Source organism: Hyla sarda, chromosome 4 (genome assembly GCF_029499605.1).
Source record: "Hyla sarda isolate aHylSar1 chromosome 4, aHylSar1.hap1, whole genome shotgun sequence".
Taxonomy (NCBI): Eukaryota; Metazoa; Chordata; class Amphibia; order Anura; family Hylidae; genus Hyla; species Hyla sarda.
In genome coordinates, this window is record NC_079192.1 from 79,070,509 (window position 1) to 79,142,597 (window position 72,089).

The window sequence follows — 72,089 nt, forward strand, 5'->3', positions numbered from 1 at the left end:
GAACATGACTCAGGATGTTGACTTGACCTGCAAAGTCCCCAGCTCTTAATCGGATCGAACATCTATGAGGTGTGCTGCTGCAAAACAAGTCCAATCCATGAAAGGCCTACCTCACTACTTATAAGATATAAAGAATCTGTTGTGACCACCATAGTAGCTGAAGGTGGCCTGTCATTTCTGGCACAATCTTGCAGAGTCCATACCTTGGTGGGTCAAAGCGGCATGGGGGGCACAAACACAACATGTGGTTTTAATGCTAAGGTTGTTCCACTGTGTTGGTCCCTGGGCATGAAATAGGATTGCATTAGGATAACACAAGCTGTCTCTCCTATCAGTTCTCCCCCCCCCCCTACAAAACACACACACACACACACACACACGACAGCTATACTTCTGTGTTACTTCACATATACATATGTCTATCTAGATACTGGTCTATACCAGTGCAGCATTATCTATGAGAAATCTACATAAAACACTTGCCTTCAAAAATATTTTATTGTAACTAAGGATAGCGAACTTGCTTTCTTTTTACACATTATATATATTCTATTCACATGTACATACACATATATATATATATTTTTTTTTTATAACAAAAATAGGTATCTTCAGAATTCACATGCTCTCCACTGGAACCTACAAGAATAGGAGATTACACTGGTTAGCCAATACATAAAATGTTGTTGTTATCAATAGATTTGGTTCAGGCTGTGATCCAATGTTCAGGTTTAATTGCAATTATTAAATACAAAGCCAGGAGATGTTATGTCAGTCGTTATGCATGTCCATTGATTATCTGGTCTTGGCTTTCTAGTGAGTAATTTTCTAAAGGGTGTGTTCACACTTTCAGGTTTTTAATTGCAATGTATTTTTGCCATTTTTTGCACTGTAGAACGGCAGTTTACTGCTCAAAAACTGGGTAATTTTTTCTTCAACTATTGGAGTTCTACTGAATGTAATAGTAATTCAACCATTAGTGCACACACACATTTAGGCTAGGTTTCCACAAAGGTTTTTTTCTGGCATTTTTTGAAAAACTGCCACTGCAGTTTTTGAGCCAAAGTCAGAAGTATATTCAAAAGACAAAAAGGGAAAAGGAGCGCTTCTATGTGCAGGACTAATGGTAAAGTGCTAGATGCAGATAGGTGAGTAATACGCTCATCTTATATCATTGTGCAATATAAGAGGCACAAGGCTGGATAGAGACCGCACGATCAGTGCTAGCTGGCTTCCATAGGCTTTCCACGCCAAGGGTGGCATGCAGGAGATACCGGACCGGACACAATGGAAAGTTGGAAGTCTTCCCGCACTGCTAATCTCCAAGGAATGAGGTAGGAGGCCAATGATGAAATAGAAATAATATTTTATTCACACACAACGCGTTTCAAGGCCTTCAAACGCATTGTGCGTGAATAAAGTATTGTTTCTAATACATCATTGGCCTCCTACCTCGTTCCTTGGCAGTGTGGGAAGACTTCCAACTTTCCATTGTGTCCGGTCCGGTAAGGAATGGACAATATTAGGCTGTTTCCACTTTTTGGGGGGGGCAAAATGGCCCCCATGGCATTTTTTCATTGAAAGAACGCTGTGGCCAGATGCTAGCTGTAAATCAATGAAAAAAAGCTAAATTCTTTTTCCACTTAGCATTTTTCAGTTTGGCTTTTTTTTGTTATCCTTTTGGCGTTTTTTCACTCTTTTTTGGCGTTTTTCAGCTCCTTGGTGGTTTTGCAAAGTCGCAGCATGATGAGCCTATAGCGCTTTTTCCCCCCTGAAATTGTGGCGGTTTTCTCCCATAGAAGTCTATGGGAGTAAAAAGACACCAACAAAAATACCATGTGGGTTTTAACTTTGGCGTTTTTTATTCTTTTTTGGACTTAAGCGATCCAAAAAAGTGATGGAGATACCTTTTTTAATAACATTTCTTAGGGTACCATTAAAAAAAAAAGATCCAGTAGTGACGGAAAAAATTGTATTTAACGAAATGTATCTTTTTTTTATAATGACATTTTTACACAGGGATCAATTTATGTGGGCGGGCAGGGCACGAAAAATGTAGCCGACAATAATAAAAATGTAGTGTGTGTTTTTCACTTTTCTCAAATTTTTAAGGTAGTACTACTACTCCCAGCATGGAACACACTGTTCCATGATGGGAGTAGTAGTAGTATCTGTACTAATTGACAGATCGCCCCGGGTCTGTTGCGATCCTTCTGTATAATTTATAGATGCGGCCGGCCGCTCTTCTATGGTCCCCCTGCACTGACGTATATATACAACTATTCATATTTCTTGCAGAGAGCTTTGATTGGCCAGATGGTTCCAGTCAATCACAACTCTCTGTGCGAAATATGAATATGTGTATATATACACGTCAGTGCAGGGGACCATAGAAGAGCAGCCGACCACATCTATACATTATACAGGAGGATCTCAGCGGGTGTCAGGAGTGATCTATTAATGCAGGTACTACAGCTCCCAGCATGGAGCAGAGTGTGCTCCATGTTGGGAGCAGTAGTACCTGCAGTTAAGGACAGATCACAGCGGGTGTCACTCCTGACACTCGATGTGATCGTCCTATCTATTACAGAGATGCGGAGCGGCTCTATACCGCGCTCGCATCTCTGCACTATACTCCGTATTGTGATATGAATAGAACATCACTCATTCATATTTCCCGCTGAGAGTGGTGATTGGCTGCCACCATCCGGCCAATCCCCACTATGGGCGGAATATATGAATGAATTATGTGAATTTCTATTCACATCACTGGCCGGCCCGGAGTACAGTGAAGAGATGCGAGCGCTGTATAGAGCTATATTGCTATATCCTGATCAGGCGTTACACACGGGGCGATATGTCTATTAGTACAATAACTACTACTACCACCATCATGAAACAGTCTATTCCATGCTGGGAGTAGTAGTACTACCTAAAAAATAAAAAACTACGGCATCTTTTTTTTTTTTTGGTACCGAACAAATTTAAAAAAAAAAAGAAAAATAAAAGCCAAAGGGGCCAAAAATGCAATTTCCACTCAAATGCAAAAATGCCAGGAAAAACATCAGACACAATAAATTGCACTGTGGAAACTTAGCCTAAAGGAAGGATTTATACTTTTCCCTCTACTGGATCCACTTCTGACTTTGGTTAAAGAAACTGCAGTGGAAGTTTTCCAAAAAAAAAAATAAATGAATAAATTTGTGGAAACCTAGCCTAAAGGAGATCTCCAGCAAAAATGAACTTCTCCCCTATTCACAGGATAGGGGATAAGGAACTGATTGTGGGGGGCCAAACCGCATGTCTTTCTCATTCAAAATCAGCTTTTTTTTTTTTTTTTATCTTTCTTTTTTTTTTTTAAATGGGAAAAAAAAGGTAGTTTTGGCATTAATGTTGCCAATCAGGCAATTTTATGAGTCAAAATATCAGCTGTGAACATTGCATTAAGAGGGCCTTAAAGGGTTACTCCGCTCCCCAGCGTCCGGAACATTGAGTTCCTGAACGCTGTGTGCGGACTTCCATGTTCACACCCGCCCCCTCGTGATGTCACGTCACGTCCCGCCCCCTCAATGCAAGTGTATGGGAGGGGGCGTGACGGCCGTCACTCCCCCTTCCCATAGACTTTCATTGAGGGGACGGGCTGTGATGTCACGAGGGGGCGGGCATGAACACGGAAGCCCGCACACAGCGTTCAGGAACTCAATGTTCCGGATGCTAGGGAGCGGAGTAACCTTTTAAGCTGTGCTCACATGCTGAGATTTTACAGCAATTTTTTTCAAAATCGCAGAACAAACAAACACTATTTTACAGTAATTATGCAAATTAACAACAACAATATAGCCTAATTTGGGGAAAAATATGGTAAAAGGCAACATGTGAACACAGCTTTACAGTTTCAGCTTGGTAAAGTACTTACTAACATACCTTAGCCCTTAGTAAATGCTTTCATGCTTCACAAAAAGTGATCTAACAAATTGTAGCAATAAAATCGCAATATATCAGACCTTACTACATAAAATCTATATAAGCTACAAGACTACAATATGTGATAGAAGTACAATAAAAAAAATTATGCACAATGCTGCCACCTAGAGATTATTTTGCTTAACTACAGCTTAAATAAAAATGTACAGGGTGGGCCATTTATATGGATACACCTTAATAAAATGGGAATGGTTGGTGATATTAACTTCCTGTTTGGGGCACATTAGTATATGTGAGGGGGGAAACTTTTCAAGATGGGTGGTGGCCATTTTGAAGTCGGACATTTTGAATCCAACTTTTGTTTTTTCAATAGGAAGAGGGTCATGTGACACATCAAACTTATTGGGAATTTCACAAGAAAAACAATGATGTGCTTGGTTTTAACGTAACTTTATTCTTTCATGAGTTATTTGCAAGTTTCTGACCACTCATAAAATGTGTTCAATGTGCTGCCCATTGTGTTGGATTGTCAATGCAATCCTCTTCTCCCACTCTTCATACACTGATAGCAACACCGCAGGAGAAATGCTAGCACAGGCTTCCAGTATCCGTATACACTGCTATATACTACTATATACACCGCAGGAGAAATGCTAGCACAGGCTTCCAGTATCCGTATACACTGCTATAGGCTACTATATACACCGCAGGAGAAATGCTAGCACAGGCTTCCAGTATCCGTATACACTGCTATATACTACTATATACACCGCAGGAGAAATGCTAGCACAGGCTTCCAGTATCCGTATACACTGCTATAGGCTACTATATACACCGCAGGAGAAATGCTAGCACAGGCTTCCAGTATCCGTATACACTGCTATATGCTACTATATACACCGCAGGAGAAATGCTAGCACAGGCTTCCAGTATCCGTATACACTGCTATATACTACTATATACACACCGCAGGAAAAATACTAGCACAGGCTTCCAGTATCTGTAGTTTCAGGTGCTGCAGAATGGGCAAAACAAAAAATGGAACAGGACCCTCAGTTTACGCAGAAGATTTTGTTCAGTGATGAGGCAAACTTTTATGTGAATGGTGAAGTTAACAAACAAAACCATCGCTATTGGTCTGACACTAACCCACATTGGAGAGATCCCTCCAAGATTGTTGGAACACAAAAATTGATGGTATGGTGTGGTGTATGGGGTACAAAGATAGTGGGGCCATTCTTCATCAATGGAAACCTCAAGGCCACTGGATATGCAAAATTGCTACATGACGATGTGTTTCCCTCTGCACTGAAGCTGGCATGTTACCTGAGTTTTTCCAGCAAGATGGTGACCACCACATTATGGGTGTCAGGTCCGAGCATTCCTAGATGAACAGTTTCCTGGAAAGTGGATTGGTCATCGTGGGCCAGTTGAATGGCCCCCAAGGTCTCCCGATCTAACCTCCTTAGACTTTTATCTTTGGGGTCATCTGAAGGCAATTGTCTATGCTGTGAAGATACAAGATGTGCAGCACCTGAAACTACGGATACTGGAAGCCTGTGCTAGCATTTCTCCTGCGGTGTTGCTATCAGTGTGTGAAGAGTGGGAGAAGAGGGTTGCATTGATAATCCAACACAATGGGCAGCACATTGAACACATTTTATGAGTGGTCAGAAACTTGTAAATAACTCATGAAAGAATAAAGTTACGTTAAAACCAAGCACATCATTGTTTTTCTTGTGAAATTCCCATTAAGTTTGATGTGTCACATGACCCTCTTCCTATTGAAAAAACAAAAGTTGGATTCAAAATGGCCGACTTCAAAATGGCCGCCATGGTCACCACCCATCTTGAAAAGTTTCCCCCCTCACATATACTAATGTGTCACAAACAGGAAGTTAATATCACCAACCATTCCCATTTTTTTTTTCTTTTCAATATTTTTATTGAAATTTTCATATTTTATGATAGTGAACAACAAGCATAAGATACATGTAAAGAATAGCACATGACATGCATATAGTCTAACAAGGATATGTCCAGCTCCGGACGGACACGTGAAGTGCCATCAAGAGAGATCATGAGACCTATGATCACATAGTTATCCCATAGTTCCCATTTTATTAAGTTGTATTCATATAAATGACCCACCCTGTATTTTATTTTAACACATTTTATTGATGAAATAAAAAGAACAGATGTTTATAAATTTGTGACATTCATACATTCCTCAACATTGAAAATGCAACACAAAGAAGGACAAGCTGTAAGGATATGCAAAGTAAGGAAAAATCAGGTAAGCTGAATGAAGCACCTAGCGCCAATCTGACACATGGAAGCAGCTTTAATGGTATTAAAGGGGTACTCCACTGGCCAGCGTTCGGAAGTAAATGTTCCGATCCCTGTTTTTGCGCGGTGTGTCACGCCCCCTCCCATTGACTTGCATTGTGGGGGCGTGGCTGTGACATAACAAGGGGTGTGGCAGACCCCCGCAGCATGAAAACAGCGTTTGGAACATTTACTTTCGAATGCTGGCCAGTGGAGTACCCCTTTAAAGCCAGAGAGAGCAAATGTTTTCTGCAAATATGAACTGAATGCTTGAACTAAGACCTTGGGTGATCACTCCTCAATCTCCAAAATGGGTCCCAGCTCTCCCTGCTGCATGGAGCAGTGTCGGCATGCACTCCATGAATTGTCTATGGGAGTACCAGAGATAGCTTAGTACAATGCTCAGGTATCTCCAATGCTCCCATAGACAATGAGGGAGATTTATCAAAGGATTAAGGGTACGTTCCCACATGGCGTATTTGCTGCGTATTTGCTGCTGCGTATTTTATTTTCCCTGTTGAAGTCAATGGGTAGGAAAATACGCAGCACCAAATACGCAGCAAAATACGCCATGTGGGAATGCACCCTTAGACTGTTTTTTTCTGTTTAAAGTTGTTGCACAGAAAGTCGCAGTCTAACTATGTGCGACTTTTCTGGAGACTTTTGCTCTAGAGGATTTTTAGAACATGATGCATTCTAGTCTATTTTAGACAGAAAAATGCATTGGTGCTGAATTTATCAAAAGCGACTTTTCAGCGACAAGTCGCATCGACTGAAAGTACGCTGAAATGTCAGACCGTGCTGGAGCAGGTTTAAATAAATACAGTCTAAAGCATAGATCACGGAGTCCGTGCACAGAATTTATCAAGAGCCGTGCGCTTTTTGATAAATTAGGTGCACAATAGACCGGCTTAACACTCTGTAGTTTGGTCTATATTGATGCAGGACAGACAGCTTTGATGAATCTCCCCCAAAGTATAGAGCCTGTGTCATCACACTGCTCTATGCAGCAGGGAGATCTGGGTCCCATTCTGGATATTAGACACTTTTTCAGAAATGAAAGAAGCGATCTGATTGGTTGCTATGGACAACTTAGCAACTTTTCCTCTAGACAGGTTTTGATAAATCTATACCCCCCCCCCCGCCCCCCCATGACTTTTCCTTCTTGGTGTTGCAATTTTAATGTTAGACTGAATAAAGGTCATTCCTACTCCACCAATGTTATGTAGCCCTCACAGCAAATGTCCATTCTTTTAGACAGGAGGTAACACATTATAGTGTGTTCACACATTAAAGTTTTTACTTGTACTACAGCAAACAACACCTGAAGAAGCTTGACATGCAACCCCCCCCCCCAAAAAAAAATAAAAATGAAGAATGCTAAAAAGCAGTAAAAAATATATTTTATTGGTATATAGTATGCAGTATACAGTTAATAACAAACAGAATAATATAATATATATGCTAAAATGATTAAAATACAAGGGGGTACCGGGGTGAAAAAGTTCTGTATAAATACTAGAGAATACAACAAAAGGACCTGAGTTGCGGCAATAAAAAAAGTGCAAGTGCATAAAAGCTGCAGAAGAGAAATAGATAAGCAATGTGTAACAAGTGCTATAGTGCAACAATAAAGTACACACATGTGTACCAAAATTAAGATATATCAAAAGGTGGAAATGTGCCAACCTAAAAACCAGCCAAGCCAGACAGAAACAAAAGCGGGTAAATAGGTGTGTAGTGCTATATAATACTACTGTAACACCCCCTATAAATAGTAATGCCCAAAGGTAATTTTGTGACTCCTAACTTATAACGACCCAATTTGTTCTCATTTTTGGGTTTGTGTTAAGAAGCATAAAACAAGCAGTTTATTGGTATACATTAAAAACCAATCACATGTATGGTGGGGAAACAATACATCATCACCGGACACCCAGCACCAAAGATGCTAATCATGGGGCACAAACCATGCTGCAATAATATTAGAAATAAATATGAATGAGCACCAGTAAAAACAGAGTTGATGATCTCAATACAGATGAATGTACATGCATAAAGTGCATATAAAAATATAAGGTGCTACATGCTGGTAATCATATAGGATATCGGTATTGGTCACTTTTGAGCACTTTATCCTTGGTGTTTATTATATTGATGGTAGCCTGTTTATGGGCTTCTTTTTATCCTGAATCAAATAAAAGTAAAATTTTAGTCTAATTTTAGTTTTCTACAAATTTTGCTGGTAGACTATTAGTATCCTGATTTTTTATTTCCTTAATCATATAGGATACCCAAACAAAGTGTATAGTGTAATAAATAGCAGTACAACAGAACAATACCCACCACTACAAGAATGCCGGGGCCGGGATGACGTCACTCCAAGAATGGAGTGGCCCCGGCATTCTTGTAGTGACCATCTAGTCCTGTGTGGGTATTGTTCTGCTGTACTACTATTTATTACACTATGCACTTTGTTTGGGTATCCTATATGATTACCAGCATGTAGCACCTTTTTTTATTATTTGCACTTTATGCATGTACATTCATCTGTATTGAGATCATCAACTGGTGCTCATGCACATTTATATTTAATATTATTACAGCATGGTTTGTGCCCCATGATTAACATCTTTGGTGCTGGGTGTCCGGTGATGCCGCATTTCTTGATGTATTGTTTTCCCACCATACATGTGTGTTTGGTTTTTAATGTATACCAATTAACTGCTTGTTTCATGCTTCTTATAACGACTCCATTTGTTCTTATTATTGGATTTGTGTTCAACATAAAAACCTGTATAGCAGAAGATAGTAAAGGTCTGTGTCAGGAATGCAGGACCCACACCACGACATGTTTCGCCAGGAGTGGCTGTATCCAGGATTTTTTATGTTGGCACATTTTCACCTTTTGATATATCTTGATTTTGGTTCACTTGCATGTGTGTACTTTATTGTTGCACTATAGCACTTGTTGCACATTGATTATCTATTTCTCTTCTGCAGCTTTTATGCACTTGCACTTTTTTTATTGCTGCAACTCAGGTCCTTGTGTTGTATTCTCTAGTATTTATACAGAACTTTTTCACCCCGGTACCCCCTTGTATTTTAATCATTTTAGCATATTTATTATATTATTCTGTTTGTTATTAACTGTATGCATACTATTTACCAATAAAAAATATATTTTTAACTGCTTAATTCTTAGGGGGTTTTGTATGTCAGGTGCACTTGGCATACCTTTAGGTGTTATTTGCATTGTGTTTGGTTCCTTATGAACCCCTATTTTATATCTACCTTCAAATTACTATTTATTCTTGGAGCCTACATATAGGAGGGACATTTATTTTCACAAAACAAATTGTATAATATATATATTTGCAGGCCCACTAGGGGACTAGAAGCTGCAATCTTGAATGTTTCTATAATGCTTTGATATAGTGAGGATTATGAATAGTAGACCATCGGGCATTTGTTTGACCTCGAGCTGCCAACATCAGAACTGCGGGGATTTGATTTCACATCTGGACCTGGCCTAAAGTGGAATACACACACAGTAGGGTTGTTTCTGTAGCAAGTCCCATCTGGATAAATAGGACAGTTAGTCAATTTCTGCAACAAATTTTCTGCAAAGTGGTAAATAGATAAATATGTACCTACTGTGTCTACAGAAGAAAACTGCAATGCAGTAACAAATTATTCATAAATGCACAGCCCAGTTGCTTTTCTATCATATTACCTCTTTTTAAAAGAGACCACAGTTCCTCTCTAACAGATCACTAATTGGGGGATCCCAAGAACAAGAGTACAGCAGTTAGTATACTCACCATGTATATACAAAAAAAGGCTTGGTTAATGAGTGCCCTGAAATTCCTTTAAAAAAAAAAAAAAAAAAAAAAAAAAACACACAACATCAAAACAATTTTATCCAGAAGATAATTTAAAAATACAAAATAATATCCAAGGCTATAGACAGACATGTTGATATTTGAAATTGCATTTATGGTGATAAAAACAATTGTAAAAGGTTATTAAAAATTTGCCACTTAATTCCATCTGAAGCTTACAAGTGTTTGTGTGCATTCACACAATTGTGTAATTATTAAATGAAAACCCAGGAAAGGATTTGAAATAAAGGAGAACTCTCAAGCTTTCCGTTATATGTGTCCTCCATTTAGGATCTGGTCCTGGCCTTTAATTCAATAATTGCTTTATATTGTAAGGTTGTGTTCACACATTCAGATTTTTTTTATTGCAAACTGCTTAATGCTGCTCACAGTCCATGCCATTAGACACGTTATCTGATAGCTCCTCTCCATAATGCATATAAACTGTGTATATATTTTACCTATAATATCTCCCACCCTCTCCCCTCAATGCCTATGTTATTGATTACATAATATTTGCATTAAGAAGAATATATAACTGGTGTGTAGACAACAACGAAGAAATGTAGAATGAATCGCACTCCCCACGGATATTCCCAAGAACAACTATCCTTTCATGCATGGATGGATGGTAATAGCAAAGCCTTACAGGAAGGTAATTTCCATCAACCGGGGAGTGAGAGCAGCCGCTCTTGAGACGCAGGGACACAGAGCTGGGAGGCGACTAGGTTCGCGTCAGAACAACGCTTCTTCCGGCCAGGTGTGTGTGTCTCCTCCCAATGGTAGTAACACTTATATAGGCAATGTGAATAGACATGTGTTAGCACGGTGTATATTTTTCTTTGACACTATTCATATAAGTGTCAAAAAATACAAAGTTAAAACCAAAGGAGGTAAGTAAGAACACACACATATAAATGGACTCATAGGAATGCAGAAAAATAATTTCTTTCGTTTGGACCCAGAGGGCCAGTGGCGTCAAGTTTGATTATCCAAATCGCTTCACGGCATAATAGCCAAGGATGACGATCCACTCCCTCTGGGGATGTGTCTGCAAATTTTAAACCTTCCGTGCTGCCTCCATGATGATCAATCATGTGGGAGACAAATCGCGGTGATCCTTTTTTGTCTTTAAAGAATAAAGATGTTTCTTTTGGTTTTTCCAATATAGTAAAACTTGCAGGGACAGATAATACAATAGACAACGAAGGTAGACTGACAGGTTATACAATGGTTTAAAAAAATGTTTATGCCCCCTAACACAAAGTTTCTCTTTGTTAAATTAAGGTGGCAATAATTACAGTTTTTACAAGGGAAATTACCCTTCGGTATACTACTTTTTAACCATGTCTCATTTTTCAAATGTTTCTGTTTTTCTTTCTTCAAATAATCACCTATGGTACGAGACTTCATGAAGGTGATAGTTGGCTTCGTTTTTGATAGTGTCATTCATGGGGGAATTGGCAAAAGAGAAGGCGAAGAGTTTTTCGACTTTGGAGTTATTTTTTTGGTGTCAGATCTTTACGTGTTTTTTTCTCTGCTTTTTTAAAAGCTTTATTTAAGACTGCTAGAGGGTATCCACGCTCAAGAAAACGAGACGTGAGTGCTTGCGCTTGTTCAAGGTATTTGGCATTATCGCTGTTAGCTCTCTTTAAATGCAGATACTGACTATATGGGATGTTATTTTTAATGTAGTTAGGATGAGAACTTTGATAGTGAAGCAATGAATTTTTGGCTATATCTTTCCGATAACTAGAGGTATGTAGAGTGTTGTTGATCAATTCTAACCGAATATCCAGGAAATCGAGCACTTTGCCACCAAAATTACTAGTAAAGAACATATTTGCCCTGTTGATGTTGTTTAAAAATAGACCAAAATTGTTGAATTTGTAGGGAGAACCATCCCATACGATTATGACATCGTCAACGAAGCGCAAATAATTTTTAATGCATTTGATAAAGGGATTAATCGTGGAAAAAATATACTTCTGTTCAAAAATTGCAAGGAAAACATTTGCATAAGTGCATGATACAGGCGTGCCCATGGCTGTGCAATGGGCCTGCCTGTACCAATGCCCCACGTGCAAAAAGGTATTATTGGCCAACACAAAGCGAAGGGACTCGTCAACAAAATCAATACCATTTTTAGATTTATCAGTACCGTTTAAAAATGCGGTCATAGCCTGTACACCCACATCGTGTGGGATGCGGGTGTACAGGCTTTCAACATCCAATGAGACAAGTTGAAACGCGTCCTGCCACAGAATTCCATCAAACGCAGTGAGCAAGTCACTAGTGTCATTCAGGAGGGTGGGAATACCTCTCAAAAGGGTTGAGATGAGCCATTTCAAATAGCTGGACAGGGCCTCGGTAGGAGAACCGATGCCAGCTATTATGGGTCTGCCTGTGGGGTTAATAGGGTTTTTACGGACCTTTGGCAGAACGTATATTTTAGCCGGTTTTGGGTGTGTTGGTATTAGTGGACTTTTCTGCATGTCTACGTAACATAGATCTGAGGTGATCAAGTATTCGTCTAGTAGGGTTTTCCATTAACTGTTCATATGTGTTATGATCATGAAGGTGACGTTGCAACTCATAATAGGCTGTAGTACTCCATACTTCAGTGGTATGGAGTACTACAGCCTATTATAATGAGTTGCAACTTCACCTTCATGATCGTAACACATATGAACAGTTAATGGAAAACCCTACTAGACGAATACTTGATCACCTCAGATCTAGGTTACATAGACATGCAGAAAAGTCCACTATTAGCTTCAAAACTGCAGAGAAATTAATACCAACACACCCAAAACTGGCTAAAATATACGTTCTGCCAAAGGTCCATAAAAACCCTATTAACCCCCACAGGCAGACCCATAATAGCTGACATCAGTTCTCCTACCGAGGCCCTGTCCAGCTATTTGGAACGGCTCATCTCACCCCTTTTGAGAGGCATTCCCACCCTCCTGAAAGACACTAGTGACTTGCTCACTGCGTTTGATGGATTTCTGTGGCAGGACACATTTCAACTTGTCTCATTGGATGTTAAAAGCCTGTACACCCGCATCCCACACGATGCGGGTGTACAGGCTATGACCACATTTTTAAACGCTACTGATAAATCTAAAAATGTTATTGATTTTGTTGACGAGTCCCTTCGCTTAGTGTTGGCTAATAATACCATTTTGCATGAGGGACATTGGTACAGGCAGGACCAGCCATGGGCATGCCTGTATCATGCACTTATGCAAATGTTTTCCTTGCAATTTTTGAACAGGAGTATATTTTTTCCACGGTTAATCCCTTTATCAAAATAAAAAATTATTTGCGCTTTGTTGACGATAATCGTATGGGATGGCTCTCCCGACAAATTCAACAATTTTGTTCTATTTTTAAACAACGTCAACAGGGCAAATATGTTCTTTACTAGTCATTTTGGTGGCAAAGTGCTCGATTTCCTGGATATTCGGTTAGAATTGATCAACAACACTCTACATACCTCTAGTTATCAGAAAGATATAGCCAAAAATTCATTGCTTCACTATCAAAGTTCTCATCCTAACTACATTAAAAATAACATCCCATATAGTCAGTATTTGCATTTAAAGAGAGCGAACAGCGATAATGCCAAATACCTTGAACAAGCGCAAGCACTCATGTCTCGTTTTCTTGAGCGCGGATACCCTCTAGCAGTCTTAAATAAAGCTTTTAAAAAAGCAGAGAAAAAAACCACGTAAATATCTTCTCACACCAAAAAAAAAAAAACTTTAAAATAACTCCAGTTGAAAAACGCTTCGCCTTCTCTTTTGCCAATTCCCCCAAGAACGACACTATCAAAAAAATTATTTATGATAATTGGTTCATGCTTGAACATGATGCCGATCTGGGGGAACAAAGCCAATTATCACCTTCAGGAAGTCTTGTACCATAGGTGATTATTTGAAGAAAGAAAAACAGAAAAATTTGAAAAATAATGAGACATGGTTAAAAAGTAGTATACGGAAGGGTAATTTCCCTTGTAAAAACTGTAATTATTGCCACCTTAATTTAACAAAGAGAAACTGTGTGTCAGGGGGCATAAACATTTTTTTTAAACCATTTTAAAACCTGTCAATCTACCTTCGTTGTCTATTATATTATCTGTCCCTGCAAGTTTTACTATATTGGAAAAACCAAAACAAACATCTTTATTCTTTAAAGACAAAAAAGGGATCCCCGCAATTGGTCTCCCACATGATTGATCATCATGGAGGCAGCACGGAAGGTTTAAAATTTGCAGGGATAGAAAGAATAGACACATCCCCAGAGGGAGTGGATCGTCATCCTTGGCTATTACGCTGTGAAGCGATTTGGATAATCAAACCTGACGCCACTGGCCCTCTGGGTCTAAACGAAAGAAAAGATTTTTCTACATTCCTGTGAGTCCATTTATATGTGTGTGTTCTTACTTACCTCCTGGTTTTAACTTTTTGTATTTTTTGGCACTTATGTGTTAGCACGGTGTATATTTTCCTTTGACACTATTCACATGTCTATACACATTGCCTATATAAGTGTTACTACCATTGGGAGGAGACACACACACCTGGCCGGAAGTAGTGTAGTTCTGACGTGAAACTAGTCACCTCCCACCTGTGTGCCCCTGCGTCTCGAGAGCGGCTGCTCTCACTCCCCGCTTGATGGAAATTACCTTCCTGTAAGGCTTTGCTATTACCATCCATGCATGAAAGGATAGTTGTTCTTGGGAATATCCGTGGGGAGTGCGATTCATTCTACATTTCTTCGTTGTTGTCTATGCAAGTCTCGTACTAACCGGCTCTTGCTGGGTTGAAGCCGCACCACACATTCCCCTACCATATAGCAACAGGTGTCCTTGTTATAGCAGCCCCGTTCCATACCCGTTTCTACGGCTACTCTATTGCTCTGCAGTGCCTGGACGCTATCCGTTGTTTTGTATAATATAACTGGTGTGTCCTCCATTCTCCAGGACTTTGGTAACATTAGCTATTATAAAGTCAATGCCTTTAAATCCCTTATTTTGGACATAGGTGTCCCGAGGTCTGACAAAAATTGACCACCACATACCCCATACACCACATGGCCAGATCCAGTACTTGGAAATCACCCTGATGTCCCCCTTGGGACCCGTTCACACTACCGTTATCACATTGTAGCCAGGGAAAATAGTGGGGGGGAAAAAAAAAAAAATACAGCTTGCGCCGTCTTTTTCTCCAGCTACTCCTGGTGAAAAACAGCAGTGCCTGACAGACCTCTGACTATAATGGGGTCCATCAGAACCCGCTGTTGCCTGCTGTGTTCGTCAAACTCGAGGAAATAAAAAATAAAGCTTGATGGCAGTTCTTGTCGGGGCGCAGCAGCAGTGTGTAAGAAGCCATATCTAGATAAGTCAGTTAACTACGGTATGCGGCACTGGCTTCCTTTCTCGCTCGTGATATTGCCAACTACTCTAACCTACCTTTATCATGGATACCTACCTGTCACTGTAGCCAAACCGAGAATCAGTTCTTTGCAACTCCTCTCTCTGCAATTTGTTTGGAAGCATCAAAGAGCGAGAGTCTCTCCTAAGCTGTTGTGCCTACCAAGTGATAGAGGTGGCTTAGGCTGCCCAGACCTCCAGAGGCATCACCAAGCAGGGCTCTTGGACCAATTGAGGGCCTGGTGGACTCAGGAATCCAAACTGTGGGTTGACAGAGTCCTCCTTCATTTCCACCGATTCCTTACACAACACCTTATGGCTACCCAGTCTTACTGACAAAAACCCTGCCACAACTCACCCGACAATCTCTGCAACTCCCTTCTGATAGTTAAGGAATCATTAGTTCCATTGACCCTTAGAGAGCTGCCATTGGGTGTTATGCAGCTGCAGATGCCAGACATTAATTTCACTTCTTGGAAACTGCGTGGAATCAAGACATGCTTGACGGGACTAATGTAATTTTAACAGCTCTCCCAAAAATATGACCTCCCAACTACCGACTTCTATAAGTTCCTCCAGGTGAGGTATTATATATTTTCCCTAAAAATCTCCCTTTCTGGCCCTAAGTTCTTGTATGGTGTATATTTTGCTAAGCCCTGGTGCCCTACCAAGGGTATCTCTAAAGCCTTTAGTGCCCTCACATCTGACTCTGACCTTATTCTCTGTTGCCACAAATGGGAGCAGGACTAGGGGGCTTTCATTTTTCAACCAACAATGGACCTTTGCCTTCAATTTACCTGCTAGAGTATCCTGAAGTGCTGCACATTTGCAATAAACCAGAAAATTTCTGTATCAATGGTATTTTACCCCTTACAGACTTTCCAAGATCTATCCAGGCAGCCCCATAGTGCGCAAATAGGCACTCTGTGCCATGTATAGTGGGACTGCAGGATAATACAACCCTTGTGGAGCAAAGTATACGATTTTCTTTGTAAAATCCAAATGGAAAAGCATGGAGGTACCTGATCGCCAGTATCTAATGTGCCCCATCTTAACTGAACCATGGAGCGCTCTATTGCTTCGGCTTTAGGTTGCTTGCATCAGTTTTCAATCACTTGGGCCAAATGGAGGGAATTTAAAGCTTTATAACACCCCACTGCCTCGCAATAACCTCATTCTTTAGACTCAGGCACTTCTGCAGATGCACAGTAATGTTTGATTTAGTTTAGTTAATAAGGTTCTGTTTAGTCAACCTACCTTATTGTTGTAGACTACTTGGCAAGCCTAATACTTCACTATTGTCATGTAGTGTTATTATTCCTTTTGCTTGCACTTGTTCCTACCATGCCTCTCCTTTGAGAATTCCTGTACAAGATATGCCTACATGACTTGTTACATTTCTTTGTATTGTTCTGCATGATATTTCGTACTCTTAAATGCCTTCTTTAAAAAGAAAAGAAGACTATATACCTGATATACTGGTGTCCACAGCCTTTAAAGGGGTATTCCAGGCAAAAACTTTTTTTATATATATCAACTGGCTCCGGAAAGTTAAACAGATTTGTAAATTACTTCTATTAAAAAATCTTAATCCTTCCAATAGTTATTAGCTTCTGAAGTTTTCTGTCTAACTGCTCAATGATGATGTCACGTCACGGGAGCTGTGCATGATGGGAGAATATCCTTTGCATGATGGGAGAATATCCCCATAGGAGCTGGACAGCTCCCGGGACGTGAGTCATCAGAAAGCAGTTAGACAGAAAAAAGCAACTCAACTTCAGAAGCTAATAACTATTGGAAGGATTAAGATTTTTTACAGTAATTTACAAATCTGTTTATCTTTCCAGAGCCAGTTGATATATATATATAAAAAAAAAAGTTTTTGCCTGGAATACACCTTTAAATCAATTCATTTTTAAAAATCAAACCTACTTGACTTTTGGTAGAGTACAAGTTTATACATATATGCTGGAAATGTGGGCAAGTATTGGGTTAGCGATCTCTATCAACCATTCTATCTTACCATTTTGCCATTCTTCTGAATCTGTAAAATTCCCAGATAGCCAGGAAACATGCCAGAGGCTCTCCATAAACCCATGGGGTCTTCAGTCTTAAGAACAAATGGCAGTCCACCTTGAATATCTTCAAGAGATTTAACATGGAACTCAGCAGGGAGCGAGTTCACGAACTCTGGCCTCAGAGGGTATGGCCCCATGTACCTCTCATGAGCTTCTACATCAGGAACATCTTCAATTTTCTGATTAAATTAGATAAAAGAGAAAATCTTTATTTTCCTAGAGTAGAGATGTGAAAGATGTAACAGCGAATACAAGTTGTATCTCATACTGTTGGCCTAGACAGTAATAATGGAGTAGTATAAATTCTTGGGAGTACTTTACAGGGCCCCTTCTAACAATAAAGGGAATCTGACCACTTCTTGTCCTGAACCATCACTTGCGTGAGTGCCCATAGTATTATAAACCCTTTGATTTTGTGGATAATAGTGACCATGACACCTAAATAGATTTAAAGAGGGAGGGGAAGAATCTGTACTGCAATAGTGTGTTTGAGAGGTAACAATGGGATGCAGAGGCAGCAATGGCCTAATGCATTGTAATACTTGTTGGAACTTCAACATGTAACAAATATAAATGAAATAAAAACACACAGTGCCAAAATATCAGGTTTGTTTGGTCATCTACCTCCCCCAAAAAAGCAATCAAAAGTCATACGTACTCCAAAACAGTACCAAAATGGTTGTCTTTCAAGTTGCTGTTAAACCACTTATGGAAAGACCTTGCTGTACATTCTGGACCTTACACCCAATATACTGGCTGTGGCTCAAAGAAATCTAACAAGAGGTTAAGATTCTATTAAATCAGTGTCTCATAACCAGGTTGCCTTCAGATGTTGTAAAACTACAACTTCCAGCATGCCTGGACAGCCAGAGGCATTGTGCTCAATATTAAGCAAAGAATAAAACATTCATTCTTTCAGCATTGGAAAGCTCCGTTGCTGAAATGCCGTAGTGCGTATGTGCAGCGGAATGCCATTTAGAGCAATAGGAATCTGCTGCACCCGAATTTCCAATTGGAATTCAGATACGGAAGATCTGTAGGATGCATGGGTCCTTACATCTTAAAAAAAAAAAAACACTCAAAGTGACAATCTAAAACGGCTCAATGTTCCCAAACTGTTTAATTTTTACAGTCATAATTATGCCAATGATATTAATTTCAATATTTCCTTTACCTTTTACAGGCCAAAATAGGTACATATAGACATATTTTGGTGTTCTAGCTTTTATTGTGGCCTTAAAAATAAAACAAAGCAGAAAATAGGACTCAAAAAAGGACTTTCAAGCAATACTCCCAGGCACTACATTAAAAACGTCCAGAACAATCACCAGAAGATATACTTTTTCCTCACTCAAGCATGCCTACCACTACTAACCCCAATACCTAAACGGAGACAGGTGGGACAGAACATAAAACCCTAAAACTAGGAAAAGGACCTGGCCCTGATGGAGGGTCACCAGCATAAGGCTGGAATTCCACTAAGGTTTTTCAGCCAAAAACACTGCCGTCCCCCCCCCAAAACCAAAAAAAAGGCCATTCTGTGAAAAAACACTGTGGCCAGATGTTAGCTGCAAGTCAATAGGGAACTGCAAAATGCCATATCCATTTGGCTTTTTTTTAATCCTTTTAATTTTTTTAATTTTTTCTTGCAATTTTGGGCTCCTTGGAAGTTTTTGAAAAACTACCTCATGTTAAAACTTTGGCATTTTATCTGGAAAATCTTGATGTTTTTCCTCCCATAAAAATCTTCGGGAGTAAAAAAAAAAAAAAAAAAAAAAAAAAAAAAAAAAAAAAAAAAAAAAAAGAAACCCCGCCACGTGGGTTTTAAGAGTGGTATTTTTGAGTTTATGTTTTTTTTTTTTTTTTTTTTTTTTTTAATAAAATTTTGTAGGTTACCATAAAAAAAATGCAGTAGGGGACGAAATTAATTTGCTTTAGAATGACATTTTTTATTTATTTTTAAATCAGGGACCAATTTATGTGAGCCGTCAGGGACGTAAAAATGTAGTCTGCAATATTAAAAAGGGATAAAGGGGCCATGTAATTGTCAAAATAATATATTTTTTTATTAATTTTGTTAAACTTTTCATTAACAAATGTATTTTAAAAATGTGTTTTTATCAACGGTTTGATTTTTAATACTGTTCAACTTAATAATCTATATTTCCGTCATTATTTATGTACTACTACTACTACAACTCCCAGCATGCAAGAGACACTGTACCATGCTGGAAGCTGTAGTACCTGCACTAAGAGACAAATCGCAGCAGGTGTCATTCCCAACACCCGTTGCGATCGTCCTTTATAATCTGGAGAAGCAGGTGGCACGCCCCCACCTCTGCGCTCCCCTGCCTTGCGCTGTACTCCGGCAGTGATGTGAAGTTCTCTTCACATCACAGATTCATCACAGATGGTGCCAGCCAATCACAACTCTTAGCGCCAAATATGAATCAGTGATGTGAAGAATGCCATGTCTAATCGCACGTTCTATAGACATTTTATAAAACATTTGTGGGAAACCCCCCCCTTTAAACTCATAATATATCATTTAGTTTAACGGCTAAGACCTAAACTCCTGTATAAACAATATATTTTACTAAACAATATCCCATCCTATCACAAATCAGATCAGTAGTCTTTACCTCAAACCCTCCAGTTTCCTCCAAGATATCGTGAAGCAGTCTTATGTATTCTGTGGCTGCTTTCAAGGTGTCCACTTTACTTGGCTTTCTGTCCTTGGGGATCAGTGGCACAATGGTCTTCAGCTTGGAAAACCCACTGTTAATATTTCTGATCTGTAAATATATATTAAAGGGAATCTGTCAGCGGCAATTCATGTTCCAGACTGGTGACATTGTTTGGACAAGGAGACACATGGTACCTCAGTCTGTGATTCCATAACATAGAAAAAAAAAAAAATTATCTGGTGTCAGAGAGGAGTTCCCAAACCAGTGAAGTGCTGAAACACCTTCTCTCTACCGCTTCCCTCCCTGTTCCTTCTTGATGGACAGTCAGGGTTTGGCTTCCAGCTGCTGTCAATCAAGCTGAGAGAGAGGGAGAGGGAGCGAGGAAGCGTTCCAGCCTCAGTGTCAGCAGTTTAGAGTGTGAATTGCAGCTGATGGCTAATTGTCCATTCTATGAGGTCTTTTGGATAAATTCCCCTCAGGGAGTCTGTCCTGCAGTGTAAAGTGTGCCCACAGGGCAGTGGGAAAATTGTTGGATTTCTCTGCAACGACACAGAATTATAACAGGAATTATTCCTACTTATATAGTAGCTTAGATCAAAAACTCACTACAGATATTTAGAAAAACATATGAATGTATGTTATTTCAGGGACTTCATACTCACTCGCTCTCTTTCCTTGGCATTGGCTGCCTGCCTTCTTTCTAGAACCTCCTCAAAGTTTTCCAAACATAAGTAATGTCCAGTCGGCAGCCTCTTCATCTTATTGATGGATGCCATGTAAGGCAGGTTGTTGTACTGCGCCCTCACAACATCCCCTAGGAGCTCTGGCGGGGGTGTAAGAAAGAAGGGTGGAACGTTCAGTCTCTTCTGGGCCTGACCAGGTTGGGTCTTGTCCTAAAATTATACCCAAAACAGAAAACCATAATCATGAGCTTCCTACTAGGGGTATGGGTTTGGGGGGGGGGGGGGGGGGGGAGGGGGCTTAAGAGACTGGCGATAGGATAAGAAGGGGGACAGATGTTCTCATGACATCTTTCCTCTACTGGGTTTCTTGTAATTTTAGCCTTTCATAGTATGTAGAGATGTTGTCACCATAAGCTTTGCTGATCTACAGAGCTATAGGCACCTACAATAGGCCATATGACTAACTGACAAACACACCTAGTCAGGAGTTTATAACAAAACTATATCAACTTTATTAGATCATATAAACATATTAAAATACATAAGTGATATATTTCAGGGTCGACAGCCATATACGCCACAACTTTATTAAATGCTTTCACCAGTAACCTGCATGAACTACAGCACAAATCTATGCTAGCTTGGAGATTGAATAGATTTTAGGGCTTCGGGTCGGTAGCATCTGTGAGTCTCTTAATGAATTTGCCGGGCAGCAGTGAGGGGTTAACCAATGACTGGCAAATAGAAAGCTTGTCTTTGTAAATTAAATCCAATGCCTACAGATTAGAGGACTGAAAGTGGGTTTCGATTTAACCCATATTAGGTACTGTATGAGATCTCGTGGAGAAAGTTCTTAAGCCATTATGCCCGGGTGCCCCGAATATAAAACAAATGGGACTCACCTGCCGCCGCTCCCTCGGTGTCCCGGTATGGCCGCTCCAGTTCTCCGGTGGGGGTCTTCTTCCGTGGTGATTGTGGTTAAAGCATCACCCTGCTGGTCAGCAAATCGATAGCAGCAGCGATGTTCCACCTTGGCTGGCAATAGGCTGAGCGGCAGTGTGAGGCATTGTGCCCTGGATTGGCGATACCAGGACACCGAAGGAGCGGTGGCAAGTGAGTCTAGTTTGTTATTTTATATTCTTGGCGCCCAGGCATAATGGCTTAAGATTCATCTCTACAAGATATCTCCTTTAAAGCGTACCCATCAGGTTCCCCCAACCCCCCCCCCCCAAAAAAAAAAAAAAAAATTTAAAGGTGTTACTCACTACCTAATCCTGACCATGTACATCTAATTTTTATGCCTATATCATCTATATTTATTATAAAAATCCCTCTTTTCATTAGCTCACAGTGTTAGAAATTCTCTCAGGGGAAGGGCGTGTCCCTCCCTCGTGGTGGGGGGAGGCGATTGGTGTGTCTACTTACGCAGCCTTGTCCATGCGTCATCTCTTTTCTATGACTCATGGACAAGCCAGATGCTGCTGCAGGACTGGTTAGTCTCCCAGTAGGTATGGGGACTCCTAGTGGTGGGATTTTTAGGAGCAGTTTTCTTTATTAAATATTCAAAAAAATGTAAACAACCATATTACAAAAAGGTCTTTAATTTTAATAAGGAACAACAGATAAGTGATATATTTCAATGCCCATTTAAGTTCAAAGTAATGGTCGCCTCATGTGATAGAAAACCAAATCACGTCTGCTGGGTGCAGTTTTCATACAGATTATTCATGACTGCCTGCTGGTGTGGCTGCTAGAGATAAGCAAAGTTACAGTGATTCGATTAGTCACGAACTTCTCGGCTCAGCGTTTGCTGACTTTATCCTGCATAAATGAGTTCAGCTTTCAGGTGCTCCGGTGGGCTGGAAAAGGTGGATACAGTCCTAGGAGAGTCTCCAGCCCACCGGAGCACCTGAAAGCTGAACTCATTTATGCAGGGTAAAGTCAGCAAATGCCGAGCCGCAAGGTTCGTGACGAATCGAATCACTGTAACTTCGCTCATCTCTAGTGGCTGCCATTCCATAGGAATGGGTTCACATGTAGTATTTTGGTCAGTGTGGACAAAAAACACAGAAATATTATTCCATTACATGGTAAAATCAGTTGCAGAAAATCCATAGCGTTTGGTGAAAGAACACTAAGGCTGGTTTCATGCAAATGTGTAACGGATGTATTTTTTGCATCCATATTACGATTGCAACCCCAAGCCTGTAATAGGATCCCAGAAATGTGTCAGTAATATGCCTTTATGAAACTGGCCTAAAGCAAAGTTCACACACAGATGAAAACAAGGCCTAAGATATTGAATGTGAACACAGAGGCCCTGATTTACTAAGAGTTGGGTTTTTACTAGTAAGGCTAGGTTCACACTACATTTTGTAACTACGGTTCCCGTGTACGGCTGGGAGGAGGAGGGGCAGGGCTTAATCGTGGCGCCCGCACACTGGTCGACCGCGTTTTTGCATATGGTCAGGAAACCGCATACGGCCGAAAAAGCAGCCGACCGGAGGCTGCGGTTCACTCCGGTCAGCTCATAGACATGCATTAAATACGGTTCCCCTATACGGCTGAGTGCGGGCGCCGCGATTAAGCCCCGCCCCCTCCTCCCAGCCGTATACGGGAACCATAGTTACAAAACTTAGTGTGAACCCAGCCTAAGAAATGTTTCCATTTTGCAGGATTCCACACTATTTACTATGGGGATTTATAAGTCGCAAAAGGTTTCTGACCAGCGTTTTTTTGGTGGAAATTTCCAGCCATTTATTCACAGGATTGTCTGTGAATTCAATAGTAAATAGTTCCGGTTTCAAAACCACGATCCCGTTCTGGTCGAGTACACCCATTTTCCAGGTTTGTAGGTCTAAAAAAAATCTAGCACGGACACAATTTGTGGCACAATGAGACACATTTTGGCGCACAACAAGGAGAAAAGCAGTTGGGTTTACAATAGTAAATCAGGGCTAGAAGCTATAAACACACATTTTTTTTAGTATTTAGAGACTCAAAATGCACATTTACAAGCAAGATGACCCTTGCATTTTCAAGCTTTTATGCAGTTTTTTTTCTTCTTTCTGGGGACTTTTCAGAGTTTTACAAGCATGAGAAAGGTTACAATTAGAGACGAGCCAACTTACAGTAAATTCGATTTGTCACGAACTTCTTGGCTCAGCGGTTGCTGACTTTTCCTGCATAAATTAGTTCAGCTTTCAGGTGCTCCCGTGGGCTGGAAAAGGTGGATACAGTCCTAGGAGACTCTTTCCTAGGACTGTATCCACCTTTTCCAGCCCACCGGAGCACCGGAAAGCTGAATTAATTTATGCAGGAAAAGTCAGCAACCGCCGAGCTGAGAAGTTTGTGATGAATCGAATTTACTGTAAGTTCGCTCATCTCTAGTTACAATTACAGCTGAACCAAAAAAATCACGACAAAACATCAACAATACATGAACAGTCAAGCATTTTCCACTGATTTCAATGGAGAAAGAAATTACTTAGTTTAAAATGTAAAAGTGATGTTTAAGGGTACATTTACACGTTACTTTCCTGCTGCGGGTTTCAAGCTGCTGAAATTCTGCCTTCAGATTATGTTGCTAACTAGAGATAAGCGAACTTACAGTAAATTCGATTCGTCACGAACTTCTCGGCTCGGCAGTTGATGACTTATCCTGCATAAATGAGTTCAGCTTTCAGGTGCTCCGGTGGGCTGGAAAAGGTGGATACATTCCTAGGAGACTCTTTCCTAGGACTGTATCCACCTTTTCCAGCCCACCGGAGCACCGGAAAGCTGAACTAATTTACACAGGAGAAGTCATCAACTGCCGAGCCGAGAAGTTTGTGACTAATCGAATTTACTGTAAATTCGCTCATCTCTATTGCTAACCCTTGATGTCAATAGATAGCAAAATAATCCCCATGAGGACTTTCGGCTGTAGAAATTGAGCTTGCTACCCAATTTTTCCAGGCCTTCCCATTTCTACTCACAGGGGTCGTTTTCTCTAAGTGATTCACAGGTGACATCTGGGATTGGCCTGGACCGTAATGAAGACTTCTCCTGGCCATGGCTCCGCAAAACCTGCAGGACAAACATTTAAGGCTCCTCATTCCAGCACCCTCATCACCTGTACACCTTGCTCCATTAAAAGATCTGTTATAAACGTCCGTTAGAAAAGCCATGTTAAACATCCCATTCAAGTCTATGGGATTTTTTTATTATCCGTTATGACCCGTTATAGTCAGTCATGAATAACTGACGTTATTTGTGATGGAAGAAAAACGGCACATGCACAAATGTTTCTTCCGTCACAAGAAACGGGTAAATTAGCGGCCGTTATTTTTAACATTGAAGTCTATGGCAAACAGATGAACCTTTATGTCACCCGTTTGCACCTGGTTTATAATATCCGTTATTACTTCTGAGCATGCTCAGAAGAGGTGACATCAGCAGACTCCTGCAGTGCTGAGGGACTACTACTACTCCCACCATGGAACAGACTTGTTTCCATGATGGGAGTAGTAATTCCCCGGCTGCAGGGTCTGCCGGTGGCTGGGAAGGCTACATTAGTGTTTGTACTACTACCCCCATCATGGAACAGACTCTGTTCCATGATGGGGGTTGTAGTAAAGGGGCTGAGGGATTGATCACACCGGGTCTCACTTCTGAGATGTGATTAGAAGTTATTAAAAAAAACAGGGGCGCAGGCGGCATGCTCCACTCCCCTGCGATGTAAGGTGTATTTACTTTCATTTTTAAGTTCCCCGCCGTGAACCCTGAATGGCCGATACTTAGGAGCCATTCAGGGCTCCAGGCGAGGTTTTCAAATGGAAGCGATGCGGTGGGGAAGATATATAGAATCGCTGGGGGGTATATGTCTTTTCATTCACATCGCTGCCGAGGGTTTATGATAGGGAAAAATATAATAATAATGCACTGCGGGGGGAAATATAATAATAATGCACTGCGGGGGAAAAAAAATATAATAATGCACTGCGGGGGGAAAAAAATATAATAATAATGCACTGCTGGGGGAAAAATATAATAATGCACTGCGGGGGGGGGGGGGGAATAATAATGCGGGGGGGGGGGGGGAATAATAATGCACTGCGGGGGGGGGGGGGGGGAAATAATAATAATACACTGCAGGGGAAAAATATAATAATGCACTACGGAGGTAAAGATATATAGAAGCACTTCTATTTGAAAACCCCGCCGGGAACCCTGAATGGCTCCTCAGTACCAGCCATTCAGGGCTCCCGACGGGGAATTAAAAAATAAAGGTAAAAATACATTGAACATCGCAGGGGAGCGGAGCATGCCGCCCGCTCCCCTGTTTAATAACTTCTAATCGCATCGGGTCTCAGAAGTGAGACCCGATGCGATCAATCCCTCAGCCCCTGTACTACAACCCCCATCATGGAACAGTCTGTTCCTTAATGGGGGTAGTAGTACAAACACTAATGCGGCCTCCCCAGCCACCGGCAGCCGGGGAATTACTACACCCTTCATGGAAACAAGTCTGTTCCATGATGGGAGTAGTAGTCCCGGCTGTAGGAGTCTGTAGGCAGAAGTGTTAGAAAACGGCCGTATATGACGGATGTTATAATGGGTCTTCACAGATGAATATGCCCGTTATTTTGACAGCCGTTATTCAGCCGTTAGCACCCGTTATTTCATCAGTTATTATACATCTGTTTTTACATAGAAAACTGATGTTTAATAATGGATGAATACTCATAGTGAAAGGAGCCTTAGGGTTCCCACTCAGTCCCCCAACATAGTGTTAAGCCCCCCTCTTTTCTGCTCCCCCCCATAGCTTTAGCCCCCTCCTTTTTGTCCCCCCAATATAGTTTTAGCCCCCTCCTCTCTGTTCACTATAGTTTTTCGTCCTCTGTGCCCCCATACAGCTCCCATGCCACTCTGTGCTCCCATGTGAATAAAAAACAAAACTAACTTACATGTCACGTCGCTCCTCTCTTCCCTCCCGGTGCAGGCAGTCTGGTATACACAACGCTAACGCTGCCTACCACGGAAGTTCCCGCCTCCTTGCTCCGCCGCGGTGTTCTCTTCAGCTGTGTGTGCGCATGCGTGGTAATGCACACACAGGTCGGGCTCCCCTTCCCCTGCGGGCCCGGTGGCTGTAGAACATGGCGGCCATTAATGTTTTCTATTTCTTTCGAATCCGTCTTTGTCTAGCGGCACCATTATGAAATAACTGGGCTTTTCCCTCCCCGCCTACCCTCTCTGCCGGCTCCCGGCCGTCCCCTCTGTCAGCCCCGCTGGTGGCGGCTTCCGCGGGCTCCTCCGCCGCTGTCCCCGCCGCTGCAGGCTCTGACGCCATGATGTTGTAGCCGGCGCTGTTAGCGGGAGTAGGAGACATAATGCCCGGCTGATATACGCGCTCTGCCCATAGACGCCATCATTTTCTAGAAATACGAGCCATACAGCTGAGCGGCATCTAGGACTGATATGTAGCGGCCATTGTGTGCTGGGCTTCATAGACATTGGGCCTGAAATATCACTAGTCTGATGGAGTCATTAGGTCAGTCTCTACCAAACAGTGTGTCTCCAGCTGTTGCAAAACTACAACTTCCAACATGCCCGGACAGCCTTTGGCTGTCTGGGCATGCTGGGAGTTGTAGTTTTGCAACAGCTGGGGACACATTGTTTGGAAAACCCTTAACTAGGTGACTCCATTGAAATCAATGGGATCCTTTTCAGGGGTTCTTCGCACTACAGACATTTAGCTAACGCATTGCACTACTTCGTCGGTAGAACCATGAAAAGCCATTGCCGTCTCTGTAGACGGCAATGCAGTACCGGCAGAACTCCGCACAAAGGCGTAACATATTCATTCTTTAGGGTGCGTTCACACGCTCTTTGTTTTTGCGGGCTGCGTATTTGAAAGGGTGCGGGCTCTTCTCGGCAGATTTTCCACGGAGGAATTTACGCTGCGGAAAATCCGCCGCAAGCCCTATTGAAGTCAGTAGGGACTGCGGCGGATTTTCCGCAGTGTAAATTCCGCTGCGGAAAATCTGCTATGGACAGCCGAGAAGAGCCCGCACCCTTTCAAATACGCAGCGGAAAACCCGCAAAAACAAAGAGCGTGTGAACGCACCCTTTAATTGACATCCTTTTTTCCGCCAGTGAAATTCCGCTGCGGTGATTCCACAGTCTGAACAGAGCAGCTAAATCCCATTGAAAACAATAGGAATCTTCGACTAGCGGAATTCCGCCGGCGGAATCTTCGCAGTATGGACAAGCCCTTAAGCAGAATGCTGACAGATATGAATAACCTAGTACGAACCTATACACACATACTCTGCTTTTGGATCCTGCAAAAAAAAGCTAACGTGTTAAACGTAGCACAAAAATGGAGTGTGAACAGGGCCTTAGCAAAGGGCAGGAATGTTGTCAGACTGGAGGGTTGCTGGAACCTATATTATGTATTTTATTTTTTTTAAACAGGCTTCCATCCCAGAAATCTGCTGCCATCCAGAGAACGGGATGCCACTGTATACTGTAGTGGAGAGCAGCGGATGCAATTCATTTCAATAACCTGAACAAAGTCATTTAGGGGGAGATTTATCAAAACCTGTGCACAGGAATAGATGTCCACATCAACCAATCAGGTTATACAGCCCATTGAAATGAATGGCCTCCACTGCTCTCCACTAATATACATGGACAGATAACTGACGAAGCACTAAACATAGTGTGAACCTAGCCCTGTGCTTGGGGAATATCATGTGCTATTGACCAGCTGTTAGCCAGTAGCACTTGTGATTTCTTGACAATTGCGCTCGGCATCTGGACCTACCACTGCGAAGGGTACAGCCACGCTACATTTCATATCATAGTATCATGCCGAAAATGGGATGCTGATGCATAATGTTAACAAGAGCAGCGAACCCCATTCACTTCTATGGTCGAACAGAGTCCCCTAGTGACTCAGTTTGGGACATATGCGCTATTTTAAATGAACTCATAACGGGCGCTGTTGTGCTTCTGAAATAATGCCTACTTCCAGAAAGGAGTCACTTCGGCCATAGAAATAAATGGGGTCCACTGCTCAAGAGTATGCTGACAGGTACGATTAATGGGGGGCAGGATTGCAGTGTGAATATACCCTTAATGCGGCATCTCCAGGCGCTGACTACAATACAGAGATGCATGGGGCTTTACATGAGGCAATTACTGCCCAAACATTTCCATTTGCACTTTTTTATTGCAGACAGGACCTGGAATTGCTGCTTTATAGAGCGGCATGTCCAGGTGCAGGCCACATTTATTACTGAATTGCAAGCTCTGGAGGCCACACCTTACACTGGCCACTCACTAATACCTGGGATCCACCCGGCCACTGTTAGGCTAGGTTCAGACTACGGAATTTCCAACAGAAATTCAGTCTTAAAATTTCCGTCCGAAATTCCGCTTGCTAAAATGTCTAGTGTAGTGAATGGGTTTCCGTTCACAAATTCACACTTCGGAATTTGTGAAGCGGAAAATCCGCTTAGAAATTTCCGTCTGAAGAAAGGCGGTGCTCTTTCTTTAGGCGGAAATCCGCGCGGATCACATTGCAGTCTATTGGAGACTGCAGTGTCCGTGCGGTCCTAGTGCCGACTGATTCAGCTGGCGCTGGCCGCACTCGGAATCTCCGGGCGGAAATTTTCTGCCTGGAGATTACATAGTCTGAACCTAGCCTTAAAGGCTATGTTCACATATTGTTCTAGGGGGAATCTAGAATCTAGGGGGAATTTATAAATGGCTGAAAATAAAGGCCAAAGATACTGTCCCAAAAGCATTGTGTGAACATAGCCTAAAGTGGCAAGTTCAGTTCACTCGTATTGGGCAGGAATGCAGTGTGAATGTAACCTTACTACATCTGCCCTTCTGAGGCTGTGTTCACATGTTGCGGTTTTGCCAAAATGATTGCAAAATTGTACTATGTTACAGCAATTGCACAAAACATAATAATAAAGCATAGTTATCATGATGTCTGTCATTTGAGCAAAACCGCAACATGTGAACACAGCCTAAAAGGACGCTGAGGAATGATTTCCAATCCTTGATCCCCATAATAGACTGCAATGTATGTGAGCAGATTCTGCCTGAAGAATGAACAAGTTTATTCTTTTGGCTGCGAAATTTCAGCGGCAGAATGTCCGCTGCTTAAATTCTGAAGTGTGCATTTGTGCAGCGAAACCCATTGCTAGCAATAGAATTCTGCAGCATCAGAGTTTCCTACAAAATTTCCTAAGGGTGCGTTCCCACAGGGCGTATACGCAGTGTATTTGACGCTGCGCAAATTTTACGGCAGCAGCGGGAAATACGCTGCTTATCCCTTGCTCACTATACACACAGGGCTTTCTGGCGCAGCCCTATGTGTGTAGTGAGTTTTGGAGGCGGGGCCATGTGCCGGAGTGTCTGTGACACACGGTCCCGCCTCCAAAACTCACTTCACACATAGGGCTGCCGCCGGAAAGCCCTGTGTGTATAGTGAGCAAGGGATACGCAGTGTATTTCCCGCTGCTGCCGTAAAATTTGCGCAGCGTCAAATACACTGCGTATACGCCCTGTGGGAACGCACCCTAAATGGAATTTCAGTCGTGAACCTAGCATTATGTAGAGCTACAAGTGCCAATCATTTCACCGTTCGGGCTGTATTCACTTTTTTTCCAGCGGACTCAAAAGCCCAATATGCTGCGCTTCTAGTTACATTAATTTACATAAGATAAAATCTGCAGTGTCAAATCCACAGCAAAAACTTTGTGTGACTGTACTCTTCAGCTACGTACAGACACGACTTTTGTTTTGCAGGCCAAAAAAATGCTACAAAAAGCTGCCCCCATATTTTTTTCCTCCATGATGTAGTTTTTGTGGCATTTGTTTAAAAAATAATGTGTAGTAGTAGTATAGGCATTTTTTATTTGTTGTTCTCTCCCCTGCATTTTTGTCATTACAAGTCATGCGATTCTTTCATCATGTGATTCAAAGACTTAACAGAAGAAGAAAAAAATTAAAAATTGGCAACATTTTTACACACATGGCCATTTTTAGTGGTTTTTTTCCACCTGTAAGTCCATAGTAGCCACAATTTCTTGAAAAAAAATAAATAAAAATGCCATACCCATAGAATGCTGACTCCCAGCTAACATCCGGCTACAGCATTTTTGTGGCAAGTAAATACATTTTTTTTTCCCCACAATAATGCCTTGTCTACTTGCAACATACAAACTTAATTTTGGCATATTTTGAACCTTTAAAAATTACATAAATAACAGCCCTCTCATTTTGCACTCCCAAAATGCAGTTTTTGGTGTGTTTTCTTTTGTTTTTTTCCAACAGTAATTTCACTTTAATTTACTGGAGATTGATTTGAATAGGATTCCACAGTCCCATTAAGGGTGCGTTCACACGCTCTCTGTTTTTGCGGGTTTTCCGCAGCGTATTTGAAAGGGGCGGGCTCTTCTCGGCTGTCCATAGCAGATTGTCCGCGGCGGAATTTACGTTGCGGAAAATCCGCCGCAGTCCCTACTGACTTCATTGGGGCTTGCGGCGGATTTTCCGCAGCGTAAATTCTGCTGCGGACAATCTGCTATGGACAGCCGAGAAGAGCCCGCCCCTTTCTAATACGCTGCGGAAAACCCGCAAAAACAGAGAGCATGTGAACGCACCCTCAGACTGCAGAATTTCCGTGGTGGGCATTCTGCTGTGAAATATCTGCTTTACGCATTCTGTCAAAATATAACACTAGTCTTGCGGAATCCCACTGAAATCAATGGGGATTGAATTTCAGCCATAGTCTGTGTTTAGATAAGGCTGCTTTCACATTATAAGTTGCTCCGTTTTAAAGACCCGTAATAATGTCCCGTTAAGAAAACCATTAAAAACTGCAGTTACAAAATCCCATTCAAGTCTATGGGATTTTTACATTATTCGTTTTCACCCATTATAGCCCGTTATGAATAACAGACGTTATTTGTGACGGGAGGAAAATTTTAAATTTAAAAAAGAGCAATTTATAGTGTGAAAGCAGCCTAAAACAGAATTCTGCTGAAATTTCGGTGGGATTTCACAATTCTGTTAACATATCCTAAATAAGCAAGTTACGTTCTGCAATGGCTTATCGTTGCAAAAGTTCAAATATAAAAGCTAAAAAAACAAAACAAGTGACCACATTTTGGAAACTGCACCTCTCAAGAAAGGGTGCAGGGAGCATTTACACCCCACCTAGTTTTAGAACAGTGGGCTGTGAAAATGAAAAATATAATATTCATATTTACAACCCACTGTATAAAAAATCTGTCAAACACCTGTGCGGCTTAAGGGGGACATTTACTATTGCGTTTATGCCGTTCTTGTGGCGGCAAAAAGGCGCATCTTTGAGTGCAGGGTGTTAATGCGCCTTTATGTTGCGCCTTTTTCATATATGCCCTTTTTTAAAACTGACTGTGAAATCCAGCTGTGGGCACTTTCCGAAGCGGGCGACTATATTTATTATTTGCGCCTTTTTACAAAAGGGCGCATAAACCTTAAACATGCAACAAGTTCATTCCATGTTGAGGCAACTTTTCATTGTGGCTGGAGACAGCGAAAACTGAGGTAAAATACAAAAGGTGCCATATTAAGGCCACGCACCTTTATAGTAAATTTGGTGCATGGCAGTCAAAATAGGCACTACAAATTCAGTCAGGAAAAAGGGGCATCGTACAGGCGCCATTGATAAATGTCCCCCTAAATGCACCTTGAGAGGTGTCACATGTGGAGGGGTTTCACTGTTCTGGCCTCCGAACCTCACATTCTAGCCAAATCCTCTCTGCAAAAGCCCAATGTTGTTCCCTCCATTCTGAGCCCTGCTGTGTGCCCGCTTAGCACTATATGTTCACATATGGGGTATTTCCATACTCGAGAGAAATTGGGTTACAAATTTTTCTCCTTTTACCCCTTGTGAAAATGAAAAATGAAGGGTTATACCTGTATTTTAGCGTAAAAATAAAATTTTTCATTTTCACGGTTCACAGTTCCAAAATTTTGTCCAACACCAGTGAGGTCTAAATTCTCATCGCACCCCTTATAACATTCCTTGAGGGGTGTTGTTTCCAAAATAGAGTCACATGAGGAGGGGGGGGGGGGTTCCATTGTCTTGACATCATAGGGGCTTTGTAAATGCGACATGGCCCCCAAAAACTATTTCAGCCAAAATTCTCTCTCCAAAAGCCATATGGTGCTCTTTCCCTTCTGAGCTTTTTCGTGCACTTAACATCCACATGTTTTTGGGGTATTTCCGTATTCAAAAGAACTTTGAGTTACAAATTTTGGGTGTTTTTTTTTTTTTTACCCCTAGTTAAAAGGAAAAATTTGGGTCTACAACAACATGTAAGTGTAAAAAATTAACTTTAAAATTTTTACGCCCCATTGCTCCAAAAATCTTTAAAAACACCAGTGAGGTCTAAATGGTCAATTCACCCCTTGTTACATTCTTTGAGGGGTGTAGTTTCTAAAATGGGGTCACTTTTGCAGGATTTCTCATGTTTTAGAACCTAAAGCTTCAGCAATGGTAATGAAAAAAAATAGCAAAAGTGAAAAGAGGCCCCAAAATCCCCTATGGCCGGGTTCACACGACAGAATGTCTGCATGGAAACACTCCGTGCGGACATTCTGCAAACTAAGACCACTCTGCAATGCATTTCCGTGCAGACTCCACAGAAACATTGAACTTGTTTAATGTTTTTGCGGACACTGGAATCAGGATCATCTGGTGCAGAAATTCTGCCGTCTGCACAGAGCAGGGGAATCCCATTGAAATGCGAAATTAAGCACAGAAATTCTGCCGTATAAACATAGCCTAAGTGTTCCTTCATGTTTGAGGCCTATGGCTGACTCAAGTAACGCACTAGGGCCCCATATGGGATATTTCTAAAAACTGCAGGGTTAACAAACCTTCTGAATTTGAAATACTCTATACTTTTACTCCGTCCGGCTCATTCAATTTAATGGGGTTCAATGTGGGTCAGTAGAGATATGGTAGTGGCCACCTTCCTCTGGATCAACACAGTAGGGTTTTAGATTGCTAGTAGGAGAAGGAAAATAACTCACGGCACTCGATGGTCATGCTTCTTTCGAGGTGACTTCACATGTCGGGAGGGGGTAGAAGTAAAGTGGGACGGCAGGGACCGGCAGAAGCGGCTTGTAGCCGCAAAACGAACGCTCGTCGTCCCGCTTCAAAGCTACCCCCTCCCGACATGTGAAGTCACCTCTTGTGGAATAAACGAAAGAAGCATGACCATCGAGTGCCGTGAATTATTTTCCTTCTCCTACTAGCAAGTTTTTGCATCATATGTGTTTGCTCACTGAGCACCGGTACGAGTCAAGCTCACAGTCTGTTGTTACAATTGCATCGAGGGCCAATTCCTGCAAGGTGTGAGAGTATGTGACAGGTGCAGCAGTGCCGACTGCGCTTTCTTCAGACTTACAGTAGGGTTTTAGGTTGAACTCTTTTTTTTTTTCAACCATACAACTATGTACCTATCTATGTGTTAATGGGAAAAATACCAAACTCCACTAAGCTGATTTCTGGTTACATCATATATCATAAAACCCTAAGCGTCCCCTTCTAATAAAAGTCATATGTTCCCCAAATGGTACTGATAAAAACTACAGATCACAGCGCAAACAATCAGCCCTCATACAGCCCCATAGATGGAAAGATAAAAAAGTTATATAGATCAGAATAGGGCAGGGTTCTGGCTAATAAGGTAAGCTGAAATACCACTTGTCTGGGGCAATTTTAGGCATATTTTTATCAAAAATTATTTTGTCGTAAAAGTAGTAAAATAAAACAAAACGTTAGATATCACTGTTAAATTAGATTTTACTGCAGATCACTTAGTAGGTAAAATCCACAGCACAATTCTGAACAAAGCTACTGATTTGGGCATGCTGCAAATCTAATGTGATAGACCATTATAGATGATGAAAAAACATTAATAAAAACCAGAACCATACAAAGTAAGTAAATAAAAATGTGCAGTAATAAAATTGTGTAATGTTCCTGGGACACCACTAGGTGTCAGACGTCGACCTAATAACATGAGAATGTTACGTAATACTGCTGAAGTTATTACAGTACTGAACTTTAATTCTTCTTCAAAAAAGTTTGTACAGTAGTACGGTAATAGAAAAAACTATATAAATGGGGTATCGATTTAATCGCATTGACCTACCGCAGTGTTTCCCAACCAGTGTGCCTCCAGATGTTGCAAAACTAAAACTCCCAGCATGCCTGGACAGCCTTTCCAGGCATGCTGGGAGTTGAAGTTTTGCAACACCTGGAGGCACCCTGGTTGGGAAACACTGACCTACAGAATGAAGGGAACATGTCAGCTTTACTGTAAAATACACTGTGTAAAAACAAAATCCCTCAAAACTTGTAATATTGAGGTTTTCTTTTCAATTTCCCCCCACAAATAATAATTTTTTGGTTTCATGGTTTTATGGTAAAATTAAAAGTATAATTAAAAAGTACAATTGGTTGTGCAAAAAACGAGCCCTCATATGGGTCTGAAGACGGAAAATTTTTAGTTATGTCTCCTATAAATTCCATACATCCCTAACAGTGACTCAGTTCTGCCATTGAAATCAATGGGGTCCACTGCTCCTGTTAACAGTATACGTCAGCATCCTGTTTTTGGTGGTATGCTGACGTATATATGACCAACGGGTGCATTAAAGAAGTACTGCAGCCGAAGACAACTTATCCCCTATCTGCAACATCCCCGCCTCTGCCATAGAGCTGAATGAAGGGGGCGTGTCTGTTGACCTCTTAGTAAGGTCGAAGACACAAACGTTAGCCATGCAGAACCGCAGCAGTTCCGAGTCCCCGAGCGGGAGATCGCGGGGGTCCCAGTAGTCGGACCCCTCACAATCAAACACTTATCCCCTATCCTGCAGATAGGGGATAAGTTGTTCTTGGCAGCAGTACTCCTTTAAGGCAGTGAGAATTTCTTAGAAGACAGCTCTGGTGCAGTAGAGAGCCATGGGCCTGTGTGTGCATTGCATTTACAAAATTTTTATCCTAACACAAGAATGCTTTCATTCACTGACAGCAATCAGAGATCTTGAAAACTGTGACGAATTGAAAGACAAAGGCCCGTATTTACTAAGGCTAGTTTCACATCAGTGTTTTTGTGTTCTGTTTGAGTGATCTCTGATATACTGTTTGAAGTATATGCATTGTTGTGATCAGGTCTTCTCAGTTTGCTTCAACTCAGTTTGCAGTCAGTTTTTTGGCTGATCAAAAACCTGGCATGCACTATTTTTTTGTCTGCCCAAAAATCCTGACTACAGACATATGGTAAAAATTAACATTCATGGTCTATTCACACGTACAGAATTCTGTGCAGATTTGATGTGCAGGATTTTCTGCTGCAGATTTCAATGTAAACTGAACACAGCTTGAAATCCTGTGCATTAAATCTGCGCAGAATACTGTACGTGTGAATAGACCCTAAACGGGTATTCCAGGATTTTTTTTTATTTGACTATGCTACAGGGACAGTAAAGTTAGTGTAGTTCATAATATAGTGTCTGTACCTGTGTGTGACGGTTTTCTCACAAATCTTATGTGATTTTCACCCCAATATTTATTTTTAACAGCATCCAAAATGCTGAGACTGTTGTCTCAGATTTTTCCCAGGTTGCAATGTGGCTGAGATCTGACTCACTAGTCAGCTGATGACAGGGAGCCTGTCTGCTTCAATGGGTGGAGCGATCGCTTGGTGGGAGAGAGATCAATCTGCAACTAATGCAACAGATGTAGGCACCCTGATTGAAACCCAAAGGTCTTTTGAATGGATGCAGCTCATTTATGTTTCAATGGGTGGGGTGGCTGATGTGTGGGAGGGAGGAAAATGGAATTATGGGATTTGTAGGCAAAAGAAGAAAATTCAAACAGGAAATACCAGTTCACAAAAAGCTAGCCACAATGTTATGATAATCTCACAACATAGCCATTTAGCGCCATGACAAGTGCAGATCCTTCCTAAGCATGTCCATTACTGTCTGACAGGTATGTACTAAAATCACCTTATGGTGGATAACCCCTTTAATGTCTATGGGCTTGTTCTTGCCCCCATGCTTTTCTAAAAGTAGTTCCGTGGCCAGCGGAAGGACATAAGTTGAGCAGAAAAAAATACTGCATGTCCTATTTTTTTCTCAGCTCAACTCCTGTAAAATACCAGACATCTGATGGACCCCATTCAAGTCAATGAGACCGGGCCCCAGCTCAGTTCTCAGACCTATTCAAGGTCCATTCAGGCCAACAAAAAAAGAGCCAAATGGATTATAGGTTCACATCATGATTGGTGCCTCCCTGGCATAGATACCATTTTTTGATGCTGAAATCATCTGCGATCATATCTGTGCACGGACAGGAACTGATGCCATTCACTCATATGACCGGCATGGACTTGATTGTACTCAGCTAGTGGGTCATTTTCCGAGTGTATCCGACTTTTGATTAAGACTTAAAATCATAACAAGCCACAGTTTTCAGTATGGAAAAAAACTAAGTGGTCCAAAAATTATCCAGCCAGAGTCACTAGCTGACTCTGTCGGGATCATTGATATGAATGGGGTATGGCACGGGCTTGACGTGAATACAGCGGTAGCCTGTTTTAATTTTCCTACTGGCCGCCATATGCCCCAAACGTGATGTGAATGCAGCCTAATTCTTAGAGAGGAAAGACAATGCAGCGGAATATTCAGTGTATCACTCTGAATGATAAATCTGACACTTTTGAAGAGTGTCTAGTTTAAAAGCTGTCATCAGGTTAGCCTATACTACTTGATTGTATTGGGCAATAGTGCTTGTGGCACTGACCACAATGGTCACTAGTTATTATCATCTGTTTCACCATATCTATAAAGCTTTGTTATTATAGATATGCAAATGAGCTTCCTCGGTGCACTGGGGCTGTTACCTAGGCCCCAGGTGTACCATTATGCCCACCCACTTCTTTCTGTAACAAGGTTAAATTAAAGGGGTATCCTGGCCAAAGACATCCTATCCCCAAGCTGTCGCTGGGACCCCCCCCCCCCCCCAATCTCCGTGCAGCACCTGCATTCTATGCCGGGCTGCTGCTCCAGTCTCGGGTCTCGGAACGCTCTGTGTTTCTGGGACTGCAGACGTGACGTCAAGACCCCCCCCCCCCATGACGTCACGCCACACCTCCTCCATTCATGTCTATGGGAGGGAGCGTATATATATAAGGCAAATTGGATTTTAATAGCAAAGGCATTATTATGTTTAGTGCCACAAGCACTATTACCCAATTCATGCAAGATAGTATAGGCTAAACTGGTGACAGTTTCCCTTTAAGTTTATACTATAAGTTGTATTAAACCTATGCCAGATTTTGGCACACATAAAGCCAGGCCCCTTTCCCATGAAGCCATTGGTCGTTTTACCTTTTGCCACACTTTTCTAGACCCAGTGGAAAAGTGTCAAAAATGCATAGTAAATGTGATGCAAGAGCTATAAAATCATTTTTTGCTTATGTTGTGCCAAAACTTTGCCAAAATTCTGGTGTGTTTGCAATAGTACATCTGGGCCAAGGTAGGTTATAAATTTGCATAACTTTTCATCATGCATTTGTTACATTAACACAACCCAGTCCTTGCTCAAGCATTGCATCAGGCCCTAGAATATAAATTCTTCAAGGTGTAGTGTATCACATCATGAAGTTAAAGGGATATTCAAGGATTTTTATTTGACTATGCTACAGGGGCTGTAAAGTTAGTGTAGTTATAATATAGTGTCTGTACCTGTGTGTGACGGTTTTATCACAGTTCTCATGTGATTTTCACCCCAATATTTATTTTTAACAGCAAACAAAATTATTTTTCCCAGGTTGTAGTGCGGCCGAGACCTGACTCACTAGTCAGCTGATGACAGGGGGCCTGTCTGCTTCAGTGGGTGGAGGGATCGCTTGGTGGGAGAGAGATCAATCTGCAACTAATGCAACAGCTGTAGGCACCCTGATTGAAAACCACAGGTCTTTTGAATGGATGCAGCTCATTTATGTTTCAATGGGTGGGGTGGCTGATGTGTGGGAGGGAGGAAAATGGAATTATGGGATTTGTGGCAAAGAAAAGTCAAGCATGAAATATCAGTTGACTAAAAGCTAGCCACAGTATTATGGTAATCTCATGAAATAGCCATTTAGCCCCAAGACAAGCACAGATCCTTCCTAAGCATGTCCATTAGTGTCTGCCAGGTACGTGCAAAAATCACCTTATGGTGGATAATCCCTTTAACTTGATAATGTAGCTTTCACCTTCTGATATTACCATGTGTTCTTTATGCAGGAGGATAGATATAGAGCTTTATATAATGGATATTCTTACGGCGTTCCTAATGTATTTACAACCAAATCCCTTCCTTACCTCTCCATATGACATTACCATGTGTTTTGTATGCAGAAGGATTGATATAGAGCTTTATATAATGGATATTATTGCTGAGCTCCTAATGTATTTACAACCAAATCCCTCCCTTACTTCTCCATATAGATGAATATAACATTAATGATCAGTTCCATGCATAATATTCAGACAGCATATAATGTAGAGGTCGCATAGCTGAGGACAACTGCAGGAAGACGATGCACAGGGCTTTGCAGGTCAGGCTGTGGTTATTGATATCTCTGCTAAATGAAAAACCATTGACCTCATTTAGAGCTTCCACAATTATCTGGGAGACCCTGTCCTTGAAGCCATGTGATCTGTGACAACCATAAACCATCAGCAGGGGTAGGAGCGGGCGCACATGACACAAAGCTATATACAGTATATTTCCTTCTGTACAGCTCTGGTCCTTCACAGTGCAGATACCAGTGATCTATTCAGCCATGGTTACTGTATCGAGATCTGTAGACGTAATACTGGTATGGGGTTAGATTTTTATATACTTTTCTTTTTTTATATACAAAATTTAATGTAAAGCGAATCTTTTATTTCTAAACAAGATAGAAATACAACACATTTTTTTTTTTTTGCAAAAGGAAATTGCATATATAGTAACTCCTTAATAAAGTGTTACTGTCATTCAAATTAACTTTTGACATGTCGTTCAGACCAGCCGGAAAGTGGAGCACAATGCCGCTCTCTTCCCCGGCTTATAACTCATGATCGCAGCGAATCTCAGGAGTGACACCTGGTGCGCTCAATAACTTTTGGCATGTCTGATTGACATGTCAAAAATAGTTTTAAATGACAGTCACGCTTTAACCCCAATTTTAATATTTGCATCTTTTTTTCTTCCTGGCTTTTTAACAGCCTTAGGCCGAGTTCACATCAGCGTTGTGCTCTGTTGAGAGGAGCGCTGGCTTAGTCTGTTAAAACTACTGGACTTGAGCGGAGAAAAAAATACTACAAGCAGTAACTTTATTACCACTTAACTTCTGCGCTACAGCGGATGCTTGAAACAAAACCCAAGCACCCTATTCAAAGTCGATGGGGCCCGGTAGTGTCTGTTGTGCTTTGACCTGTTCAGGGTCTGTTTGGTGGAAAAAGAAGCCAAGTGGACCACAAGAGAACAACAATAAAGAACAAGGCTGATGTGAACATAGTCTTAAAGGGGTACTCTGTTTCTAGTCATATTATCCCCTATCCACAGAATAGGGGATAAGTGTCTGATCGTGAAGGTTGCTGGAACCCCCGCAATCCCCTGCCCAGCACCCCAGTAATCTGCATGCCTTGAGTGATCTCCGCTTTGTGCCACCATGGCGAATGCTGTATCTCAGTCTCTCTTATGGACATGAATGGAGGGGGCATGAGGACCACGGCCGCTCCGAAGCCTAGGACTGTGGTCGGACTCCCAGCCATCAGACATCTTATCCCCTATTCTTTGGGAAGGGGATAAGATGTCTAGGACTGGAGTATCTCTTTTTTTATCCATAGACTTATATGAGGGCTTGTTTTTTGTGGGACCAATTGTACTTTATAATGACACTTTTCGTTTTACCATAAAATATACTTCAAACCAAATAAAAGGAAACATTTTCTTTGAGGTGAAACAGAATAAAAAGAAATTATGCAGTTTTGGGGGGTCGGGTGGTGCAGGGATTGGGGGGCCTTTTACAGTGTTCACTGAGCAGTAAACTGATATGTTTTTTTTTTGTCAGTACAATTTCCACATTTATATAATTAGTTACATGTTATTACTTGAAATGAAATGAAAACATTTATTTAAAAAAAAAATGCTTTGCATCGCTGTATTCTGACTCCTATTAACTTTTTTTTATTTTTCTGTCTACATGTGAGGGCTCAATTTTCGTGTCGTTTTTAGGACACAGTAGGTTTTGGCCTTGTGGACGCAGCTAATTTTTGTTTTTGCATTTCCCTTTTTTCCACTCGCCTTGTAAGTGCCATAACATTTTTTTTCCATCCTCAGACCCACATGAGGGCTTGTTTTTTTGTGTCACTAATTGTACTTAGTAATGACATCTTTCTTTTTTACCAGGAAATGTACGACATAATATTATTTGTGGGGGTATCTCGAGTCATATTGGGTCAGTCCCAGCATGTATCTGATGCCGGGACCCGGGGCTAATAGCGTGCGGCACGATCGCGGTGCCGCGCGCTATTAACCCTTTAGACGCGCCGTTCAAAGTTGAACGCCGCGTCTAAACCGAAAGTGAAAGCTTCCCGGCTGCTCAGCGGGGCTGATCGGGACTACCTCAGTGAAAATGCGGTGTCCCGATCAGCTGGGACACAAGCGGAGGTCCTCTTACCTGCCTCCGGCGTGTCCCCTCGGCGATTGATTGCTCCAAGCCTGAGATTCAGGCTTGAGCAATCGACCGCCGATAACCCTGATCACTGCAAAGCTATGGCTTTGCAGTGAACAGGGTATAAGATCAGTGTGTGCAGTGTTATAGGTCCCTATGGGAGCTATAACACTGCAAAAAAAAAGTGTAAAAAAAAAGTTAATAACTGTGATTTAACCCTTTCCTTAATAAAAGTTCAAATCACCCCCCTTTTCCCATAAAATAAAAACACCATGTAAATAAAAATAAATATAAACATATGTGGTTTCACCGCGTGCGTAAATGTCCGACCTATAAAAATATATCATTAATTAAACCGCACGGTCAGCGGCGTACATGCACAAAAATTCCAAAGTCCAAAATAACGTATTTTTGGTTGCTTTTTATATCATGAAAAAATGAATAAAAAGCTATCAAAAAGTCCAATCAATACAAAAATGGTACTGCTAAAATCTTCAGATCACGGCGCAAAAAATGAGCCCTCATACCGCCCCATATGTGGAAAAATAAAAAGTTATATGGGTCAGAAGATGACAATTTTAAACATATACATTTTTCTGCATGTAGTTATGATTTTTTACAGAAGTACGACAAAATCAAACCTATATAAGTAGGGTATCATTTTAACCGTATGGACCTACAGAATAAATATAAGGTGTAATTTTTACCGAAAAATGTACTACGTAGAAACGGAAGCCCCCAAAAGTTAAATAATGGCATTTTTTCTTAAATTTTGTTGCAAAAGGATATTTTTTTCCATTTTGCCGTAGATTTTTGAGTAAAATGACTGATGTCAATGCAAAGTAGAATTGGTGGCGCAAAAAATAAGCCATCATATGGATTTTTAGGTGCAAAATTGAAAGGGTTATGATTTTTAAAAGGTGAGGAGGAAAAAATGAAAGTGCAAAAACGGAAAAACCCGTGGTCCTTAAGGGGTTAAAAAGAATCTAGCAAATTTTGGGGTGTTCGTTTTCCCACAATGCACTTTATTGTACAAATGACATGTTCACATTATTCTGTAGATCAGTGCGATTAAAAGGATAGCCAATTTATATAGTTTTTCTATTACTCTACTATTTGAAAAGAAAGTCATACTTTTTTTTAGACAAAAAGTATGCTTAAAACTGTCCTCTTCTGATCTCCTATAAATTTTTTGTTTTGATGGGACTTTTCAATCACTTTTTATAAATTTTTTCTGATATATGATGTGATTAAAAATCAGCATTTACGCCATTTACCATGTGGCATCATAATCGCCCATGGCAATATGTTATTACAAATAACATGTTTATTATTATATATTTTTTTCTTTTATTTTTTGTAAGAGAGGCTTTCATATAATTTAAAATTTATTTTTTCTTATTTTAAACTTTTTAAGTCCCCCATCATGGAATTTGATATGCAATCATTAAAAAGTAAGCACTGTACAATACTGTGCCAGGCTGTATCATTGGATTGGTGCTTTGGTGGCAGGAAACAGGTGAGGGCACCCTCTGCCAACATTTCAGCTCATCAGACCCCCACGATCAAGTTGTGGGGGTCCAATGAGCCCACTGAGCTAACCAGCATATCTAATTTAATACCTTAAACATCATGCTAAACATTGATCACAGCCCTTCATCAGCGGTGAGTGTCCGACTACTCCCAGTAGCTGACACTCACCGTTATGAAGCGAGCACAGCTTCTGCACTCACTTCATAGTCATTTATGCCCTTGTGCTGGGAGGAGGGGGGGGGATACTCCTACTACAGTACTCCTTTAAAACAATGACAAGGTGGTTTATTCTGAAAGAGTGTGGTGTCCACAATCAACTTTTTTTTTTTGGGGGGGGGGGGGGGGCGGGGAAGATGTTACATTAGATATTTTTCGGCAGAAAACAAAGGTGCCAGCTCACTCCTGTAAGCGCGCGGATTGGATTGGACTAATCCAGGTAAGTAGTAAGCAGAGAAAGGAATATCCAGCGCAGACTCTTTGTGCAAAGGAACTTCTTTTATTGGCTAAAATGCATGTTGCTAAGGGATACAACAAGGATTCATGCGGTGTGACGCGTTTCAGCCCGTTGGGCCTTAGATATTTTTCATATTCAAAGCACAAGCACCACCACCATCAGGCACAGAAGAAAGGTTGGAGCAGTTTTTGCACCCACTTTGCAAGTTAGTGGGTGCTATAGGTCCACAATGTGCGGAAATGTTATTTGGGCTGTGTATAGCTCTATTGTTAGAGCTATAGCCTAAGCATGCCTGTATTATTTCAGTTTTGTAAGGCTTGGTTTACATCTTCTTATGAGATTCTGTTAGGTTAGGTTCCACCAAAAACGCAGTACAAAAAAAGTGCAGCATGCTGTTACATGTTGGGCACCATGACGAAAACTCAAGAGACCGCAGCACATATACTTTTTAATTGTTCTGCGCCTAGAGGTGATATGATCCCACTTCCAGTCAGTATTATTAAGTGTAGTACCATGGTGTGATCTAAAATTGTGTGGCTGTATATAACGTGACTGAGGTTGACCCAAGTTTGACTTCTTTCCATTAGTTTTTAATGTTGACCCCATTTTTGTTTATTCGTAGTTGCCCACTTTTATGGTAATGGAAAATGTCTGTTCCACCTGGCCCTTAAGGGGAATGTGTCATCAGAAAATAACCTATTACTTAAATCAAAATTTTGTTACCTTAAAATAATTTAGGAAACCTGCATAGTTTTGTTAGAGTAACTCTTCAAAGTGGTGCCGATGTGATTTTAGTGCTCTTATTGCTGTTATTGAGACCTAAAAGCTCCCTTCATGGGGCACAGCTACAGTGGGACAAAAAGGTATTTAGTCAGCCACCAATTGTGCAAGTTCTCCCCTTAAAAAGATGAGAGAGGCCTGTAATTTTCATCATAGGTATAACTCAACTATGAGAGACATAATGAGGAAAAAAATCGACAAAATCACATAATCCCTTAAGGACCGGGGGGTTTTCCGTTTTTGCATTTTCGTTTTTTGCTCCTTGCGTTTAAAAAATCATAACTCTTTCAATTTTGCACCTAAAAATCCATATGGTTGCTTATTTTTTGCGCCACCAATTCTACTTTGTAATGACATCAGTCATTTTGCCCAACAATCTATGGTGAAACAGAAAAAAAATAATTGTGAGACAAAATTGAAAAAAAAAAACGCTGTTTTGTAACTTTTGGGGGCTTCCGTTTCTACGTAGTACATTTTTCGGTAAAAATGACACCTTATCTTTATTCTGTAGGTTCATACGATTAAAAAGATACCATACTTATATAGGTTTGATTTTGTCTTACTTCTGGAAAAAATTATAACTTCATGCAGGAAAATTAATACGTTTAAAATTGTCATTTTCTGACATTTATAACTTTTTTATTTTTCCGCGTATGGGGCGGTATGAGGGCTAATTTTTTGCGCCGTGATCTGAAGTTTTTAACGGCACCATTTTTGCATTGATAGGACTTATTGATATAAAAAGTGACCAAAAATGCACTATTTTGGACTTTGGAATTTTTTTGCGCGTACGCCATTGACCGTGCAGTTTAATTAACGATATATTTTTATATACACGCGGCGATACCATATATGTTTATTTTTATTTTTATTTACACTGTATTTTTTTTGTTATTGGAAAAGGGGGAGGTGTTAAATGATCTTTATTCACTTTTTTTTCACTTTTTTTTTTTGCAATGTTATAGTTCCCATAGGGATCTTTTACATTGATCACTGGTTTCTCATAGGAAACCAGTGATCGATGATTCTGCCGCTTGACTGCTCATGCCTGGATCTCAGGCACTGAGCAGTCATTCGGCGATCGGACAGCGAGGAGGCAGGTAGGGACCCTCCAGCTGTCCTGTAAGCTGTTCGGGATGCCCCGATTTCACCGCGGCTATCCCGAACAGCTCCCTGAGCTAACCAGCATGGTTTCACTATCACTTTAGACGCGGCGTTCAACTTTGAATGCTGCGTCTAAAGGGTTAATAGCGTGCGGCACAGCGATCAATGTCGCGCGCTATTAGCCACGGGTCCCGGCCGTTGTGCCTGACCCGCTATGACGCAGGGCCACGCCATGGCCCCGCATTATAGATCGGGAGCGGACACATGACTTTCCAGTACGTCATATGTCCTTAAGGGGTTAAAGAATTTATTTGCAAATTGCAGTGGAAAATAAGTATTTAGTCAATAACAAAAGTTCAACTCGATATTTTGTTATATACCCTTTGTTGACAATGACAGAGGTCAAACATTTTCTGTAAGTCTTCACAAGGTTTTCACACACTGTTGCTGGTATTTTGGCCCATTCCTCCATGCAGATCTCCTCTAGAGCAGTGATGTTTTGGGGCTGTCGCTGGGCAACTTTCAACTCCCTCCAAAGGTTTTCTATGGGGTTGAGATCTGGAGACTGGCTAGGCCACTCCAGGACCTTGAAATGCTTCTTACAAAGCCACTCCTTCATTGCCCGGGTGGTGTGTTTGGGATCATTGTCATGCTGAAAGACCCAGCCACGTTTCATCTTCAATGCCCTTACTGATGGAAAGAGGTTTTCACACAAAATCTCACGATACATGGCCCCATTCATTCTTTCCTTTGCACGGATCAGTCGTCCTGGTCCCTTTGCAGAAAAACAGCCCCAAAGCATGATGTCTCCACTCCCATGCTTCACAGTAGGTATGGTGTTCTTTGGATGCAACTCAGCATTCTTTCTCCTCCAAACACGACGAGTTGAGTTTTTCCACAAAGTTGTACTTTGGTTTCACCTGACCATATTACATTCTCCCAATACTCTTCTGGATCATCCAAATGCTCTCTAGCAAACTTCAGACGGGCCCAGACATTTACTGGCTTAAGCAGGGGGACACATCTGGCACTGCATGATTTGAGTCCCTGGTGGCGTAGTGTGTTACTGATGGGTGCCTTTGTTACTTTGGTCCCAGCTCTCTGCAGGTCATTCACTAGGTCCCACCGAGTGGTTGTGAGATTTTTGTTCACCATTCTTTTGATCGTTTTGACACCACTGGTTGAGATCTTGTGTGGAGCCCCAGATCGAGGGAGATTATCAGTGGTCTTGTATGTCTTCCATTTTCTAATAATTGCTCCCACAGTTTATTTCTTCACACCAAGCTGCTTGCCTATTGCAGATTCAGTCTTCCCAGCCTGGTGCAGGTCTACAATTTTGTTTCTAGTGTCCTTCTACAGCTCTTTTGTCTTGGCCATAGTGGAATTTGGAGTGTGACTGTTTGAGGTTGTCGACAGGTGTCTTTTATACTGATAAGTTCAAACAGGTGCAATTAATACAGGTAATGAGTGGAGGACAGAGGAGACTTAAAGAAGAAGTTACAGGTCTGTGAGAGCCAGAAATCATGCTTGTTTGTATTATTTTCCAACATAATTTGCAAATAAATTCTTTAAAAATCAGACAATGTGATTTTATGGATTTTTATTCTCATTATGTCTCTCATAGTTGAGGTATACCTATGATGAAAATTACAGGCCTCTCTCATCTTATCAAGTGGGAGAACTTGTATTTCTCATTCCTTCTTTTTCAGGGGGTAAAAGCAGGTACTGCCCCTCGTGACGTCACGCTCTGCCCCCTCAAGCAAGCCTATGGGATGGGGCATGGCGGCCTCCACGCCCCTCCCATAGACTTGCATTGAGGGAGCATGGTGTGACATCACGAGGGTACAGGGCTGTGACGTCACGATCCTCCAGCCCCTGTATCATGAGTCATCAGGCACAGAGCGAACTTGGCTCCGTGCAGCTGATGACAGGGGGGCTGCAGGAGAGATCGCCGGGTCCCCAGCGGCAGGACCCCCACGATCAGACATATTATCCCCTATCCTTTGGATAGGGGATAAGATGTCTAGGGGCGGAGGACCCCTTTAAGGACACAGACTTGTTTTTTGCTCCTTGCCTACTTATAGCCATAATGCTTTGAATTTTCCACCTACTGAGCCATTTGAGGGATTCTTTTTTGCAATAATAATTGTACATTAAAATTAAATAACTAATTTTATCACAAAATCTATTGTGAAGCCGAAAAAATTAATAAAATTAAAAAAGCATGCATTTTGCAAATTTTGGGGGACTTCTGTTTCTACGAAGTGTACTTTTCATTAAAAATGATGCATTATCTTTTTCCGTTGGTTCATGCGATTACAACAATACCCAATTTGTATAGGTGTTGGGTAATTTTACTATTTTATTTTTGTTCTACTTTTGTAGTATGCTTCAAAGTGTTATCTTTGGACCCGTAGAACTACTATTTTATTTTTTCGTATACGGGGCTGTATGAGGGCTTATTTTTTGTGCCGTGATCCATTGTTTTCAGAAGACCTTTTGATCACTTTTAAATAATTTTTTTTCTGCTATATGAAGTGACCAAAAGTCAAAAATTCTAAACATATTTTTTTAACGTTTACGTCATTGACTGTGCTGTTTCATTAAAGGAGTACTCCGGTGGAAAACTTTTTTTTTTTTTTTTAAATCAACTGGTGCCAGAAAGTTAAACAGATTTGTAAAATTACTTCTATTAAAAAATCTTAATCCTTCCAGTACTTATTAGCTGCTGAATACTACAGAGGATATTATTTCCTTATTATCTGATCGCGAGTCAACTGACCGCTGAGGCCCCCCATGATTTTGAGAACAAGAACCCATACTTGGCTATCTCCTGCAGCTTACATAAAGAAAAATGAAGCTGTGGTGCATGCACACGACCTGCTGCTGCCTTCTAACAGGAGAGAAAGGGTCTATTCACATGGGCAGAATTTCCGCTTGCGGAATTCCACCTCAAATGAAAGCCCAATAGACTTCTATGGGTTTCAACACTTCTGAATTTCAGCAAGCAGAATTTCTGCACCAATTCCACACAAAATACGCACAAGCCAGAAACCACCCAAGGAAGCGGAATTGGTGCACTCCCATTCACACTTCTGCTGAATTTCCGCTTGGATTCCGCACCAATTCAGCACCAATTCAGCCCAAAATCCTCACAAGCGGAAGCGGAACTGGGGCGCATAAGTGGAAATTCTGCCGTGTGAATAGACCCTTAAGCTAGGTTCACACTACTGAAATTCCGCCTGTCTGTATGTAAAAGTTTGGTAGAGTAAAAAACTCCAAAGCCTATTTTCTGCAATCCGCTTCCAATCTGCCTCCATTCCGCATTGGGTAAAAATCCACCTTCAAATCAGAGTCCCATTGAAGTCAATGGGATTCTGCGGTGAAAATCTGGCTGGAGAAAGAGCACCACCATTCTTTAGGGGGAAATTTGAAAGCAAAAATTCCGCTCCAAAAATTCCGAAGTGTGCACAGAAAACCCATTGACTCGCATGTACATTTTAGTAAGCAGAATTTCTGTATGCAATTTCAAAGCTGAAATTCCATAGTGTGAACCTAACCTTAGGGTCTATTCACATGGCAGAATTTCTGTTTGCGGAATTCTGCCTCAAATTTAAGCCCATAGACTTCTACAGGATTCCTCACTCACATTTACACTTCTGAATTTCCGCTTACGGAAATTCAGAAGTGTGAATGGGAGTGCAGAATCCCATAGAAGTCTATGGACTTTGATTTGAGGCAGAATTCTGCAAGTGGAAATTCTGCTGTGTGAATAGACCCTTATTTACTTTTCTAGAGAGAGGAGGAAACTTTTCCAGTTGCCATATAACAAAAACATTAAAAAAAATCTACAATCAGAAAATGAAAGCAGAAAAAAAGAATGTTTCAGTATATGGTATTAATTAGAAAGAATATTAAGGTAATATATTTTACTTATTAGGGTAAGTTACTGTATACATAATGGATTGGGGAATTAAGACAACATTTAGTGGTGGGGAATGTGATCGTGAAATGTCACAGTTACCTGATGGAAAGGTGTAGCACCTCTCTGACACCCTGGTGGACAGTGTTCACACATACGTGTTTTATTGATTCACAGCAAACACACCAGCACTGAGAATTTAAGCAATGATTGCAATGTAATGGATGCAAGTACTTACTACTAGTGCTATAGTTCATTGCTTGTTCCAGCTTATCCCACATACATAATTGCTGAGCCTCATCTGTCTCCAAGATAGTTTTAGCTAAAATTTCAATCGACTAATACAATCAGGAAATATTTTCTTCTACAGGAGTATGGAAACACAGATTTTCAAATCCGCAGCACCCGTCCTATGTGAAAGTAGTCTTTAGGCAATGTTCACACCTTGGAATTTCCATGCAGAATTCCGCTTGGAACATTCACACGAGCGGACCCACAGCGTATTTTACGTTGCAGATCTGCCGCTGAAGGACCACTGTATGGTGCTTTTACATGTGCCTGCTCAGAGCGGCAATACACTGCTACGAGCAGACACACTGCGATGTACGAGTCCCCGCGTGCATGCACAGTATACTCGCACATGGTGGCAGCTCTCGGCCTAGCTTATAGAGCAGGGGGAGCGACCACTATGTGTGCGAGTACACTGCGCATGTGCGGCGAATCGCACATTGCTTCAGTGTTCAGCCACATGTAAAGGCACCATACAGTGGTCCTTCAGCGGTGGATCCGCAGCGTAAAATACGGTGGGGATCCGCTCGTGTGAATGTACCCTTAGGCTACATTTCCACTCAACAAAACTCCACATTCTCTGCACAGAGTTTTTATCAATTAAAAAGCTGCAACCAAATGTTAGCTGAAAGTCAATAGGGAATTATGAAATGCCAAGCCTACTGAAATGCCAAGCCAAGCATGCTGAGACTATGGCGTTTAAAAATAAAAAAATGGTGTTTCTCTCTCATAGAAGTCTATGAGAGGCAAAAAAAACGCCATCAAAACACCATGTGGGTTAAGCATTGCCATTTTTTACTGCCGTTTCCCCCCCCCCCCCAATTCTTCGATTAAAAGAATCACGCCAAACACATAGAAACGCCAAGATCCTTAACCCACTATGTTTGAAAAAATGGCAGAAAAATTTGGGAGTGCTAAATGACATGGCATTTTTGGCATTTTTTTAAGGTGGTAACCTTTCCTTGGGGTACATTTACATGGATGGGTCTTTAGTGAGTTTCCCCCTGGGGTTTGAACTATGGAAAATCTGCAGCAGATTACATGACTTCAATAGGGTCTGCTACAGATTTTTCACTGCAGAAAATCCACTGTGGAAAACCCACCACGGCTCAAACCTGCAGCGGGAAAGACCGCTAATGTGAGTGTGGTAGCCTGGGGATGTAGGGTATATGGGGTGTAGCTGTGCGGTTACTAAAGGGTGCTTGCTTAACCCTTTCTATTCGTGATGCCAGGGTGAGGGCTATTCTCTGTATGCTTGTCCTACTGCCACCCTTCCCAAGAGCGATAGGAAGATAGGAAATAATTGATTGTCCACAACCGGAGATTTGCAGAAACTTGTCAGAACTTTTACTAAAGATTTTATGCAATAATGAACAGGATCAGTCCATATAACAAAGTCTATTAGAGCTTGACAAGTGGTTGGTACCTCGTGAGTCTATTGAGCTTAAGAAGGTAATTGTTGCGCTGATCCACTGGATTTAGGGGTTTAGATTCCGTCCAGTAATCACGCTAGCTTTAGCGGGGAATGAGATTTTAACTCACGGTTTAGTGTCAGGCTGAGGCCGGCAGGCTTCTGGCCTAGCTTGTCTTTGTAAGTTGCGCAGATCCATTCTTAAAGTCCGGCATCCACGAGAGCAGCAACCCAAGAGCGCGATCATTGGCTACAACTCTCTTATATGGGTAGGGGCTGGACTAAAGCTCACTGATCCATAACAACTGTCAATCTTCTGTACATAGAGTTATGGGTAAACATGTGACCCAAGGACCTCCAAAGGTCCTCCAACATACCATAGAGGAATTAATATAGTCACATGACCGAAGGTCCTGCGACGCTTTAAAGGTAATTATACTAATATACATTATGTTAAATATATACATTAAAACATTACCAAAGAGGTGACTAGGGGCTGTCCCGCCTGGTGGACCCTACCTGAACGTAGTAACTCTGACTTTGGGGACCACCATACAAGGTACGGTATGCAATACGGTACCGGGACACCACAAACCCCCTCACTAAAGATAAGTCGGCCTCGATGTCTGTCCCCTAAAACAGAAGGACAAAGTGAAGGTTACTTTACAACAGTCCTGGGCATAACTTTTCAAATGTCCATTAGTCAGGCTTCATAATACTACAAGGTTATTTAACTTTTTAAGGTGCAAACATAGGCATGGGTAAACTCATGAACAGGATTACTTGGTTCATAAATTTAGTAACAAAATGACATTATTATACATGAGATACATCCTAACACTTTCACTCAACATTTTTGAATCTCACTAGACATTTTTGAATCTCACAAGACATTTTTGCCACACTAGTTTACTGTTTAGTACACTGAGGGCTTTACTGGCTTGCCTGAGGCTATATACCAATAAACTAGCTACTAGGGTCCATTGGCTACACGCTCTTATCCCTAGAACACGCAAGAGCACCTACTGGCCGGGCAGGGCATCTCGCACACGTAAGAGAGAGAAGAGAACAGTTAATGTACATAAAAGTGGCAGGAATTGGAAAATGACATAGGCTACAATTCCTAAAGCGTTTACTTGAGTGTGAGATATCTTTGTTGTTTGGTGTACTAAGTTTAAGCTGTGGTCATGGCCAAAGGCAGACTAGTTGGTGCTGGTTGAGTCGGCCCCACCTCCTCGTCGGGAGTGGGCCGCAGCACTTCCGTTGGTGCCTGGTGGGCAGGCCAAACCTCCTCGCCGGGAGTAGGCCTAGGCACGGAAGTTGGTACCCGCAGTTTAGGCCTCACCTCTTGGGTAAGAGTAGGCCTGGGCACTTTACAGGAAACTGAAGGAAGTGACTGCTGCTGTAGAAACTCCTCCTCAGGCTCATAGGTGGAATCAGTGGGAGCAGGCCATTTCGGCCTCAGCTGGAAGGGGTCCGCCTCCCAATCAGTGGATGGAAAGTGCTTGAAAGGAAGCTTGGTTGGAGCTGCTGGTCTGGTGACTGCGGCAGCCCACTCTCCTCGCAGGCCCTGGACGGGTGTGTATTCCACTATTTCACCCACCTCAAGGGAATGGAACTTCTTGTTGATGTGAGGCCTCTGGACAGCTCAACGGTTTACAAGGATGGTATAGCCGATGTGGCAATAAATGAGGGTACCGTAACCTCTGACCTTGTCGAACTTGGCCACTGTTGCTCTGCGACGTTCCAAGGGCTTCTCCCCTTCTCGGGGATAGTCCCACATGCGAATGTAGAGTGCCTCCATTTCTTTAGTGTTTTCTTGGTAGCGGATTCTCTCCTCACGAGGTAGATGAACATGTTTAGGGGCATAAAGTTCTCGTGTCGGGCCTTTAGCTTTTCCATCACTTCGGCCATTTCGGCCTCCTGACGGGCCCTTTCCCTCTGCGCCTTAGGGACTTCCCAGGCAGGGGTTGGAGAACATCATGCATGTACTGGATCATTTCGGGCTCATCCCCAAAGGTCCATTTAGGCAATCTTGGTGAGCATGGTCGTTCACTCGGCAAAGCAGAAAGGGGTATTTCTGGCTCAGGGCTGATGGAGGAAGAAAATGCAGCTTCTGATGGAATACTTACAGAAGACTCCTCCGTCAGGGTTTTCAGCCCATGAACCCCATGTCCGGTGGTGAGGGAACAGTCTCACCGGTGTCCCAGCAATTTTCCCTGGAGGGGTATCTGGCCAGTCATCATCGGGCAGTGGGGGAAGATTGTAGGCCCCCTCTTCATCCAACGATAACTGCTGCAGACGATCGGCAAGGTCGTGGAATAGTGCTCCGGCGCCATCTTGGTGCTAACGCCACGTGGATCGCTGCTCTCCGTCATGTCTGTACACTCCATCTCTTCCTTATGCAGACTGAAGAGGTCGCTGTGCAGGGCTCCTTTTATAATAGGCTTCTCCAAAATGGCCGCCGGCCATAAGGACGTCATCGATTTAGCCCTGACTTCCGGTCCCCCGGGAAACAACAGCAGTGAATTTAAATTCCCCTTCGGCTGCGACACATTTACCTGGTAGCCACGCCCAGGGGCGGGTCATGGCGCAGCGCGGGCTTTTTGCGCACTTCTCCGGCAGCAGGTTAACTCTTGCCCCGCTGACCGGACCAGAGGATCGTAACATGTATTCACTTCTCGCTTTACACATTTCTGCAGCCAATAAATTTTCGCCTCCCCCCTTACCTTTCGCGTGCGCTCCCTGCACGCAACACCATACACACGATTCCGTACACTTAAATGGGGATTTGCAGCACATTAGTAAAGTCCTTTACATAGGGGGGAGTACTCGGTTAACGGTGGCAACAGCTGTAGGCACACACCCGTATCCTGTTCGTGACACCAAAAAGCTATCTGGTAGCCTGAGGGATGTAGGGTATATGGGGTGTAGCTGTGCGGCTACTAAAGGGTGCTTGCTTAACCCTTTATATTCGTGATGCCAGGGTGAGGGCTATTCTCTGTATGCGTGTCCTACCGCCACCTTTCCCAAGAGCGATAGGAAGATAGGAAATAATTGATTGTCCACAACCGGAGATTTGCAGAAACTTGTCGGAACTTTTACTGAAGATTTTATGCAATAATGAACAGGATCAGTCCATATAACAAAGTCTATTAGAGCTTGACAAGTGGTTGGGACCTCATGAGTCTATTGAGCTTAAGGAGGTAATTGTTGCGCTGATCCACTGAATTTAGGGGTTTAGATTCGGTCCAGTAATCACGCTAGCTTTAGCGGGGATTGAGATTTTAACTCACGGTTTAGTTTCAGACTGAGGCCGGCAGGCTTCTGGCCTAGCTTGTCTTTGTAAGTTGCGCAGATCCGCCCTAAAAGTCCGGCATCCACGAGAGCAGCAACCCAAGAGCGCAATCATTGGCTACAGCTCCCTTATATGGGCAGGGGCTGGACTAAAGCTCACTGGTCCATAACAACTGTCAATCTTCTGTACATAGAGTTATGGGTAAACATGTGACCCAAGGACCTCCAAAGGTCCTCCAACATACCATAGAGGAATTAATATAGTGCAACGCTATAAAGGTAATTATACTAATATACATTATGTTAAATATATACATTAAAACATTACAAAAGAGGCGACTAGGGGCTGTCCCACCTGGGGGACCCTACCTGAACATAGTAACTCTGACTTTGGGGACCACCATACAAGGTACGGTATGCAATACGGTACCGGGACACCACATGAGCCTACCCTTAGAGAGGCCTTCTTATCCTGCCCACACTTTCTGAATTATGTCCCAGCCGACTTACAGGCAATAGCTGCAGGGACCGTACACCATTTTTTCACCCAAAAAATTTACACATAGGGGGAGATTTATCAAAACCTGTGTAGATGCAAAGTTGCCCAGTTGCCCATAGCAACCAATCAGCTCGCTTCTTTCATTCTTGACAAAGCCTGTGAAAAATGAAAGAAGCCATCTGATTGGTTACTATGGGCAACTGGTCAACTTTGCATCTACACAGGTTTTGATAAATCTCCCCCATATTTTTTTTAGAAATGTATATTACAAATTTACAAATAAACAAGACTAACAAAAAGGTATAAGGGGAGATTTATCAAAACCTGTCCAGAGGAAAAGTTGCAAAGTTGCCCATAGCAACCAATCAGATCGCTTCTTTCATTTTTCAGAGGCCTTTTCAAAAATGAAAGTAGTAATCTGATTGGTTGCTATCGGACAGGTTTTGATAACTCCTGAAGTCTTTGGAATAACAAGCTTATAAATATGCTATATATTTCCCCACAGGTATTTTCTGTGCTTCCATGTATAGAACAGTGATGGCGATGCTGAGTGTCAGGACCACTGTATATTGCAGATTCCCTTAGCGTGCATCGCTCTGAGCCGGCTCCAGCCCCTAGCTCTCCATCAGCCACTAGACCATGAGTTAATCCACCTTTTTTTTCATTTGACTTTCTCTGTTCGCTCTGTTGCACGTATGTGCAGCTGGTCACGTCCTACACACAAGATCATGTCTACCTGCTTCATACTGTGCTGCCTAGACCTGCAATTTGTTTACTATCATATTAATCTTCATTATGCAATTCAGAATGGTGGAATTACAAGGAAACGCAGAACTAAGTTATTAAGAGATTATTTGAAGAAGCCGGTTGTGGTGTATCAAGATATTAAATTGTGTCTGTATGACGTGTATAATGGAGTACTTTCCCGTAACCCTTTGTTTTAGAACAATGACCGACATTTATCATTGCCTTTAGACTGTTTTTTTTGTGTCTAAAAAAGGTGCAAAAAAGGCGCAAGCAGGGTTTATTTGCTCCTTTTGGTTTACACATTTCTGCTGATTTTGAGTTGCAATCCACTAATTTTGGCAATACACATGATATGGAAGGGTTTTATCAACTGCACCTTTTTGTGAAAAGGCGCAAAAAGGCGCAAAACCACCAGAAAGTCTCTAAAACTACACCAGCCCAGACTTAGCCTTAGCTTTTTGGTGTATGTGAAGAGAGAAATTTTAGAAAATGTTTTCCTGCTCAAAATGTATCAAATCGTCTGCTACCTTTTAATAAATTTGGTGCTCCTACACATTACCAGCACACAAAAACAAAAAAAGTATAGAAAAATATTTCACTTACACCTACAAAGATAAATGCCGGCCTATATGCATGTGGTATTCACTGGTCATCCATATAATAAACCCCTTTAGTGAGCATTGATACCCAAGGTCAGGGGATTGGATATTTACATCCTCTACTGGGACCTACAAAAAAGTGTAAAGAAGATCAACACATGTGCTTTCATATAGGATGGTAATTCTGCAGATTTTCTGCACGTTGGGGAAGATTTATCAAAACTTGTGCGGAGGAAGAGTGGGGCAGTTGTCCATAGCAACCAATCAGATTTCTTCTGTCATGCTTCACAGGCCTTTTTTTTTTTTAATTAAGAAGCCATCTGATTGGTTGCTATGGGCAACTGCACCGCTTTTCCTCTACACAGTTTTTGATAAATCTTCCCCTATGTCAGCAGCATTTCTGCATGTAAATCCACAGCCACAAATTTACATCATAGAGTGTAGATAAAGATGGATATTTGAATTTAAAAAAAATTGTATGCACTTCTTATCTGCAGCAGATCAGCAAAATTTATGTAGGAAAATCAATGTGACGGACTGACTCCGCCAAAAGTGACTTCTCCTTCCAGACGACAAGCCCCAGCATATCACAGGCAATATCCCCAGGCAGAACTAGAGATTATTGCATCCTTGTACCCAAAGAATCAGGCAACACCAGTCTTCAGGTATAAAATCAGAACTCTTTATTGTGGAACAAGTGTCTTCTTTCATAGGAAGGACATCACAGGGGGAAGGGTCAGTAAAGACAATACAGGTGACAGTCAGTCTGGGAGATAATCCAATAAAGTTGGTTAGCTCTCCCTATAGAGTGCCTTGAGTGCAAAAGGTGGAGGTGTGCACCACAAACAATGGTGTATTTTCAGTTGTTTTACACCCACTAAATCAGTGTTTCCCAACCAGGGTGCCTCCAGCTGTTGCAAAACGACAACTCCCAGCATGCCCGGACAGCCTTTGGCTGTCCGGGCATGCTGGGAGTTGTAGTTTTGCAACATCTGGAAGATCCCTGTTTGGGAAACTCTGCACTAAATAAATAAATAAAAGTTATACAGTACAAATACATTACCTCCAAATGAAAAATACAATACAAAATCCTGTAAAAAATAAAGTCCACGTCGATGAAAAAGTATAGTTATTTTTATTTTATTTTTATGCGGAGATTGCAAAAATGCAAAAAAAATAAAAATAAAAATTTGGTATGCTCCAAGATAGGCTGCATCTCTAAGGGATTGAATGGGTATTCTGGGTAAAGTAAAAAAGAAAAAAAAAAAAAAAAGGCCCAGGGAGGTGGCTAACATTATACTTATTAAACTTATACTTATCCTCCCTGTTCCCCCCCCCCCCCTTCTTCTGTGGACAACTGCACAGGCTAACCACGAATACAGAAAGTGTTGGACATCGGGAGCTCTGTGACTAGTGGCAGTAGGGGAGCAAGGAAGGTAAGTACAAGTTTAATTTTATGTTTTTTACTACCCCAAGTCTCCCCCCCCCCCCCCCCCCCAAAAAAAAAATAATTAAAAACTTGAAAGAATCTTTCTTTTTTCTGTTTTTCCCCCTGGAAATAAATACATTGACATGTCCTTAAATATTCTAATGTTAAACTCCCCAGACTGTGTAGGGGGAAAGAAAACACCCAGTTGTTAATTTATTCATACATGAGTATTTTATTCCCATGAGTAAGACAATGTATGTTCCTTGAAAACCCCTTCGAAGTGGTATACCCATCTGGGAAATTCATGGCATAGTCACAGGATATGCCATAAATGTCTGATAGATGTGGGTCATATCTCTGGAACTCCGATCTGTCTGGCACTCATAGCACTGGGTCTGGCTCAGGCTTGCTCGCTAATGGGGATCCAGGACACTTGATGACGTCACTTATCGGCATCTGCATTGTGGAGAAAGAAGGACACGACCCAGCTGTTCTGCAACGGAGATTGCTGCGTTGGACAGAAGGTTAGTATCTGTTTATTCATGTTTTTTTTCAACCTGGCACAAAGGGGGACATATCTGGATACTAGAAGGGCGGGTGCTACCTCTCTACCTTGCTGGCTACCTAACTACCTACCTACAGGATCTCACACTCCCAACATTTTTGTACCCATTTTATTCTATCTTGTCAAGTGACAACACTGAAGAAATGACCCTCTGCTACAATGTAAATTAGTGAGTGCACAGCCTGTATAACAGTTTTAATGTCATGTCCCCTCAAAATAATACAACACACGGCCAGTAATGTCTAAACCATGGCAACAAAAGTAAGTACACCCCTAAGTGGAAATGTTTCAAATAGACCCAAATAGCCATTTTCCTTCCCAGGTGTCATGTGACTCATTAGTGTTACAAGGTCAAAGGTGTGAATGGGGAGCAAGTGTCTTATATTTGGTGTTATCGCTCTCACACTCTCTTATACTTGTCACTGGAAGTTCAACATGGCACCGTATGGCAAAGGACTCTCTGAGGATCTGAAAACAAATTGTTGCTCTACATAAAGATGGCCTAGGCTATAAGGAGATTGCCAAGACCCTGAAACTGAGCTGCAGCACAGTGGGCAAGACCATACAGCGGTTTCACAGGACAGGTTCCACTCAGAACAGCTCCATACCTAGTACAGAACTGACTGATTCCCCTTAAGGGTACGTTCACACGTACAGTATCTGCTGCATATTTTTTGCAGCTGATTTTGCTACACATGGAAGTTATTGGGTAGCAAAATCAGCTGCAGAAAATAAGCAGCAGATACTGCATGTGTGAAGTACCATAAGGGATGTATCTCATGCTTTAGGGGTTACTCCAAAAGTGCCATAGCATAGGGGATAAGTAGGAAATCGTGGGGTAGGGGACATTTACTTTTCATCTATATATCTATCCATCTGTCTATCTATCATCTATTTTCTTCCTTTGATGCTTACACAGAAAAAAAAAACTATTTGATGGTCTATATAGGGTTTATCTTATGTGTATGTTTGCAGCCATTTATGTGACCGCTGAGCACTAACTGTGTAACTACCATCTATTAAGGATATATTCACATGTACAGTATTCTGTTCATATTTGATGTGCAGGATTTGAAGCTGCAGATTTTGTGCTGCAGATTTCTATGTAAACTAATTGACAGAACACAGCATTAAATCTGCAGCTTTAAATCCTGCGCAGATGAATACTGTACATGTGAATAGACCCTTGTGGCTCTGGTAACTGATAAAATCTGAATCAGTATAATGAATAACAAATAACATTTAGTATTGTAAAAAAACAAAAATTACTAAATAACATATACTGTATTTAATACAAAACATATAGAACACTATAACACAGCATGCATTATAAATATATAAACTTATTTTAGGTTAGTATTTCACAATATAATAAAGATCCCATTAATTCATTAAATAGTAAATATGAAGTGCTTACATGTACGTAGCCCAAAATGGTACCTGTAGAATGCGCAACACGTCCTACAAAACAAAAGACTATGGAAATAAAATGTACTACTGTTATCTGTTTGAGAGGCAATAAACCCATTGGAGTATATTGGAAGTGCTCCTTGTTAAGATAGATGCAATGCTTGCTGATGACATACAGATGCTATATGATCTGTCAAACTGAATTTGTTGGCCGCAATCCTCATTCCAAATTGGTGACACTTTTAGATAACTGTTTGGGCAAGGAGACACTTGGTACCTTTCAAATATTTGTTTTTGGTTCCATAACATAGAAAAATGCTTTTTTTCCTCTGGTACCAAGAGCCAAAGAGGCATTTCTAAGCCCCAGAAGTGCTGAGGGCTAGGACACCTCCTCACTCCATTCTTATCCCTTTTGCTTGATTGACAGTCAGCTGGAAGCCAAGCTCTGTTTACAAATCCTATTCCTGTGCTGTGAATACAAATTGTGCGCATGTGTGAGATTTGGAAACAGAGCTTGGCTTCCAGCTGACTGTCAATGAAGTAGGGATGAGGTGTGAGAGGGAGCGAGGAGGTGTTCCAAGCCCTCAGCCCTTTAGGGGCTTTGAAATGCCTCTATGACTCTTGGCACCAGAAAATAAAAGCATTTTTTCTACAGACACAGATAGATATATGAAAGGTTTCATTTGCAGATAAAATAAAAACAGAATCAAATGTGTGTTTAACATCTCTAGAATATGATGTGGATACTTCAGACTTGGGTGCAAAGTCTAAGGGAGAGTATCCCAAATCACAGCCCGCAAAATAGCCAACAGATGCAGCATGGATGACAAGACAGACAAGAGCACGGACACCAGAAACATGCAAAAGGAAGCAGGATGGCAACATGGTCTCAAGCTGAAGGACTGGAATGTAGTTGTAACATTGGCACGTGCAGAGAGAGAGCAATAGGACAAAAAGTACCAGACAAGGGCAAGACTGCAAACACAGGATTTACAAGTGTGGGCACAGAACTGTTACATAATAAGCACAAGACAAGGCTATCCAAAAGGGCTTAGAAGAAGCAGAATCCAAGAAACTGGGTCATAAACAAAAGTTGGCTTGGAAACAGACTTGCAACAAGATGACGTGAGGCAGAGTCCACAGAATACAGAATGTGGATGGGTCCAAAAAATAGAACAAATTGTGCTGATGCTCAAAGAATTGAAGCAGCACAAGGTTTTTTAATCGTTCCTAATAAGCCAATAGGAACAGCTGTCTATACCCAGGAGTACGCAGCAAGGTGAAATTACTGTTGTCTTGCTGGTGTAAGGGTTTGGCAGGAACAGAATTGATGCATCTTGCATAGGCTACCTGGATCAAATAACATGTTGTCAGCAGAGGAGATGTCAGCAACAGTGCAGTTCGTGACATGCTCACTGAGGGATCATGCTACAGCTGCCAATAGAAGTCTATGAATAGAGGAGTAATGGTAGTAGGTGGAGAGACATAGAAAGTGTTTGGGAGCTTGTAGTATTGGATCAGCTGGGGCCCCCCGCACGATCTCCTGCAAGGGGCTTTTCTACTCACCTGTACTCAGCTTGCTCTGGCCCCCACCCTCACAGAGCTATCAGTGATTCACTTAGCAGGCCATTACTGATGCTCATTTCCAAGGGTGGGCCAGAGAGCAGTGAGTACTGGTGATTAGACAGGTCCCATGCAGGAGATTGTGGGAACCAACCCCCACCCCATCCCCACGTGGTTGAAAACTTATCCCCTAACCTGTCTGTAGGGGTACAATATATTTCTTTTAAGTTATGCCTCTATGTTTAGAATTTTAGGACATTGGTGACCTTTGCATAGTGAAGAGATGGTAAACATGAAATATTCATGGGGGCATCAGTACATTCCATACCTACATGGCATTCTCAGGATAACGTCTTTAAAGGAGAGGGACATTGTGGTGAGGACAGAGAAATAGCTGTAGACATGTCAAACACTTTATGGTTATGCACTCAAAACTGTGGACTCTTTTCTTGTCTTTTCTATTATTTCCTACTGTGTTTATGCTTCCTTATGCCTCAAATTATTCACAACACTTAGAATAAGTGAATAAGCTGGAAAGAATGGGCCAGATATATGCCAAAAGTAATTGGCTGGTTTATGTCTTGATGCCTTGTTTTTTTTCCACTCTACTGAAAAGCAAATATGACTTACATGACACTAAACCCCTGCATACAATCTATATATATATATATATATATATATATATATATATATCATTTTATTTATTTTTTATTTTTTTTTGTGTAGGGGTGGGGCTTGGGGAGGGGTTTGAGTGGAATAGGTGCTATATATTATTTTTTTTTTTTGTGTGGGGGTGGGGCATGGGTAGGGGTTTGAGTGGAATAGGTGCAGGTCAGGGGTGGAGTCTCAAAAGGGGCCCTAGCTCTTCATTGGTTTGGGGGAGGTATACATTTTAGTGCTTACCATAGGCATCATTACTAGTAATAGGCCTCTGGCACTATGGGATATATTTGCATTGTATAACCAACAGGAAATCATTTTGTAAAATGTATTCCTTTAAAGGGATACTCCGCCAGAAAACATCTTATCCCCTATCCAAAAGGGATAAGATGTCTGATCATGCCGCTGCTGGGGACCCCCGCAATCTCTGGGGTCAAAAGTATGCCCATTGTGTGATATATATAACAAAACAAACCATTATTTACCTCCAGCTCTCCTGTGATGCCTCCGGTGTTCTGCTCTGATCCACAGCAATCGTCTTCTTGATCTGCAGCGTGACTGTCAGGCCCAGAAGGCACCAGGGCCCAATGTGTCACACAGCCCCTCAGAATTTAGGATGTATTTACATATTATTCTTTGGCATAAGCTACATGTTACTCACAAACAGATTCACCAATGGCATAACAAGGACCAGGAGGAGTCCTTATTATGTCACAAAGTAATAGGAGTACTATGCGAGTAAATAGGGTTTTTATTAACACATAGTGGATTTTTCCATTCCTGACATCTATTGTGTTTGCATGCAAAGTCATGTAGTTTCATGAACTAAATTGTTCTTCATTCTGAAGTGGTGTTAATAAAAGGACAAGATGGTGTGTCTATAATAATAATGTTCAACCTTACTGCCTACATTAGTGCCGACCTATACATGATTATTTCAACACCTGTGAAATAAGACCGACTGAGGTGTTGTGGAGTCAACATTGGGTGCTGTGTATCCAGTGGAGCGTCCATGATTGTTTTCTGATGACATGCGACAAAGAAAATGTTTGTATGCATTTTACGGATAAGATTGGAGACATAAGGGGGTACAGTGGAGGCCATGTACATTTTTATAGGAGCTCTATTATTACTCCAAATAAATATGTTTTTGCACATAAGGCATTGAATCCGGCATGGAAATTCCGATGTGTGAACATGGCTTAACAAAAAAACGGGCTACATAGCACACTGCTGTGATTGTGTAGCTTTGCAACTCATACAAGTGAACTGGGTTGGATTGTGATCCACAAGAGGCCTCATGGTCATGGCCACTTGTGGCTAGCAACATGGCCCCATTCACATGTATGAGTCACCAAGCTGCGTGATCATGGCAGGGTGACACAGTGACTTTTAGTTGTGCAACCAGAAATCGCCATGAAGCCCTAACCTAAGACAAATAGAAGACCCTGGTCACTACTGCTGACAATCTAGAGGTTCCCACAAAAATTAGTATCCAAACGGTGGCCCACCTGATGATCAGATGCAGTGGCGTCGCTGGGGGGGGGGGGGCAGAGGGGGCCATGGCCCCCCCTAGATCAGGCCGTGCCCCCCCCCCCCAATTTAAAATAAACTAAGTTCTTCTGCTGCACCCAGCTGTGTCCTCGCTACCAGTGGTGTAGTGGTGGGTTCCCCCCGGTCTTCAGCTGCGCTCGCTCCCGTCCGTTAGCACCCCATCACCTCTGCGGCACTAAGGCCCCCCCGTTTGCAGCTGCGCTGGCGGCCGGGCCTGGTCCGATGAAGGACGTCGCGAAAGTAAAGTCCCTCCACAGACCCGCGCAGGAGTATGTCAGTGATGTCACCCGTCGGGCCGACGCCGGAGAGAAGAAGCGCTACTAGGTAAGTAAGTGTGTGAGTGTCTGTGTGAGTGTGTGTGTGTCTGTGTCACTCTGTGTGTGTGTCGGGGGGGGGGGGGAGAGTTCGGCTATGCTTCCTAATGTGAAGAAACTGCTACCTAATGTGGGAAACTATGCTACCTAATGTGGGGAAACTGCTACCTAATGTGGAAAAACTATGCTAACTAAAGTGGGGAAACTGCTACCTAATGTGAGGAAACTTCTACCTAATGTGGGGGGAACTGCTGCCTACCTAATGCTCCCCCCTCCCCCCCCCCGACACTAGCATCCTCATCATCCACCAGCAACACTCCCCCCCCCCAGCCCAGCAGTAGCACCTCCATCAGCAGATCCTGCTGGTGGACATTGAGGATGCCAATGCCAGGAGGATGATCCTGCCGATGGATGATGGGGGTGCTACTGCCAGGGGGGGCAGTAGCACCCTCATCATCCACCAGCAACACCTTCCCCAGCAGTAGCACCCCCATCATCCATCAGCAGCACCATAATTCCCCCCCCTCCCGTGGTAATAGCATCAGCTAACGGATGATAAGGGGTGCTACTGCTGTTGTGGTATTGTATTTAGAGGGTGCACTGTATGGCAAGGTTATATTCAGAGGGTGCAGTGTGTGTTAGTATATTCAGAGGGTACAGTGTGGGGTAGTATTATATTCAGAGAGCACAGTGTATAGTAGCAATGTATTTAGAGGGTATGGTGTGGGGCAGGTTTATATTCAGAGAGTGCAGTGTGTGTTGGTATTATATTCAGAATGTACAGTGTGTGGTAGTATTATATTCAGAATGTACAGTGTGTCATAGTATTATATTCAGTGGTTACAGTGTGTGGTAGTATTATATTCATAATGTACAGTGTGTGGTAGTATAATATTCAGAATGTACAGTGTGTGTTGGTATTATATTCAGAATGTACAGTGTGTCAGTATTATATTCAGTGGGTACAGTGTGTCATAGTATTATATTCAGTGGTTACAGTGAGTGGTAGTATTATATTCATAATGTACAGTGTGGGTAGTATAATATTCAGAGGCTACAGTGTGTCATAGTATTATATTCAGTAGTATAATATTCAGAGGGTACAGTGTGTCATAGTATTATATTCAGTGGGTACAGTATGTGGTAGTATTATATTCATAATGTACAGTGTGAGGTAGTATTATATTCAGAGGGTACGGTGTGTGACTGTAGTGACTATTATATTCAGAGGGTACGGTGTGTGACAGTATTATATTTAGAGGGTACAGTATTTGGTAGTATTATATTCAGAATGTACAGTGTGTGGTAGTATTATATTCAGAGGGTACAGTATGTCATAGTATTATATTCAGAGGGTACAGTGTGTGGTAGTATTATATTCAGAGGATATGGTGTTCGAGAGTATTATATTTAGAAGGTACAGTATGTGGTAGTATATTCAGAATGTACAGTGTGTGGTAGTATTATATTCAGAATGTACAGTGTGTGATAGTATTATATTCAGTAGTTACAGTGTGTGATAGTGTTATATTCAGTGGATAGGGTGTGTGACAGTATTATATTTAGAGGGTACAGTATGTGGCAGATTTATATTGAGAAGGTACAGTATGTGGCAGATTTATATTCAGAGGGTATGGTGTGTGGAAGGTTTATATTCAAATACTGCAGTGTAAAGTAGTATTATATTTAGAGGATACAGTGTCTGGCAGGTTTATAATAATAATAATTGTTTTTATAGAGGATCAGAATCAGCTGACATAGTGAGGAGCCATCTGGGCGTCACATTCTGCAGAGAGAAGATTTAGCTGGATGCAGGATTTGTTAATTTTATTGATGGGGATTTGGATTTGCTTCTATTTGATGCCAATGGAAAGTGATTTTTTAAGGGGGTGCAGGGTTTTATTTTATTAAGGGGGGGTTAAGGGGTTTTATTAAGGGGGATACGGGGTTTTATTAAGGGGTGTGCATGGGTTTTATTTATTTTAAAAAGTTTGTGCGTGTTTTCTTACTTTCTTGGGTTGGGGGGGATGGGGGCAAACACAGGGTCCCCCTTGGGGGGTGCCAAGCAAAGGGTCCGCCCCGGGTGCTGAATGCTCTAGGTACGCCCCTGATTCTAATAACTCAGCCGGCGCCGCTCTGGGCCATGCCCAGCCATGCCGGCACAGCAAGGGAGCACTGCTTCCTTTTCCCCTCCCTCTCTTCTCGGCCTTGCGGCGGATTATTTTGATGTGGCTGAGCGGCGCCAGGGTCACGTGCGCGCAACCCGTGCTTTCTGGCAGTCGGACTCGACGGACAGAAAGAGAGGAAGAGGAGTGGTGACGCACATTGTGGACGGTGAAGAGACAGAGTGTAAGCAGTGAGAAGAAATTAGAATCTGAAGAGCAAGACACAACAAGAGCAGTAAGTAAAGGAAGTAAAGGAAAGAGAACTGAGCAAGGAAAGGGGAGTAGAGTGAGAAGAGCCAAGAGCAGTTAGGACAGTTAGGAGCAGTTAGGAAGAGCAAGTAAGGGTGTCTGGGGGGGGAGGGGGGCTGAGCAAATAACGGGGTCTGACAAAATAACTTAAGGGGGGGGCTGAACAAATAAGGTGGGAGGTTGAGCAAACAAGCAAACAAGGGGGCAGAGCTAATAAGGGGGGCTGAACAAGTACGGTAAGGGAAAGCTGAGCAAGTAAGGGGGGCTGAGCTAATAAAGGGGGACTAAGCAAATAACTTAAGGGGGGCTGAGCTAACAAGGGGGAATGAGCAAGTAAGTTAAGGGGGAGCTGAGCAAGTAAAGGGAGATGGACAAATAAGGGAGGGAGGCTGAGCAAGTAAGGTAAGGGGGAGCTGAGCAAGTAAGGGGGGGCGGAGCAAATAAGGGGGAAGCTGTAAGAGGGGGATGAGCAAATGGGGGGGCTGAGCAAATAAGGGGGGCTGAGGTAACAAGAGGGGGCTGAGCAAATAAGGGGGATGAGCAAGTAAGATAAGGGGGAGCTGAACAAGTAAAGAGGGCTGAGCTAATAAGGGGGGACTGAGCAAATAAGGGGGGCTGAGCTGTAAGAGGAGGCTTAGCTAATAGGGGGCTGGGCAAGTAAGGCGGAGCAGAGAGCAGAGCAAGTAAGGAGGAGCAGAGGAAGTAAGGGGGGACTGAGCAGGTAAGGGGGGTGAGCAAACGGGTGGCTGGGCAATTAAGGGGGGCTGAGCTAATAGGGGGGCTGATCAAATAGGGGGGTGCTTAGCAAGTAAGGGGGGTTGAGCAAACAAGGGAGGCTGAGCAAGTAAAGAGCAGCAGGGGGCTGAGCAAGTAGGAGGGGGCTGAGCAAGTAAGGAGGGGGCTGAGCAAGTAAGGGGGAGCACAGCAAGTAGAGGGGACCTGAGAGCAGAGCAAGTAAAGGGGACCTGAGCAAGAGCAGAGCAAGCAAGCAGACAGTGCGGCTTCACCTTACCTACCTGAGATTACAGTTTGCAGAGGGAGGCAGTGGAGCGGACAGTACGGCTACACATCATCTACCTGAGAAAGCAGTTTGCAGAGGGAAGGAGTGGAGCGAGCAGTGCGGCTACCTTTCCTATTTGAGAGTGCAGTTTGCAGAGGGAGTCTGCAAAAATATTTTTTTTAATTAAACATGTTCTGCATGGTGTGTGTGTATATATATATATTTATACAAACACGTTTTAAAATTGCCCCCCCCCCACACTTTTGTCACTGGCCCCCCATGTGCCCACTCTAAATATGAATGCTGAAGACGCCTCTGTTCAGATGTACAACTACAAATCCCAGCGTTTGCTGTCCGAGCATGCTTGGATTTGTAGTTTTGCAACATCTGTAGGGCCACCATTTGTAGACCACTGGATGAAATCCTATAGACTCATAGGGCCTTTTCTTTTTCTATGAATAGAGCCTGGTGACATTTTCAGATAAGGGAAATGCAGGGGTCAAGTGAGTTGTGTCTGACTCAATAAATAGACGGAGACATTTTAAATTATCATTGAAATCAGAGAATGTCATCCATGTAATATCCCGCACACAGATGCTGTGAATGGCTGCCCCATAAAGAATTCAGAGCACACTTCATCATGTGTAATTCACAACCAGCTTGTACCTCTTCTCCCAGCAACCGGAATTAGATTATCCAGAGACTAATTGTTTACTGCCACGTTGACTATAAGGGTATGTTCACATAGCTAGGTTCCACTTGTTGTTTTTTTTTCATGCATTTTTTGGGCAATCAAACACTGTCTGAAAAATTGCCACAGCATTTTCCTGCATTTTTGCGTTTTTTTTTTCTCCTATGGCAGTTTTTCCTAGCATTAGAAACCTTCCAAGATTCGCCTTCGACTGTCAGATTTGTTTTGGATTTAGAAGTGCCCCAATTGCCCTACCATTTCCTATGCAAAGTATGTAGACAGGGTTGTAGACAGGTGTCCCTGCTCCTGTACAATATTGTAAAGGCGTGGACTGGGTGCAGAGCGTCTCGCCCAGGAAATGTAGTGAGTGGAATGAATTGCTTCACATCTTACCTTTTGAAATTACTCTCCTGGAAAATTCAGGTTTCTCTTTGGTTTCTACATATTATGCAATTCAGAGCACAGCACATTGGCAGGTTTTATCTGTCCCTGTCAGAACTGTCCAGAGCAGGAACAAATCCCCATAGCAAACCTATCCTGCTCCGGACAGTTCCTGACATGGACAGAGGTGTCAGCAGAGAGCACTGTGGTCAGACAGAAAATAACTATACAACTTCCTGTGGAGTATACAGCAGCTGATATGTATTGGAAGGATTAGGTATTTTAACCCCTTAAGGACGCAGGGCGTACTCAAACGGCCCCGTTTGACTACGTCCTGTCAAATTCCGCCCCCCGCCGCTAGCCGGACGGGAGCCGGTGCCCGATGCCTTCTGAAATCGTTCAGCAGGCATCGCGGCATATCGCCAGGGGGGTCATGATGACCCCCTATGTCGGCGATGGCCGCAGATCGCTGGACAATTCAGCCAAGCGATCTGCAGCAGATTCCGGGTCAATCAGGTCTCCAGTGACCCGGTATTGCAGCCATAGCCAGCAGGGGTGAGGTGGCACTGGTGCCACCTCACGATCGCCCTGATTTGTCGGCCGGTTTACCGGCCGACCAATCAGGTCACCTGCTGTGGGTGTCACTCCCGCAACCCGCTCCGCCCCTCTACCAGAGCACGTGAGCGGGTGCGGGAAGAAGACCCCGGGAACTGGGGACCCCGATCCCCAGCGTCAATGTTGGGATCGGGGCCCCAGGAGCAGCAGCGGCGACATGTGTGCAGGAGCAGCAGTAGGTGGTGAGTGACAGCCTCCTGCTGTTGCTTAGCAACAGCTCCCAGCATGCAAAAAGGGCATGCTGGGAGCTGTAGTTATGCAACAGCAGGAGGCGGACCACCACAACTCCCAGCATTCCCTTATGGGCATGCTGGGACTTATAGTTTTTCAACAGCTGGAGGCACATTTTTTCTATGGAAAAGTGTACCTTCAGCTGTTGTATAACTACAACTCCCAGCTTGCACAAACAGCTAAAGTGCATGCTGGGAGTTGTAGTGGTGCATCTGCTGGTTGCATAACTACAACTCCCAGCATGGCCCTTGGCTGTCGGTGACTGCTGGGAGCTGTTGCTAAGCAACAGCTGAAGGCACACTGGTTGTGAAACACTGAGTTAAGTAGCAAACCAGTGTGTCTCCAGCTGTTGCATAACTACAATCCCCAGCATCCCCAGCAAAAGTAGTATGCCTCCAGCTGTTGCATAACTACAACTCCCAGCATGAACGGTCTATCAGTGCATGCTGGGAGTTGTAGTTTTGCAACAGCTGAAGGCACACTGGTTGCAAAACACTGAGTTTGTTACTTTCACAACCAGTGTGCCTCCAGCTGTTGCAAAACTACAACTCCCAGCATGCACTGATAGACCGTACATGCTGGGAGTTGTAGTTTTGCAACAGCTGGATGTCCCCCCCCCCCCCCAATTTGAACGTACAGGGTACACTCACATGGGCGCCGGTTTACAGTAAGTATCCGGCTGCAAATTTGAGCTGCGGCAAATTTTCTGCCGCAGCTCAAACTGCCAGTGAGAAACTACTGTGAACCCCCGCCCGTGCGACTGTACCCTAAAAACACTACACTACACTAACACACAATAAAATAAAAAGTAATAAAACACTACATATACACATACCCCTACAAAGCCCCTCTCCCCAATAAAAATGAAAAACATCTGGTACGCCACTGTTTCCAAAACAGAGCCTCCAGCTGTTGCAAAACAACTACTCCCAGTATTGCCAGACAGCCACTGACTGACCAAGCATGCTGGGAGTTTTACAACAGCTGGAGGCACCCTGTTTGGGAATCACTGACGTAGAATACCCCTATGTTCACCCCTATGCAATTCCTAATTTAGGCCTCAAATGCGCATGGCGCTCTCACTTTGAAGCCCTGTCGTATTTCAAGGCAACAGTTTTGGGTCACATATGGGGTATCGCCGTACTCGGAAGAAATTGTGTTACAAATTTTGGCGGGTATTTTCTGCTATTACCCTTTTTTAAAAATTGTAATTTTTGGGAAACCAAGCATTTTAGGTAAAAATTATTATTATTTTTTTACATATGCAAAAGTCGTGAAACACCTGTGGGGTATTAAGGTTCATATTACCCCTTGTTACATTCCCAGAGGGTCTAGTTTCCAAAATGGTATGCCATGTGGTTTTTTTTTTTTGCTTTTCTGGCACTAAATGAGGCATGCCCCCTGAGCAAAATTTGCTTTCAAAACGCCAAATGTGACTCCTTCTCTTCTGAGACCTGTAGTGCGCCAGCAGAGCACTTTTCACCCCCATATGGGGTGTTTTCTGAATCGGGAGAAATTGGGCTTCAAATTTTGGGAGTTATTTTCTGCTATTACCCTTTTTAAAAATGTAAAATGTTTGGGAAACCAAGCATTTTAGGTAAAAAACATTTTTTTTTTTTTTACATATGCAAACACCTGTGGGGTATTAAGGTTCACATTACCCCTTGTTACGTTCCCCGAGGGGTCTAGTTTCCAAAATGGTATGCCATGTGTTTTTTTTTTTTGCTGTTCTGGCACCATAGGGGCTTCCTAAAGGTGACATGCCCCCCAAAAACCATTTGTCGCTCCTTCCCTTCTGAGCCGTCTACTGCGCCCGCTGAACAATTAACATAGACATATGAGGTATGTCCTTACTCGAGAAAAATTGGGTTTCAAATACAATTAAAAATTTTCTCCTTTTTACCCCTTGCAAAAATTCAAATATTGGGTCTACAAGAACATGTGAGTGTAAAAAATTAAGATTTTGAATTTTCTCCTTCACTTTGCTGCTATTCCTGTGAAACACCTAAAGGGTTAAAACACTGACTGAATGTCATTTTGAATACTTTGGGGGGTGCAGTTTTTATAATGGGGTCATTTGTGGGGTATTTCTAATATGAAGACCCTTCAAATCCACTTCAAAACTGAACTGGTCCCTGAAAATTTTGTGAAAAATTTGAAAATTGCTGCTGAACTTTGAAGCCCTCTGATGTCTTCCAAATATAAAAACTCATACATTTTATGATGCAAACATAAAGTAGACATATTGTATATGTGAACCCAAATTTTTTTTATTTTGAATATCCATTTTCCTTACAAGCAGAGAGCTTCAAAGTTAGAAAAATGCAAAATTTTCATTTTTTCATCAAATTTGGGGATTTTTCACCAAGAAAGGATGCAATTTCCCACAAAAATTTACCACTATGTTAAAGTAGAATATGTCACAAAAAAACAATCTCGGAATCAGAATGATAAGTAAAAGCATTCCAGAGTTATTAATGTTTAAAGTGACAGTGGTCAGAATTGCAAAAAACGGCCGAGTCCTTAAGGTGAAAAAGGGCTCAGTCCTTAAGGGGTTAAATAGAAGTAATTTACAAATCTGTTTAACTATCTGGAGCCAGTAGATTTGAACACATTTGTTTCCACCGGAGTACCCCTTTAAGTGGGCACTGTCAGGTCCAAAAACTTTTGCTATCTTTTTAATGATTAAAATTAAAGACGTTTTCTAATATGCTTCATTAAAATTTTTGCAATATTCAATAAAGAAAATGGCCCATGAAAATTCAACCACTGGGGGTCCCCATACCTAGAGAGACACCGAGTCCCCAGGCTGCATGAAACCACC

The 72,089-nt window shown here is 42.2% G+C and overlaps 1 protein-coding gene across 5 annotated transcripts; it reads right to left on the reverse strand.

Annotated features, from left to right (window-relative positions):
- Positions 1-485: 485 nt before the first annotated feature.
- On the reverse strand, positions 486-27,409 carry FIGLA (folliculogenesis specific bHLH transcription factor). Of its 5 annotated transcripts, none has more exons than XM_056571476.1 (6): positions 27,254-27,409; positions 21,004-21,234; positions 20,297-20,449; positions 17,600-17,833; positions 10,077-10,122; positions 535-639 (listed from the first exon to the last, which is right to left on the reverse strand). In XM_056571476.1, exons 1-5 carry the CDS (start codon positions 27,392-27,394, stop codon positions 10,102-10,104), a joined length of 780 nt encoding a protein of 259 aa, XP_056427451.1. In that variant the 5' UTR covers positions 27,395-27,409; the 3' UTR covers positions 535-639; positions 10,077-10,101. The 5 variants fall into 5 exon arrangements, with proteins under 5 accessions (XP_056427452.1, XP_056427451.1, XP_056427449.1 ...); XM_056571479.1 differs by lacking the exons at positions 535-639; positions 10,077-10,122; positions 27,254-27,409 and adding exons at positions 9,626-9,833; positions 25,002-25,092; positions 26,973-27,232; XM_056571477.1 differs by lacking the exon at positions 10,077-10,122 and having other exon boundaries at positions 486-639.
- Between the last annotated feature and the right edge of the window lie 44,680 nt (positions 27,410-72,089).

Bases quoted from the DNA above. Each gene is read 5' to 3' on its own strand.
- FIGLA (XM_056571474.1), bottom strand. From the start codon at position 27,394: ATGTCTCCTACTCCCGCTAACAGCGCCGGCTACAACATCATGGCGTCA. The intron at 17,834-20,296 runs GTAAAGACTACT...TAATTTAATCAG, and splicing joins AGGAAACTGGAGGGTTTGAG to AAAATTGAAGATGTTCCTGA. The intron at 9,834-17,599 runs GTAAGATAGAAT...CTATTTATCCAG, and splicing joins TTCAGAAGAATGGCAAAATG to ATGGGACTTGCTACAGAAAC.